This window comes from Alnus glutinosa, chromosome 2 (genome assembly GCF_958979055.1).
Source record: "Alnus glutinosa chromosome 2, dhAlnGlut1.1, whole genome shotgun sequence".
Taxonomy (NCBI): domain Eukaryota; kingdom Viridiplantae; phylum Streptophyta; class Magnoliopsida; order Fagales; family Betulaceae; genus Alnus; species Alnus glutinosa.
Window position 1 is genome coordinate 25,555,682 of NC_084887.1, and position 71,236 is coordinate 25,626,917.

General features: G+C 35.1%; 6 protein-coding genes and 1 long non-coding RNA gene across 7 annotated transcripts; 3 read left to right on the forward strand and 4 right to left on the reverse strand.

Moving 5' to 3' along the window:
* Positions 1 to 4,558: 4,558 nt before the first annotated feature.
* Positions 4,559 to 5,183, reverse strand: LOC133859732 (uncharacterized). The gene is made up of 2 exons (XR_009898795.1): positions 5,014 to 5,183; positions 4,559 to 4,910 (listed from the first exon to the last, which is right to left on the reverse strand). It is a non-coding gene; the product is annotated as an uncharacterized LOC133859732 (long non-coding RNA).
* A 588-nt stretch (positions 5,184 to 5,771) lies between these two features.
* Positions 5,772 to 7,038, forward strand: LOC133860413 (immune-associated nucleotide-binding protein 9-like). The gene is made up of 4 exons (XM_062296027.1): positions 5,772 to 6,003; positions 6,133 to 6,395; positions 6,492 to 6,662; positions 6,832 to 7,038. Exons 1-4 carry the CDS (start codon positions 5,772 to 5,774, stop codon positions 7,036 to 7,038), a joined length of 873 nt encoding a protein of 290 aa, XP_062152011.1.
* Positions 7,039 to 7,681: 643 nt separating this feature from the next.
* Positions 7,682 to 19,291, reverse strand: LOC133861121 (agamous-like MADS-box protein AGL11). Its single transcript, XM_062296836.1, has 9 exons — positions 19,176 to 19,291; positions 18,292 to 18,501; positions 10,647 to 10,731; positions 10,010 to 10,071; positions 8,924 to 9,023; positions 8,350 to 8,391; positions 8,194 to 8,235; positions 7,957 to 8,111; positions 7,682 to 7,815 (listed from the first exon to the last, which is right to left on the reverse strand). Exons 2-9 carry the CDS (start codon positions 18,471 to 18,473, stop codon positions 7,812 to 7,814), a joined length of 672 nt encoding a protein of 223 aa, XP_062152820.1. The 5' UTR covers positions 18,474 to 18,501; positions 19,176 to 19,291; the 3' UTR covers positions 7,682 to 7,811.
* Positions 19,292 to 26,115: 6,824 nt separating this feature from the next.
* LOC133861982 (uncharacterized) lies at positions 26,116 to 27,622 on the reverse strand. Its single transcript, XM_062297814.1, has 2 exons — positions 27,361 to 27,622; positions 26,116 to 26,613 (listed from the first exon to the last, which is right to left on the reverse strand). Exons 1-2 carry the CDS (start codon positions 27,434 to 27,436, stop codon positions 26,372 to 26,374), a joined length of 318 nt encoding a protein of 105 aa, XP_062153798.1. The 5' UTR covers positions 27,437 to 27,622; the 3' UTR covers positions 26,116 to 26,371.
* A 289-nt stretch (positions 27,623 to 27,911) lies between these two features.
* LOC133861981 (elongation factor 1-gamma-like) lies at positions 27,912 to 33,019 on the reverse strand. The gene is made up of 7 exons (XM_062297813.1): positions 32,807 to 33,019; positions 31,879 to 32,028; positions 31,730 to 31,790; positions 31,591 to 31,643; positions 30,377 to 30,478; positions 29,724 to 30,240; positions 27,912 to 28,472 (listed from the first exon to the last, which is right to left on the reverse strand). Exons 1-7 carry the CDS (start codon positions 32,813 to 32,815, stop codon positions 28,093 to 28,095), a joined length of 1,272 nt encoding a protein of 423 aa, XP_062153797.1. The 5' UTR covers positions 32,816 to 33,019; the 3' UTR covers positions 27,912 to 28,092.
* Positions 33,020 to 43,884: 10,865 nt separating this feature from the next.
* LOC133860414 (uncharacterized) lies at positions 43,885 to 44,718 on the forward strand. The gene is made up of 2 exons (XM_062296028.1): positions 43,885 to 44,136; positions 44,302 to 44,718. Exons 1-2 carry the CDS (start codon positions 43,885 to 43,887, stop codon positions 44,716 to 44,718), a joined length of 669 nt encoding a protein of 222 aa, XP_062152012.1.
* Positions 44,719 to 65,085: 20,367 nt separating this feature from the next.
* Positions 65,086 to 69,957, forward strand: LOC133861983 (12-oxophytodienoate reductase 2-like). Its single transcript, XM_062297815.1, has 5 exons — positions 65,086 to 65,321; positions 66,164 to 66,304; positions 66,435 to 66,565; positions 67,819 to 67,989; positions 69,133 to 69,957. The coding sequence occupies exons 1-5, from the start codon at positions 65,251 to 65,253 to the stop codon at positions 69,723 to 69,725; spliced, it is 1,107 nt and encodes a 368-aa protein (XP_062153799.1). The 5' UTR covers positions 65,086 to 65,250; the 3' UTR covers positions 69,726 to 69,957.
* Positions 69,958 to 71,236: the final 1,279 nt, after the last annotated feature.

Here is a 71,236-nt window from a genome sequence, read left to right on the forward strand (position 1 = left end):
CATGCATGTTGATGCATATAACAGTTTAAAAAATCCTGTTATTTCTATTTTAAGGTAAGAAAGATCTGAAACTTGAAATATTCTCCAAGAAACATTCCAATATTCCATATTATCCTTGTATTTTATTTGTTCTGTTTTTAACAATTTCGCATTCCCTCTTTTGTGTCTTTTAAGCGCCGTTTCATCAACCTGATCAATATTTTTCCATAATTGCACATTACTTAACCAGTCCACACAAATATAATTAATAAAGAGTCTATCCAACTACTCCATTGCCGGAGACTCCAGAATCAGGATTCCCTATAATTTTTTTTAAATTGTAGATTCTCAAATAATGTGAATTTAAGTCGTTTCATGCATCGAACGGTATGAAAAATACTACATTTTAAAAGTGTGACATGTTAACAATGAGAATTGAGTATATTTTTATCCGGTTCTGTAACGCCCCGTATTTTAAGATATTAAATAAAATATCTTAAAATATGTTTTAAAACCTAATAATAAAGTAAAAGAATAAATATAAATATTTATAAGAATAAATATTCATTTAGAAGCCTTTATAGTTTTAATTTGATAAAAACTCAAACGGACCTTAAACTTTGGAATAACGAAAATAGGGTCAAATGAACTCTGTTTTGGTCGATTCAAAAGTCAAAACACTCATCTTGAAATCCTCTAACTACCCTCCAAATTTCATAATTTTTGGACTTCATTAAAGATATGAAAACACCCGTGAACAATGTTATTCCTGTTTTGGACGAAAATTAGCATTATTAATTTGTGAGCCTATTTTGTCTTATAAAAAAAAACCCACCCCAGCCCTTGTGAACTCAGTCCGGTCCACATAACAGCCCAGACTTACGTAACCAACCCAGCAGCACACACATGTGGAGCAAAAACTTAGAGCCCAAGTGAAGCTCTCCTTCACGCATGGCTTTCTTCCTTCTTCCCGTTCATTGACTTTTAACCAAAATATCTCATCTCTCAAACTTGTTCCCCACGTTTAACCTCCAGCCCTTGATTAGTTCTTGAACAATCTTAACCATCAATACCTAACTACAAGAGACCAAAGTCAAGTTTAGAAGTAATTAGTTAGAATCCAACCAAGTAGTTCCTTGGAGATAAAAGATATCAAGCCAAATCCTATCTTGTAATCATTTCTTGAAACACCTGCAAGATTTCTGTCCGTAGATCAAAATCGGTGCTGGAATAATCTACACCTTTCAAGTCTTCTATATAAAGAGAGCATGGGTGATGGGTCTTGCACACAAAGCCGAAGCTCTCTTCTTTTCGATCCTTCCCATTCTCTGTTTTTCTCTCTGCAGGAAGTCTTCTTCTCTCTTTCTCTTTGTTTTTCTTTTAGTTTCAGCAGCAGTTCTCCCTCTCTTGCTCACGGTTTGTAGCCCAGAAAAATAGAAAAGAAACAAAGTGGAAAACTAGAAAATTCTCTCCAAAGCTATCTCCTTCTTCCTTGATCATTTTTCTGCAACTCTTTTCTTTCTCTCCCTCTTTTTCAACTCTCTTGCTCTCTAACGGCTCAAACCAGAAAATAAGGAAAGGAAAAGCTCTCAAAGAACCCACTGTCCCTCTCTCTCTTGAAGAACAGAGCATGAACACCCTGTTTTTCCTCTCTTAGTCCCTCTCACACTCTCGGTCAGCATCCAACAAAGGAGAGGACAAAGCCAACTTATTTTAGAAAGACTCAGTAAGTTCCTTATCAAAGAAAATTGTGTGTATATGGTAATATATAAAGATGCGTGTGCTGAATGGGGAATGTGTGTGTGAGAGTAAAATGTCTGTGTGATGCAGATGTGAGCGTGTGTGAGTGAAGGCGCGTGGGTGAAATACATGTATTTGTGTGTTTGATAAAAAGGTTGGTGTGTGTGTTTGTTAAACATGTGTGAAACGTGTAGTGTGTGTATGTTTTTAATGATGGCTATATATATATATATATATATAAAGTATATTTTAAAAATGATATATTTTGTGATATACCATGGTTATTACGATTTTCAAGTTAAAATATTATAATATCATAAGTTCTATTTTGACAAGGTATTTCAAGTGGCATTTTTAAATAATAAATCACGTTGTGATACCCGAATAAAAAGCAATATTTTACAAAAACACTGTTATGCCGTCCAAAATTCTAAAAGTATTTTTAGGTATTAGCGTTATTCCCCCAAATTTATAAGATTAAAATAAGAATTATTTATATTGTACCGCTTGAGTACTTTTAAAATATAAAACCGATTAATTATATTAATCGAGGCACTATGTTGAATTGGTGCAAAAATTGATAAGCTTTTATAATGCCGTTTTACTTAAAGGGTATTGTGGATATTAATTAATAAATGCCGTAATAATGTCCGAACAAAATATGTAGTAATATAATTAACCTATTTTATGCCGTTATAATATCTAAGCGACATTAGAAATTGAGTTAAGTGATTTAAAAGTCGAAAATGATAAAAGCGTCAAAATAAGTTCTTAGTATTTTATACTAATTTATTATTGCATGTATATAATTGTGCAGTTATCATTCCTGTGAATACTTTCTAAAGCAGGAAAGAACTGTGAGTATTCTTACTCACTGAGGATCATACGTGGTTGTTTTCTATAATGTTGTGATTTCTGCTTTATTTAATTATATGCATAGGAATAGTATACTGCATACTGTTAATAATTCTGATGCAGGGTTAATAACAAGTTGGTTGTTGGGATGACCAATGGACATGCATACCGCCTGTGCGAAAAACAATAATAAGTACAAGTTGGCTGTTGGGATGGTCAATGTGCTAGGCAAGTTATGGCTACTTAATTGACTGTCGGGATGGTCAATGCACTTGGTTGTCGGGATGACCAATGTACTAAGTATGCTACTTTGACTATTAGTGCGGAAAAGCTAAGAAAACATGGTAAGGGAGTTTGTGCTCCAATAATTAGCCGCTTAAACGAACAGGGATTTAATGGCCCTGGTATGAGAGGAGTGCAAGAAGAAAATAAATAAGACTGTGCATATAAAACTGTCATTACATCATATCATTGCATCGTATATTGTTAATTAAATCAGTAATCATCATATTATTGAAAACAGTAGACTCACTAGGTATTTTTGTATTATTGTTTCTCTCTGTATTATATATTATTACAGGTTATGAAGAAGAGGAGTATCGGGATTGTCCAAACCTTTAAGTGATCTTGGTAGCAGTGTTTGAGGCTGGGATGCCTCCATTTTGTGGACTGCAGTGTTCTAGTCCTTTATTATATTATCTTGAGAACGATATTTATATTTCTGTTGGTGTGTATTAGCTATACTCTAGTTATTTTGGCTTGTAAATTATATGTGCCTTGTACGGCACAAATACTATCTTATGTGTAATTATTCAGTTACACTTTACATATCTATTTTGAGGTATTTCAGTTAGAAGCTCTGATGCGTTATTTCTTTCCAAGTCTGTTGAATATATATATATATATATATATATATATATATATATATATATATATATATATATATATATATATATATTCCGCTGCCAATTTATAACTCTGATGATGTCGTAATGTCACGTGAAAATCAAAAAATTTTCACTTATGCCTTTTTGTAAAAGGCGGGGCGTTACAGGTTCTTACACTTTTGTCGTATAAAAGCTTTGAGGGAAAAACTATCTTTTTTGGTTTAGTAAATAAGTGTTTATTTAAAAGTGAAGAAAAAAACTTTTTGAAATATTTTTTTTACCTCGATAACATGTTACATTTTTAATATTTAGCATTTTTTACGTCGTTCGATGTAAAAATTTGTTTGAATTCACATAATTTAAAATTTAATTTTTTTTTTTTTTAAAAAATCGTAGAACATCCTAATCCGAGATAGCTCGACGCCAACCATCCTTTAGATATGCAATCTGGGGTAGATTGATCAAAGCGATTACCGGCTCTTTAATTGGCCAATCAAACGCATTTACATTTAAGTTTTACGCATTTAATTAGGGAAAGACGTCTAAGGCCGTTGATTAATCTTCTCAATTTATTTCGTCTCTTTCCCGAAAAGAACCCACTCGAGAATCTCAAGAGTCGACACCTACAAAAAACTTTGTTATTAGCCACTTGGAATTAGCCACGTGTATGGGGTCATACACATGGCTAATTGCATTTAGCCACTGCCAATTACACGTGGTAAATCCTGTTGTGTTTAAATGCACAATTAGCCGCGTGTCCCTTTATATATGTGGCTATTTAGCCATGTATCATTTAGCCACTTGCAAGAAATACGTGGCTAACAGGAATTTATTTTTTTTGAAATTCTAGCCGCGTGTATTTCAATACATTCGGCTAAAATTTTTGTCATTTTTTTTTTAAAAAAAAAAAAAAAGAGAAAAGAAAAAAGAAAAAACAGAACAAAATTCTGTTCTGTTTTTTTTTTTTTCTTCTCCAATCTGGCATACATCCGGCCAGGCCAGGCCGATCTTTTTTTTTCTCCCATTAATCCATAACCAAAACAACAGCAAATTCATTACACCCAAACCCAGAAAACACAGCAAGAAGCCAGAAAAAATAGCAAGAACCCGGCCATTCAACCCAGTCGCCCGAAACCCAAAATCAATACAAGATGGGAAAAAAAACAATAGCATCACGCCGGGACCAAAACAACAACATCACGCTGGAAATAAAACCCAAAATGGGAAAAAAAATCAATACAAGAGAAACCCTAAATCATCAAACCAATTCGCCGGAAATTATCAAACCAAAACGCCCGAAACCCAAAATCAAATTCAATACACCCAAACAACAGCAAATCACCGGAAATAAAACCAGAAAAAAAATACCAATCCCTGAGAATCGGTCGCCGGAAATCAGTCTCCCTCTTCCATCTCCAGCTCTGATCGGTCTCCCTCTTCCATCTCCCTCTGTGTGAAGAAAAGAACAAAAAAAAGAAGAAGGAGATTTAGGAACGAAGAGCGTGGGAAAAAGGGAAAGAAGGAAAAGAAAAAATACACGCGGAAATCATACCACAGACCGGATCTTCAGCTCTCTCGGTCTCCGTCTTCCATTTCCCTCTCTGGCTCTCTGTGATTGTGTGAAGAAATAAGGCTGGGGAAGAAAAGAAATAAGGGGAAGAAAGAAGGAAGAAGGGAAAGAAGGAAGAAGGCAGAAAAAAGAAGAAAGAAAAAAGAAGAAGAAAGAACCACGGTCCATTAATATCCTCGAAGGAAGAAAAAAAAAAGAAAAAAGAAATGATAAAGAAAAGTCAAACAATGCGGGCGGTGCAGAAGAAAAAAAGAAAAGGAGGGAATTTTGAATCACTTGGCCACGTGTAAAAAATAAACGCGGCCAATTGACCGCGTGTGCAAAATACACGCGGCCAATTGGCCGCGTGTAAAAAATAAACGCGGCCAATTGGCCGCGTGTGCAAAATACACGCGGCCACTTGTTTTTCGCAAACAATCTGTCACGTAGTCATTAAGACACGTGGCTAGCTGGCCGCGTGTCTACAGTAACATCATCATGGATTCTGCTTTTGGCTAATTAATTTAGGCGCGCCGTTGATCTTCTTAATTAATGTATTTCGTCTTAATTTATCCCACAAAGATCGCAGCCATTGATCTTTGTAAATATATATATATATATATATATATATATATATATATATATATATATATATATATATATATATATATGTGCTGACATGCACATTTAGACGTAAGTCGAGGGATATATTGTCGATCATTTCTCCCGACCGATCGAGAAGATCGATCTTCTTATGATTCATGATGGATGATAATTGGAAGCTTAGACGTACTTCTCTCTCAAATGGGGTTCGAACGCTAGTTTTGTTTGGACGTACTGGGAATGGAAAAAGCGCAACAGGGAACAACATTCTTGGAAGAAAGGCCTTCAAGTCCAAGGCAAGTTCCTCTTCAGCTGGTGTTTTGGACACCTGTGAACTTCAGAGTACTGTGCTGAGAGATGGACAGATTATCAATGTCATTGACACTCCTGGTATTTTTGTATTACCAAATAATACATTGTATATATGGTTTAATTAATTAATAATTAGTTGCATGCATTTAACAAGTATATATTGTTATCGATCTAGCTTTTCCATGCTTGTTGATATATGTTTTGCAGGGCTGTTTGATTTTTCTGCTGGATCAGAATTTGTTAAATGTATCGACTTGGCCAAGGATGGGATCCATGCCGTTCTTGTAGTTTTTTCAGTTAGGACCCGCTTTTCACAGGAAGAGGAAGCTGTAGTTCGTAGCTTGCAGAAAATATTTGGAAGCAAAATTGTCGACAACATGATTGTAGTCTTCACTGGAGGAGATGAACTTGAAGATGATGATGAGACATTGGAAGATTATCTGGGTCGTTCGTGCCCTGAGCCTTTGAAGGTTACTCATCAAGCTTTTTGACTGACAAGGCTTCCATATATATATATATATTGATCTTCTAATAATCAATATTAATATTTTCGATATTAATTGTAGGAAATCCTTGTCTCGTGTAAAAATCGGATTGTGCTTTTTGATAACAAAACTAAGGATGAAGGCAAGAGGGTTGAACAAGTTGAGCAGCTTCTCTCCCTTGTAAATAGGGTCATAGCACAGAATGGTGGACAACCATATACGTACAATAATGAGTTATTTGCTGAATGGAAGGTGATTGTTTTTTGTTATTTCTCAAAATTTCGTTGGTTGATCAAATTGTATGAAAATAAATGATCATGATAACAGCTTCAATCATTTGACAAACGGTTTGGCAAAATGCAGTGCAAAACTTATTTGGTTAATCCTAGTTATATATTAATGATGATGCATTGTTGTGTAGGTTGAGTCGAAGCTGAGAGAGACAACTACCAGGCTGGAACAACAATTGGCGGAAGAGAAAGCTGAAGGAGTGAAGGCTGAAGAGCTTGCAGATCAGTTAAATAAAAAGATTTCTAATGATGAAATTCGCGAGCTCAGAAGGCATCTAACAAACAGAAAGGAGAAGCTTCTTCACAGGCGTGGTGGGTATCAGTGTCCCATTTTATGAGCTAAATGTACGTTGTGATCGAAGACAATGTGCTGTGCTAGCTATCTCCGTTTTTTCCTTTTGTTTTTCTGTTTCAGTGGAGTTTCCAGAGAAATCGCTTGCGACAATATTGTGTGACAAAAGAATAATTATCCCCTATTTTCTATGTTTAAAATTTCTGCTTCCTTTTACTGTATTTTTATTTATTTATTTATTTTGAAATCAGCATTTTTAACAGGTTCTATTGACTTTTCAACTATGCAAGTTAAACCTCTCCAAAATAAGCATTCACTCGGTAAATATTTATTTAAAGAACACATTTTTTTTTATTATTCATTTTTTTTAAAACACTTGCATTAGGCTCAACATTTTATTTCTTTATCTATTTTCACTCTTCTAAAAGAGGAGAGATAATCATATTATTTTTTTTTTTAAAAAAAAATAATAATTTAACTTGTGCATTATTTAGCTACCGTGCACTATAGCAACCAGTCAAATTCTTAAGCAATTAAAGCACAATTCTCAAAAGTGAACACTCTTGGTGTTCTACCAATTGATATATATCACACTCCTGAACAAAAGCATATATGTATATATATATATATATATCTTAAATACTGCTAGCTAGAGAAAAGTGCCAATTCAGATGACCTTATATATAGCAAACTGATGTACGCTAACGTAAAGCAATACAAAATAACATTAATTAGTGACACAGATAGAGCAGACGACGGCATCTTTATTTAGGTACTATATCAAGACACCCAATGCAGATTTGCAGTCCAACAATTTAATTACCTGCATAAACACAAGGATCGGAAGAAGTCAAAAGTAAGAACTGGATCCTTCTCTTTTCTATTGTACAATTTGTACTTATCATCTATTAATATTTAATTAAAAACAATTAAATAAAAGGAATTAAGCAGATACGCTACGTACCCAAGACGAAGTATCTTCTGCTCAGGTTGTGAGTAGGGGGTTTCACCCTCGACCATGATCGGACTGAAGAAATTTCGGGATAATGCATGGATTGCATTCAGCTCTGGTCCACAAATATTCAAGTTTGTTTGCTGAAGCCTTTCAATTTCTGCTATCTGGAGTGTGGAATGAAATTAATGGATGCATGGAAATGTACGTTTTTGCATGAATATATGTGATCTAAGTAGCTAGCATTACCTTTGCTCGAAGACAAAGATTTTCGCTTTCCAGTTGAATCTCCTACAGGAAATTTTAGGACATTATAAGTAGTCCATAATTAAGCAGTTTGACAAATATATATATAGTACCAAAGAGATGAGTAAAGAGATAGAGAGCAAAATAGGAATTACGAACCCTTTTCTGCAAGCAGTCAATATCAGCCAGCAACATTTCATTCTGTTGAGTGAAAAAGTAATAGAATCAGACAACTTGACAAGAGAAGGAAAATATAAATTAGACAAGCTAGCTAGCCATTCTATACAAATCGGTTTCAAAATTTCATTTTTGGAGAAAGAGGGAAAATACAATTAAACATGTTCTATATATGAAAACTTGAGCTTGCCACATATATCATATATACGCATTTAATTAGGGAAAGACAGGGCGTCTTCATAGACTAATTGCAGTCACTATTTCCCAAAGATAGACTACATCTCAACAAAATAAGACATTATATATATATATATATATATATATATATATATATATACTAATAATTAAAATGATCTGTAAATTAATATGTATTCCTCATAAAAATATATAGGGATGTTGAAAGAAAAATAAAAGTTTTAGATGTTGGGTACGTAGCTAGGATGAGTTTGCTTTTTGTCAACTTGAGAAAGTTGTGATTTGTCAATTTGATTGAACCTATCTAGTCATCTCCTGCGCTATTTCTTTATTTTGCTTCGGATGTCTATCACTTTTTTACCTTCTTTGACCTGATTCTGGAGACGCCTCGTTCAAGCCTGGTCTCCAGTTGCTTTAGATCCTTGATACTCAGAGAAGTCAGGGCATCACCCATTAAGTGCCTACAAGCAAAGAAGAAAAGTACATATTAAGTATATATTATCAGCTCCTACGTACGGAGCCTCCAATATTAATATATATACCTTGATGATCAATTACTGAACTGCATATATAACTGATGCAAACGTGAAATGAAACGTAACTGAGCATGTATATTTATTGAAGAGATTTACCCTAATCTGAGTCATTATTTGAGTTGTAGTAAAACAAACTACAGAATGTAACTTCTTATACATTCATACAATACAAATGCATGTACTTGTATTTATGGTTGTATGCATGCCAGTATACAGATAGAGACAGGGCCGGCTCAATGGTAAGGCGAATGAGGCCTCCGCTTAATGCCACTAGTTTATAAAAGACCTTTTATTTTAAATTTATCCAAAAAAAAATTAAAAAAATGTGAAAGACCTGAAGAAAATAAAATGAGAGGAGGCCGTTTGACATGCTAGAAGAATAATGAATTTTAACATTTAATATAAAAAATTTATTATTTTAATATCTGAAAACTCTCGATCTTTTTTAACCTTTTTGCTTAATTAGGCCTTAATTTTCATTGAGCTGCCCGCCCCCAGATAGAGAGGGAGAAAAAGAGAAGTACGTAGCTAATATCATCGCCTAAACTTCATATCTGGAGAGAAAGAGAGAGAGAGAGAGAGATTAATTTATGGTCGGACAACTTGATTGATTGATATCCATATATATCACTTGCATAACAGGTGAGTTCTATTCAAATCACAGTGCTGATTGTGGGACAACCACTTTATATTATCACACACTCAAGATCGATTCCATAATCTGTCGTTCTTCCATTCTCACTATTGGTTGTTTTCAGAATGTAATATTTTAAAACCTTTTAATTCATGCCATAGAGTTCACAAATGTTCCATGTTGACAAATTACCTACCCAGAAAAAGAGAATCGTCGAAATAGTAATTTGATGATTCTTTTGCCATTTGCATGTAGAAACAAGGAATAATGAGATCACCTGTTAGAATTCTGCAGCATTTGTATCTGTTGCCGCAGCTTCGCTGATTCTTGTTGGTAATACTACATTCATTCAATAACAAAAATTAGTCATGAAGCATTTGTTAGCTTCTATATATACTTTGTATATATAACACGTACATGCGCATGTGCCTAGTTATATCGAAGGGGCAAAATGTACGTTAAAACAAACTTCAAAATTAGTATGTATATAAGTTTTGTTACACAGAAAATTCTCTCTTCTTCTATCTCTCAAAATCTTCTTAAGAGCATTTCATTTTCTGTTTTCTATTTCTGTTCGGCTACAGACGATTTTTAGGACGATATATGATTTACTTTATCTGCTAGGAGCTAGCAGGTAGGAGATGCATGACCAGAAAGGATATAATTGGCCAATTTTTGGATGGATTAGAACTGTATCACACATTACTTGTTGATATGTATGCATGTGCTGCTACAAAAGACATCCAAAAACCGAATATATTAATATGAATTTGGCATATGTTTTCAGACATGGCAAAAGGCCCTAACTCATTACTCTGAGAAGTGAAAGATAAAGTTACAATGAACATATAGAAATGGCTTCCTAGAAGAGAGAGACAGGAAAGGAAAAAAAGCAATGTAGAGAAATGGTTTACCTGAGCATTTATTTCTTCCATAGAGCTTGTACCTGTGCCGTCGTCCGAGCATGCCTTCTTGTACCTCTCTATAGTAGCTTTTATGCTGCATGCCGCAATAAAATTCTTACAAAGTTATGTTCTTGGTGAAGTATTACAGAGAGATACTTCGAAGCTAAGAGAACAGAAGTTAATTTGTTAGAGTATATCCCCTCTGCTAGGGAGAGAACACTTACTTAGGGAGTTTAATAAGACACATTCCATTTCATGGGTTTATCCTGCATACCAGATGAGCCTAATTAAGAAGTAAATTAAACCACTTCTAGCCCAAAAGCTTAATCTAATGGGCTAGGGTCTACTTAAGTATATTAACTGCTCTTTTTATTTATACTTTCTCAATGTGGGATACAACACTCACAAGTGCACTTACAACACCCTCTTCCTTCTCTTTCTCTCTGTTGTGGATTACTGCTCTATCTTTTTTCCTTCCTCTTATCCAACTTGTGTCATTTGGTATCAAAGCTTCACTTAACTCTTTGGCCATCTTAATTCACTTATTTTTTCTCCTGGAGGTATGAGAAGGTAGAAGATGACTTGGTAAATAAATGATGCATGGGAGAGTTGAGAAATGAAAGCCTCGATCGACCGAACACATGGTAGAAAAATGGTGGCAGAAATGGAATCTCTCGATGGACCAAGCCTAAAGCTCAATGGACCAAGTTACAGAGACACTGACTTCAAAAGCCTATTAAAGGTTGAAAAATGAAGGGCAACTTGCATTTTGTTTTCCTTCATTCTGAAAACACTAAGGACTGTTTAAGTGAGTGTAAGAAGTAGCGAAAATCGATGGTTTTAGCGCAAAAGTGAGGTTCTAGAGCGGAGAGGAAGGAGGTGCACGAAGAGTGAAACTTTAGGGAGATATAATACTCTCACTATCGTTTTGTCCATAAATTAGTGCACTGCTTGCAGTGTTGTCATAATCTCTCTCTCTCTCTCTCTCTCTCTCTCTCTCTCTCTCTCTCTCTCTCTCTCTCTCTCTCTCTCTCTCTCTCTCTATAGTTATGATATAAGTTATACTGACAATAATGAAAGTGTTTGTATTATGATAGAAGTGTTATGAAGGTTTTTGTAAAAAATCTAGGGTTTTGATGATAAAGAAATATAATAAAGCTAAGGGTTGCATGGTGTTGAGAAGTGATGCTTGAATGTGTCGTTGTGCTACCAAATTCAGTTAGAATGATTTTTTTTTTTTTTTTTTTGGTAAATGGAGGTTTTGATAAAACTAGGGTTTTGTTCAAAGCTTTAAAATTTGGAGATTTTGGACAATTTCAATCGGTTGTGTTCATAGTATATATGTAGTAGATGATGTTTAAGCGCTAGTTGGAGTGAAAAGTCGTAAAAAGGTGTTGTTTTGGGTTGTTTTCAAAAAATGGAAACACTGCCAGAACCCCCTCAGTCGTTCGAGTACTGTGCTTGATCAACTGAGCTTGAGACAAAAACTTCCCGAAAGTCTTGGTCGATGATCGACCGAACCTTGGTAGTGTTGTATAAATGAGATTTTTATAGGTTTGGAAGGAAAAGTACGATTTTATAAATGAGAAAAGTTCTGAGAAAATAATTTAACATGATCCCAATACGTTGAGTGGAGGGTTAAACACTTAACAACCTAGTAGTTAAGTGGAAGAATACGCTTGACAATTCCAAAGTTAAGTGAGGGCGAAACGCTTAACAAAATTTTGTATGAAAGAAAAGTTGTAGTGCCGCGTAGAATAAGAGTTTATTCCACATCTCGACTTTAATATATATTGAAGTTTGGGGTGTTACAAGTTCGATGTAAACCCTTTACCACTTACGGAAAACCATTGATAGGGAGGTTATATTGTGATTCCAACACCATATATATATGAAGATCAACTTAGTAACTAGAATTTCATGATCACCTCAACCCGTAGAGTTTCTTGAGTGGTTAGTGTCTTTGAGAAATTTTATGACCACAAGGAGATACCGAGAGTTAACGTGTGAAGTTAGTGAGAAAATAAGGTATATGCTTCAGCGTGCATATATGGTACGATAAATTTCAAGAACTGAGACTTCGCAAAGGGAAGTCTAAGATTTGCAAGAAACTTATGCCTAGGCTAGCTTAAAGAGAAACTTCTAGTGGAATTTGCTTAAATGCTTTTTTCTCAATTCAACAATTTGCCAGGATTCTCGGAAGTAAATTATTGAAGAATTTTACAAGCTCATGACTCAATTAATGACATCCAAGAAGCCAAAGAACAACTTATTACAAGGTATCTTGGTTGGTTAAAAGTGACAATTCGTGATAAAGTTGAAATGTGTTGGTTATGGAGGGTAATGATGCTTATTAACTAGTCTTGAAAATTGAGGTTAAAGTTTATGGTAATAGTACAAAGAAATTTGTGGAGATTCATAGTCTTTATCCATCTTTCGAAGGTGACTTTTCACTTAGCAGATAACTTTGAGCTCATAAGTGTGATTGAAAATTTCATAAAGTTAGCTTTTACTACTCGCATTAGAAATCAACCTAGTTGCTTCGACAATTCCAATTCTTGTTTCAAGTACGTACAAGTTGATGATTGTTACAATGTATGTCCAAAGTGTTAAGGATAGTGCCCTAAAACTCAATTTTGTATGACATTATTATTGATAAAATTGTTTATTTTCTGAGAATAACTAGAACATCAGGCATTGCATATTTATTAGATAATATAGTTCACAAGTTACATTGTATATGGTTTAAGTGTGTTGGTTAGATTAACATACATAAGATCTAAATCATGATCCCTTAATGTCTTATAAATCCTCGTTCGTAGTCGATGATAGAGTTTGGCATTTCATTTGATAAGACTATAACCTATAAATCATGATAATCTATCTTGATAATGGAAGTAAGGACTTTTGATTAATATGTTGATGTATTTGGAGGGGTCATATGCAATTATAAGAAGTCAATGGAGTACTTGTATAATTAAATAACTCATAGAGTACAATTACAACTTTTTAATGGAATAAATTGTAATTAATGATAACTTAAAACAAATCATAAGATCACACGTGCTCTAAGCCCATTGAAGCTAGGTTTTATTTTTTCATATGGTCCTTCCTCAAGCTTGATTCTCCATGATTTGATTTGATTTATTTCCTATTATTCTCCTTGTAAAATGCTATTAATACCTTTCCATAATAGTTTGTATTTCTCTTCTTTTTTTAAACACATGTAAATGTATGAAGCATTATGGTGGAATAAAGAAAGTATTCTTCTTCTTCTTTTTCTTCCAATTGGAAAATCACTTTTTGATTTGAGATGGCTGCTTAAGGAGGTAAATACTACTGTAATTGCATTGATTCTTAAGGTTTCAAATCCCACTAATTTGAAGGATTTTAGATATATTTCATGGTGTAATATAATTTACAAGTGCAATACTAAGTTAATCGCCAACAAAGCATTTTTTCTATTTGAGAACTTTACAAATCTACAATTCTTTTGGGGAAAAATACATTTAACCCTCCTCAAAAGTTTGCCAATTTTTTCACTTTTGCCTCCGATATTTAAAAAGTGGCAATGTACTCCAATAAAGTTTTTAAAATTTTCAATGTAAGCACTCCGATAGCCATTTCTGCTTTCTTTGACAAAAAATGGCTCACGTGTGCCACACGTGCATTTTTTTGGTACAAAATTTTAAAATTGCCCCATATACACTTGTTAATTCCCAAAATGACATCATTAAAAAAATAAAAAAATAAAAAATAAAAAAAAAATCTTTCTTTTTTTCTTTTTCTTATTTGTTGTTTTGTTTTTTTTTTTTAAAAGTAGGGGTATTTAGGTCTTTTCAATAATTTTTGTTAAAGAAGATAGAAATAATTAATGAAGTGCTTACATTGAAAATTTCAAAAACTTTGTTGGAGTACATTACTGACTTTTTAAACATTAGAGGCAAAAGTGAAAAAATGGTTAAACTTTGAGGGGATAAAATATATTTTTCTCTTTTTTTTTGGTAAGTAAGTTGTAGATTTGTAAAGTTCTTTCACTTAATTTTTTTTTTCTCTATTTTAAAAATTAGAATTTGGAAAACATTCACACTACATCCACCAACCTTTTCTATATATCTCAATTATAAGATAGGGTGTACACTACCTACATATATGAGTGTATGTGCATGTATATGTGTGTATGTGATGTACGTGCTGTGTAGGTGTTTTCATGTCTCCACCAAGTATTCTTGTTGCCATGGGACACTATTCTCTCTTTCAAAGGAGGTAAAGATTTCTTTTATTGATTTGAAAATTACAAAAAAAAAAAAAAAAAAAAATCTTTGGTCAAAAGCAATTTGTCTTTTATATTGGGTTTTTAAAAGTACGACAGTAAGGAGCACAAATACACAGTCACAAAAATAATTAAGCTCTTCATATAAAATGTGTTAAAAAAAAAAAAACAGAAATAGATATCCTTTGTCTAATAATGCGATCTAGCTATTTAATTAGTTGTTATGGAATTGGGTTGTTTGGGTTAATTGCTAGGATGCAGCCGCGATATTGATGTAGGGCATTTTGCATGGCAAGTTCTCCTTCTATATATACCAGTTTTTTTAATGAATTCTTATTCATCCAAAAAAAAAAAAACTATTTTAAACCCGGAAAGGAGGCAATTCGTGGCTGTCCGTGGGACATTCCGGCCGGCCGGTGTGAGTGTAAAAGACGTGAGAAACCAAACTTCAAAGGAACTTCAACTAGGAATCAAGCAATTAGTAATGGATGCTGGTGGCATGACACGTACGTAGGTGGAGCAAGATTAAATGATGTGACCTGAAGATTGATAGAAAACAGCTTATGCCTAGGGCCACATGCACTTTCAATCCTCGTATAATCACAGGGAACATAAAATTTTGACTTTGTACTGATGTCTTCTTTTATTTGAAGGTAAAAGGACCAAAGACTCTTTAAAGTCTTCAATCTTTCATGGATGGGGCAAAACAAATAAAAGATATGTCTTGCATGCTTTTAACTAAAGGGGAAAAAAAATATCGGGCGTGGAGCCTTGCAGCTTTTAAAGCTAGAATCGGTAAAAGATGTCGAAAGAAACTCAGATCCTGGAAAGGAGGAGGAGCATCAGAAGCAGCCTTTTCTGTATTCTATGCTAAGAGACTAAAGATTCTTAATTATATATTAATTGTAACACTAAAAAGGAAGGTAAAGGACGGAGAAAGACTGGTTTACAAACAAGTATATATAACTCAGAAAAAGAAGTATATACATGCAGTATATATGCCATATATGGTGCAAGAGAGCTTTTAAAGCTGAGTCCCTTGATTTGTTTATTTTCTTGCAACGAGGCCAGTCGATTCTATCAACGAACTGTGTGATCAGTTTGTTTTTCATGCTTTTTGTACTGAACTCTCTTCTTCTTATTATTAATTATTTTGTTTTTTCATTCTTTTGTACTGAAATCACTTATTATTGACCTTTTAGAAACCAAATAATTTTATTATGGGAACTTAGGGCACCGATCTATGAGGGTCCAGAAGGTGATTTGATGTTCAGATGGAGACTCATCAATGCCCCCAGAAAGTCAAAAAACCAAAGAGAGACTTCAAGAACCACTACAGCGGCAAAAAAGTAGTGGGTAAACCCTAACGTGCTTGTCTCCACGCGCCAACGTTGAGAAATAAAAACCCTAGAACTTAATGTTTCACTTTTTTGCATCAGAAGAGATAGCTAGAGCGCATGAGTTGACAAAAAAGAGCGAAAAATTCATTGAAACTTGAACACCTTGCATAGTGAAGAATACCCAACAAAAGGATAGTTTTCAGGCTATTGGCTGTCATTCAATAAATAAAAGAAGAGATAGGAAGAGTTGAAAGCTAATAGTGGAAGTATAGAAGACCATAAAAACTGAGATATGCAAACAATGGGAGAGGAAAGGATCAGAACTTCTGGAGGTCACTCTTTTATTACATGACTGCTAGATTCTCATAGATTACAGCAGTCATAAGTGAAATCAAAGAAGTACTGCGCAAGGATTTGTTTCTTTTATATATATATATATATATATGCATGCACAGACTGCGTATGTGCATAAGTTTCATTAATCTTGTATATGTCTTTCTCCAATATGTTTTGTTAGCGAAACTCATTGGTTTTTGTGTAACTCACTCTAATCCATTTTTATGAGTATATTTAATGTAATAGATCTATAATTCATGCTAGATTAATGTTTTTTTTTTTGGCTGAATAGATTAATGTTACCATAACAATTGTAAGATTTTGAACATAGGGATTTTTAATGATATGAATTAGATGATTACAATGATCAACTCGTCTATACAGGATCCACGTAGAGTAAAAAGAGAAAATGACAAAGAAACAATTCAACTTTTAAAATTCGACGCTTCACAAATGATCTTAATTACCTTACTAAATCCGGGAGAATCAAATCATACCAGTCTAATCTCTAGTTACTAAGATATATATGATGCGCTGACAATGATCTAGTAATCGCACCTCATATATTATTCTATCATATCCTCTCAAATTAATACATAGTAATTTACAAATCTAATATTTGTTTGCTTTAGTGAATTAATTACTAGCCGCAAATTACAAGTTGTTGCATAACTTAAAGAGAATTAAGGAAAGACAATAAGATCTCACTACTGGCATGGGAATAAAAAAGGATTTAATAACTTAAAGAGAAGGAAAGACAATAGGATCTAACTATTGTAAAACTAGCTCTTAAAGATGGGCAAAATGATTGAAAAGATAAAGGAGATCCAATATAGTGACATGAGAGAGCCAAAACTCAAAGAATTGTCTGTGGAGCCAAAAATTAGTTTTGGAGCCACTTCATAAGGAAATGATAATTTTGTTTAAAGGACTTGATAAGAAATTAGTTTCGAGGGCCAGAAATAAAGAAGTTTTTTTAAAAAAATATATTAAAAAATTGGGGGATGACCTCCCCAAAGCATAACCTAGGTCCATCCTTGGTTTGACTGTGAAAATCTATCTCTTGTGGAGGAAAAATAGCCCTTGCAAAGTTCTGATTTTTAGGAAGCAGCAAAAACATTTGCAGAAAGCATTGGCATTCCCCCATCTGGCCTCTCCCAAAAGACTCATGATCAGCATTTTAATCAAAAATAAATTTGGCAGCTGGAAAAGCTTTCTGTAAGCTAATAGAAGTCAGAGTGTACTTATTGTATGATTTCCTGTCCGATTTAGGAAAGGAAAAGGTCATATCAATGACAGATTGCACAGTAATAATCTCGTAGCTAAGTAAGATATAAACAGCCTCTGACTCCTCTTCATCAACAAAACCAAAGCTGACAGACAGCTAACGTAAGTTGATATTTACATATATACTTAGAGGATGTTCTTCCCTACCTCGATCACTGTCTCTTTTTAGATCATGACTTACCTCAGAAAAAGAATATATATATAACTTGGATTTTATGTATTTTATACTAATTTTTATACTAATAGATCCCAATAAATATAAAAGCATGAAAGATCTACCTCACTATCAAAGAAAAAATAATTAAACATATATACACGCATATATGAATGAACGAACAAGGAAATCCAAGGAAGAAAAACTAAATTAGCAATAATGAATTAAAGAAATAAAAATAAAAAGATGGACAGGTAAATTTACTTGTTGTTGGAGTACTCATAAAGGCGTCCTCGAGTGGAGAAGACGATAAGTGCTACTTCTGCATCACAGAGGACTGATAATTCATAAGCTTTCTTCAAGAGTCCATTTCTTCGCTTGCAGAAGGTGACTTGACGATTGGTTGTGTTCTCGATCCTCTTGATCTCAATTTTTCCTCTTCCCATCTTCCGATTCTTCAAGCAACTGCACAATCTGATAGGCATGTAATGATATATGTTCTTTTTTATTTGGAAAAACATTTTATTAATTAATATATATTGAACTTGAAGTATATATACGAAAATATTATACAAGATCATATTCATATAGTCCTCGATCTTTTCATGTGATATTGTGAAAGAAAGAAAAAATAATAAGATTATGCCTAGAATAAAATAGTGGGATTTCAGTTGTAATAATTAAGCTGAAAATTATTAGCATTCAAAAAAATCACATGAGAGCTGAGGCAGTGGTCTACTTTCCAAACTAATCTTTTTGGGGAAAAACATTTCAAAACCCAAACAATGGAAAAGATAGAAATTAAGTAAGCTGAGGAAACACTGAAAGATGAAGTTATATATATACACAACTACTTGATCCCACACAAAATCATCATGACTTGTAGAAAACAATTAGAAATAATGTATGTAAAAGAAAAAAAGAAGAGTAACAATAATTAATTAAGCAAAATTGGAAATGGGTACTGAATAGAGCATGGTATAAATGGGAAGGTGATCATTAGCTTGATCAAGTAATTAATTAAGGAAATTAAAGAAAATTCTATTTTCATATCTAAATTAAGCACGCGGCCGGGTTCATATATCTCTCTTAGAAGAGAGAGAGAGAGCTATGAAGAAAACATTTGCTTAAAGGAACAAGCAACAGACCTGGCTTTGGGTGCCCCTCCGGCTAACTTCAGCTTTCGGGAAGTTTTCTAATCCCAAAGAAATCAAAGTTCACAGCCTACTACCACTTCTTCTGCCTATTTATATATAGATCTTTCTTTCTTTTTCAACCAGTGAAGAGAGAGAGAGAGAGAGAGAGAGAGAGAAGGTTATATATATTAAAGAGAGAAAACGACGTCGGGAATGGTTGTTTGCCAAATGCCCATACAAGACGTTGTAGTTTTAAGTAAACGAAGCAGCTTTGCAGGTGCAAATTCGCACCAAACAGAGCAATGCTTTTTTGATTTTCATATTGGTAATTTGTTGTAAAAAAGTGACTAATATGCCCTTGAAGAATCTATCTTTATATATATATATATATTCGATATATATTTCATTTTTTCTGATGTACGCATGCACAGGCATCCGATATTGGTGCATGTGGGAGAGACGACTGATCTGACAATATGAGGGAAACAAAAATATCTGCGGCATTACAGTTTGACACATTAGGGTTTGGTGCTGTCCACATATGTGTGCACTAGCTAGGAATATATATATCTGATCAAATAGAAAGAAAAAAAAAAAAAAATTCATTGGATGCCCCTTGTGATGACCAATAAATGTTGGGCAGGTACTCGATCTCCATTAGCTTGAGTTAACTGGCTGGAGATGTAATGGTTTGGGTTTGAGAGACTTGAGATATGTATATATATATATCAACTATAATATTTAATTAGAATGTTTGAATTTTATAAAAATTTGGGTAGGTTAAGAGATCAAAAAGGATTATGAAATTCATGCCTAGCTAGCTTGGACGGGTAGGCTAGCTCAACATCGTAAGTTGTTTGGGATGGTTAATTGGACGTTGTAGCCTGCTTTGCTATTTGAATCTATATAAAATTCAGACAACCTAATTGTAGTGGATTCTCGTCCTTAGTTCATGCCACAATTAATTTGGCTTAGAATTTTTTTTCTTTTCTTTCCTTTTTTGGAATGAAAATGAGTGAAGTTTATATCAAACAACCAAAACGATTACAAACAAAGACGTATTTAGGGGGGGCGGTATAGGACATGCCCCCCTCAATTCCAGAGAATAAAAAATAAAACAAAATAAAATAAAGAAGTTAAAATAAGAGCTTCTGACTTCTTCACTTACTACAAAACTTCTTTTAATTTAGTAAAACTAAAGAATACCCCAACCATAACAAAATTTTTGTTTGACAAAAACCTGAGCTTTAATTTCGATCTTCCAAAAGATCGAATACTATGACTTAGAATATTGTTACATGCTAATTAGAAAAGCTGAACTGGTATATATGGTTCAAATTAGGAGTCTACCCTATGCATGTTATATATATATGCTTAATTTAGAGCATCAAATTAATTAACCCCAACGTACATTTGTTTTCCTGGCCTGCGTCGACGTGATCATGTGGGTTAGCTAGCTAGGCACAATGTTACGTGCTAAACGAAGGAGCTTATATATATAGTGCATGTGCATGGGCAAGTGTTATTAATGTTCAAATCAAACAAGGAAATTAACAAATAAAAACATTAGTTGCAAAGAACTCGATCAATGCAACCATTATTACATGATTAGTTCCAGAGATCGAAGCTAGGTAAATCCTTCTACAATTCAATGAGTGACCTATATATATATATATATATATATATCTTGTTGCAATGTGATTTACAAATAATATACAAAGAAAATTTTGGCGAATCGACTATTTCCTAGCTAGCCTGGATTCCATCATAATAAGCCAAAATCATACCGCCTTTATTCCTATTCGGTGTATTGCTCGCTCAGGAAATAATTGTCGCAGATTATCAGGATAGAAATTTTTTACAAATTGATTTGTAGAAAATTTCATACAAACCAACTTCTAATATATAGTAACATGTGTCTCTTGCATGTGAGTACAAGTTTTTTTTAATAGCATATGCTTCTCACATGCTTTTTTAATAGCTAAAAGATGATCAACACGTACAAGTCGCTTTTAAATGTTGGGGTTTTTATGAATTTTTTATAAATCAGTTTATAAAAAATTTGTGTCTGATTATCATAAAGAGATCGAAGGGTCCGGCAAGATTTACTCTTAATGTGGATCGATCTCATGAAAGCATACGATTGATCAGTAGAACTGGAGTTTCTATTTCACTGCCTAGCTAACGAGTACGTGTCGGTACGGTGTTCCCCCAAAGTTTGTGAAATGGATTAAAGAATGTATTAATTAATTACTTCCCCTACCTTCTCGGTTGCTTTAAATTGGGATATTAATTAGTGGGATATTTTGACCTAATTATGTTAGCATACCTGCAGATCGAGCTCTCCGTACGTTATATGTATATATATGTACATTCTTCAACACGCATCATCATTGTTAATAGATCGACTTGATAATTAATGGAAAATATACTCAAATTAATTTATAGAGTTTCTTATTCATATAAATATTGTCATCCTCGATCTCACAATTAATCTTCATTTAATTAATCTAAGGGAATATTATTATTGCATAAGTAGTACGTACACCATTAAATTAATTATAAAGTAATATATAAAATAATATTAATGTTTGCAACTTGGGACCCACGTGAGCAAACCTGGCCTTCTTTAACAAATGGACGTAGCTATCATCTTTCCCATTCTTGTTCAGTTGTTCCTCCTCTTTAATTCTCTTTCTCTATCTCTTTCTCTCTCTTTCTCTTTCTCCTACTGAAAGGGACAGAGATCTAGACATTCAATATATAGCCTAGCCTAACAAATCCCTGGCCTCTCAAATAATGCTTGGATTTTCTTTGATTCATTCTAATTGATTCATAAAATGAATTATTAGATTGGTTAACCATATATTAGACAAGCACGCACATGAATCATGATGCATGTTCGAACTTCTCATCAATTGATCATCTTCTGATATCTACTTTTTTTTTTCCTAATCAAAAAATTGTGGCTATTCTACGTAAGCTAACTATAGTAGCATCTGCCCACTGGGTGCTGCACAAGAAGGGCTTAGATGATCATGGAAACCGCAAGCGCTCTCTCAAGTTAGACATGAGCCATAGCTTGACTCAGTTCCACCTAAACATCAATGAAAACCAATGTGGTTTAATTACACTAATCTGGCATAAAGATTCTCATTGCGGAATTCAAACCTATGCCCTAGTGTGTACCTAACCACTTTGAGACTTTTCTTGGAGCCAATGAACCGGCCACCACCCTAGATGGTTTGTTAATCCAATGAATTGCAATATCTAGCTTTTTGGTTTCGTGCAAATTAGGCACTTTTCTTAGTTGTGGTTTCCCCGTCATGATCATGTTAGGAGCTTTAATTTTTTGAGTGCTGGAAATGGCATATATTTCCAAAGCAAGACGGTGTCGTTAATGTGTAATCTTCTTCTATATATAGATAATAGATCGCCCTTAATTTGTGGTGGTCCTAACGCGGTGTTTCTCACAAGCATCCTAGCTAGCTAGCTAGCTAGTCTGCTTTCTTAATGCCTCAGAATTTTTAGACCTATAGGATATAGATAATATGCATGCTGCAGGCTAAGAAAACCTGCAGGACAAGCTTTGTGATAATATTCTCATAATATTTTCTTATATATTACTCTCCTCTAATCATAATAATTATTGCAATATCTCTCTTTTTAAGCATCATGATGTAACAATTGCATGATTGCAATCTTCCCTTTAGTATATAGGTAATTCTGTAATAATATTTTTTTTTTTTTCTAGAATAAACTGCTATTCCCTCTGTAAAAGAATGTAGATACCGTAAGTCAATTCAATCAATGGAAACATTAATTTGCTCTATGCAACTTTTGGATGTTGATTCCGTTGAAACAGTTAATTAGGTCTGAGCCTTCAAAATAGTCAATTTATTCTTTTATTTTTATTATTTTGGTCTTTTGACCGATAGAAACACTAGGGTTCCTATTATTTTGAAATTCATTTCATCACAAAGTTTCTTATCAATCCCCCGCTTAATAGGAAAATAAAGCGACCGAGCCATTTCTATTTTGGCCCTGTAACCAGCCAAATCACTTATCCAATAAACCGGTACTACTGACCCAAAAGCCTAGGGTATAATTCACATGTTACTATGTTTTTAATAAGAATAAAGTTATGTATTACATTTTTATCCCACAAATATCTCGATGTTGCATTCTTAATCAACCCTTAATTTTATTTTATTATTTATTTTTTTAACACAAAGAGTTGGTCGTGACTGTCACATCAACATTGTGAAATAAAAATATAATTTCTAGTACGTCTCTTTTAACAATGGCCAGAATGCAGGTGATATGGGATGCACTTCTATTAGTAGCGATACAGAGTCGAGACTATTTCAAATCTAGAAAATACAAAATATGGCTCATAGATTAGGACGTGCATTAGAGGGGGGAGCTCATGTGATGGCTTACTTGACACCATTTCTGTCTTGTTTTATTGTCAAACAGGACGACCATTTCCGTGAAACAAAGCATGTTTGATTTATTCAAGCTGGACATGGACGAAGCCAAAATGCATGCTATTATAATGGATTGACAATACTTCGCAGAATCTCTCCCAAGAATTAAGTTTGCCTTTAACAATCAATCTCCAATATATGTTGAACATGTTGAATGAGTCAATCTCCAATCTCATGTTGAGTGTAAAATAGATGATTCAATATCCAGATGGTTCTCAATGGGCAGATTCCTCCAAACTAGTTGAAATTTATGTTAAAAGAATATTTTTAGAATTTTCATGCCTTTTGTTTGAACGAAGAAAGCTTAGACATTGAGGACTTGTTTGAGTTCTGGGACTGGGAAAAATTTGGTCTGAGCCACTTCAGTTCTTACTTAGTTTTGAGTTGATCTTTACACAACCTGTGAGAGGAGACCACTGTGGCTTCATGCTGTGCTGAGATAGATCTTGAAGGATATAGGCCTATTCACCATCAATGTCAACATTCCTAATTATTGGTCATTCAATAATTTCAATAATCTCTTAAAAGATGAGTAATATAGATCTGAATTGCAGGCTTCCAAAAAAAACATGCACTCGAGACTTTTTACATCTTGAGGGAGTGTACTAAATGCTGTTACAGCAGCAATCATTTGAGAGGCCTTCCAACTCGAGCAATACTTCAAAAAGTTATATATGTTTAATCTAAGCTCACATATAGTAAAATATACAGTACTTTCCTGTAGTATTAACCAGTTGGATGAAAACAAAGACAGACCATATAGCTCATTGTGGTAGTTCTGAACTTCCAAAATGAGAAGATGAATTATCGATATCACTATCACTCATTAAATCAATTTAATATATTTAACATACAAAATATGCATTTGATTTAGAGATATTTGTCTTTTCTAGTTTTTGTCTGTCTGTCTGTCTTTTTTTGTCTTTTTCTTTTTTTTCAGAAAGAAAAAAGACCATATTACTTCTTTTCAAACAGAAAAAACAAAGAGAGAGAATCTATATCCTGATGTGGATATTTTAAACTACCAAGTAAAAGGGTTCCAACATCATCCATATTTCTGATTACAACACTGCTATGAGAAGGAAATTCCTTTAAGTTGAAATTGATATTAAGTTGCCTGTCAAAATAACTGCTGCACCTCAAAATTAACCACTGCAATCTACATTCTTTTATTCCACGTAATCAAATAGTATCATGTTAATTTTTGCCGACATGGCCCATATCCTATTTTGGTCTTCCTTTTATTTCTAGTTGAACAACAAATCCAATTTCTTCATAATACATGCCAAACTATCTTAGACAAGTTCCGATCATCTTGTTATCAAACATGTTACCTCCAGATTTGACAAATGCACTAATTTTATATCCTATTAGTCTCAAATAGCAACTAATCCGTCTAAAACCTCATATGGTCACTTCACAAAAAGATTGTGTTTCTGTAATTTGAAGCAAGTTGCAAAAAATTTCCTTCAACTTGATGGTTAACACAATCACACACAATCCAAGAGGTGCTTATCTACTTCATCACCCCACCCTAATTCTGTGGGAAGAACCTCTCCAATCTCTCATTCCTTTAAACAACCATGTAAGTAAGATGAGAAAATGATAACATTTTGACTTTCCCATGCCATTAGTTATTGGTATGGATAGTACTATTGCCAAAAGATGCTTCTGTTACTTTTGCAGGTTTGAAATGAGAGTATCTAATAAGATGCTTCAAACAGCCATGGGAATCACAATTACAGCTTTAGCAAAAACAGGTCCCTTATGCTATTCCTTTACTTCAATTACTTACACTAGATAATTTCCTAGACACAATCAAAATTGTGCTTCAAAAGGCAAGGTCATGAAAGTATCATCCAGCATGCTGAAAGCAAGGATCAATATAAATCAAGCATCCCGAAAGATAATGATTAGAATCCTTAAGAATCTTAAATACACTTAATCATATGACAGATTATACCATTTCCTTCTCAAATACAAGTTGACACTAAAATTGCTTATAAATCATCACTATTTGTGATGTATTCCAAAAGCTTGGGTGGGAGGCAACCCTAGGTTAGAATTGCTAAAAAAATTATCCGGAAAACTTAACTATATAGTGTAAAGGGGTGTTATTATCCATAGTTTGGGATATAAATTTGGAAGGTGTTTATAATTCCCCGGCGTTTTCAACAACTAATTTTTCCCTGCTTATCTAATTACAACAATTCAGGTGTTTATCATTACAAGCTAGATAGTGGTAGACTGGTAGTGCATTTCTAGTTACTAAATTAGTAGAAGTGGAAAATGATTGAGCTTTCCTATCATGGTGCAAAATGCAAATTTCATCACTATTTCACAATAAGATGCACTAGTGACAGGAAATGAGAACATATAAAAAGAAAATTTATGAACACAAAATTAAGAGGAAGGCGGGGAAAGAATGAGAAGGAGCTATTAGAATCGTAAAGCCAAAGTCATAAGACAATCAAAGTGAGAGACATACTCAATATTTCTTGGGAAAACCAACATTCCCTTGGATTAGATCACCTATAAGCACAAAAAATATAAGTTCTACAAACCATTATACAATAAAGATTCAAAGCAGAAAAAATTGTAATTATATAGTTTGAAATGACCTATACTAACAGGGCAGTGAAAACAATATTGTGATAGACAAAAGCCATGAGGTGCACCTCATCTAAAATACAGGCAATACACAAATGAGAAAGGATCTCAATCCCGAATACCAAGTTCAACCTCTAGCTCATCGTCATCTTCAAACAGCTTAAGGAGACGGGCATGCTGCTCTTCTCGCTTCTTCCTTTGCCATATCTTGAATAAGAGCACAGAGAAACCAAGAACCGCAACCACACCAAGGCATACAATGGCTACCTTGATCCCTACAGAGCCACTCGAAGTACCATGACTCGCAGCTTTATTTTCATTTTCTGAATTTGATGGGTCACTTGCCAAGCCTTCAGATACACAAATTTTTTAGACATAGTATCGGCAAAACAACTTCAATTTTCAGATCACAATTTCTTTCATGTAACTCCATGTAATTGTAGAGTAGCAGAAGCCCATAAAACTAAGAAAGTCGCATTAACTAGGTGATCGTATCTAGATTGTGCAGTTACGTATTTGGTTGCAAAGAATCATAGACAAAAAAAAAAAAAAAAAAAAAGAGTCTAAAATTTTGAAGCTTGCCCATTGCTGGAACAACTTTTATTGGTTCCCAAAGCAAATTTCATCTAAATCTTTGCCCAGAGAAGCAAGGAATATATTTCAACCCGCTAATTACATAGTATAGTGAGCGAAAAAATAAAAACCTAGAAATTTCAATTCTTCAGTCGAGCATTATCACAAATTTTCCAAAATCCATCCTAATCATTTTCAACAATCCTAACAATAATCCCAAAATTACAAACAAAATAACGGAATGCAGTGCTAAATCCTTATCATCTAGGTGTTTCCCTCCAAGTCCAACGTCAAATTTTCACAAAATCTTTATATACAGTAATTCAACTGAAGCTACAAAATACTGCTTGGCAAAACTTGAGCTGAGACATTCTATCCAGAACAACATAAAATAGAAGAATGCTTTTGCACAATTTTTGAAATTTGGAAAATTGGCTAACAATAATAATCACCCACCCCCAAATCCGCGCGCGCGCGCGCACACACACACATAGAGAGAGAGAGAGAGAGAGAGAGAGAGAAACCTGTAATTAAATGCAGATGGATCAAGCAAAACAGAAACGGGAATCGCAGAGATCTTGGGCTTCCAATTCTAATCATGTCTTCTCGCTCTCTCTCTCTCTCTCTCTCTCTCTCTCTGCGCCTCCCTCTCTACAGGACAAAATTGAAAAATAAAGTGAAATAGGAGGATTCCTAATGGGCGTCCTCACCAAACTGAACTTAATGACTCGACCACGTCAAACAACTGGATCTGTCTATGCAACGGGTCAGCTTTTGCGTCCTCACCAAATTACTACGCATTTTCCTTTTTTTAGCTTTTATTTTTATTTTTCTAAGGCTATTTCATTTGATTTTGGAACCCCATTTCTTGAGAGAGAGAATAAAAAAAGGAAGAGGTAGACCCAGTCTACCTTGATCAACTTAATAACGTACCGACAGTCCGACGGACCACCAACTTTAAGGTCCGTTTGGTACAGATTATTTTATTTCAACTAGAAATCGATTTTCCAGTGTTTGATACATCTAATCCAAGTTTTTAAACTTTTTTAATTGAAATGTGATTTAATTAAAAGTCTAGAGAAATCCCACCATGGGACCAAAAACATAGGATTATAACAACGTCATTAAACAGCTACAAATAGATGAAAAGGGGCCAATTTGTGTCTAACCAAAAAAATTAAAAAAAAAATAGTAAAATCAAAAATTTAGGCTCATCATTAAGAGAAGCCAGTAAAATTACACAAGTCAGGAAGTTATCACTTGAAGCACTTGGCATCCAACAAAGCCTCCCCCTCGAAAGGCTCATAGTCTTCGATCATTTGATTGGCACGCTCTTTCTGAGCTTCATCATTAATGTCAACCTTCTTCCATTCGTACAGCTCCATATCATAACACTCGTCAATAATGAACTGAGGAACTTCTTGTCCACGAAAGAGCCACAGCCCCTTCACCTTGAATGGTGCCTCTGAGCCAATAACCAACATCTTCCCAAATGCGTACTTACGAGCCAAATCCATACGTTGCAGGAAACCACCAACCTTGTTCAAAGTTACAAAGGAGACAGTGTTCTCGTCATTATACTTGTAATCACAGAACCAAAGGGAGTAGCCCTCAGGATCATACATGTCCCAAAACCCTGCAAAAGAAAGCAAAGATGAAGAAACAAGTACCACAACAAGACTACTGACAGAAACAGAGACAACAATGATGTGGAATGCACCTTCATATCAATTTTTTTTAATTCTATTTTATGAAAATTTAATTCGAGAAAAATATATTGATTAAACAGTAGCATGGCTAGAGCCCAGACAGCCACAACGTTTGGGCAAGACACTACTCATGAGTCGTTACATTTATCTTTATATACCGAATATAATGCAAATACAACTAATACACTGAATCAAACAGTTATTTCTCTAGTTTATCAGCATTCAATCAAACCCAATATATTCACTAGTAGCAAGTCCAACTTAGAACTTTAACCAGACAAATTCAAAATCTGACAAACATATACAAACCATACCCAGACTCACATTTGTATACATTTTTTTTATTATAAGTAACTCCCATTTGCATACATGTCTATACTTGCTAAAAAGAAGTTAACAAATCAGTAAGCACGAAAACAGTAGAATCTCATGAAGAAGAAAGGTAAAGCAAAGCAAGATTGAAGAAATCCTGCCAATTTTCAAGTGATATAATTTTTTGGGCAGTAAGATTATGAACAGATAAAAACATGTATGAACCATTCAAGATTCTACTTTGGCACTAATCATACGACAATTTATCATTTCTATTAAGAATTTCTCAACCCACCAAATGACCAAAGTTGAAGCTCCGGATGGGTAATAATTGCAAGACAAAGCCCAAATAGATTTTTATTTTTTTTTCTTTTATCAATACGAAGCCCAAATAAGGTTTAAAACAAACAAAGATCTGAACAGAAATTTGAGTAAGAAAAACAGAAAATAGAAAGAAGAAATATAAAGAAAATTCACACCAGTGTTCAATAATAAACCCTAAATTAGTCCTACAAAAATAATAAGTTTCTAGTAAACACAATGGTATTTTTTTTTTTTTTTGATAAGCAGTTAAAACAATGATGTAGACAGAAAATACTGCAAAGTTGTGCATTGAACAATCCAGAAAATTGGAACTGCGTATCAGAAGATGCATTAAAGTACTTTTTACACCAGCTTATAGCATAAAGGAAAGTGAGATATTGGAAATCACCCAACAATTTCACTGTAATTAATTTATGAAATAGGTACTAGACAAACTTCATGCATCACTATTATTTCCAAAATGAACAACATCCGCAAATTAAAGCATGGGAATGAATCCATTCGCTTGTACTTTTGGGGTGGGTAGCTTATAAGGGATATACCTTTAATTGCAACCTCGCGGAAGTTAGTCTTTGTGTTTGAGTAAAGCCTTTTCCATTCATCCAGAATCATCTTGCTAGGAGGCAAAAGATCAAGAGGATTCTTTGCTTTGGGCTTGGGTGCCTCTTCCTCCTCAACAGCCTCTTCTGCTCTAGATGGTGCTGATTCTTTCTTGACCTCTTTCTTTGGTTCATTTTTCGACTTAGGTTTAGCAGGTTCTTTTGGCTGTGAAGGCTTCTTTGCAGACTGAACAGGTGGAACGGATTCAGTTTGCTTCACCTCACCCAATATCTTTCGGAAATTTGGCTGATTAACCAAGGTCCAGAAGTATCTCTCAACGTGAGGGAACTCAGAGGTAAAACTCTTAGTCAAGATCCGGTTAAACCCCAGAACCAAGTTACAGATCATAATGATATCAGCCAGTGTCACAGAATGTCCGACAAGGTAAGTGTTGGAAGCAAGATGAGTATTCAAGGCATCTAGCGCTCTCTTCAGCGCAGAAATTGCAGCTTCTTCGGCCTTCATGCAGATAAGAGAAAATTATATAAGGAATTATAACTCAATAATTTCCACTAATTCCAGATATACAAAGTAGTTACATACGAAGTAGTTACATATGAAAGAACAGAATAGATAAAAGCAGGGCTTGACTAACCGGTGGAAGGTATACTGCAAAACCAACTCGTGGTATGAACCAGCGCAAAATATTGGCATCAATTTCCAATGATGCAAAATCAATCCACTGTTCAATATGGGCCTGCCGAAAGAAGTGTGCAACATATCAAGAGTGACTCCATCTCAACAAAAGAGCATGACAATATTAGCAAGCATAGTAGCATTATGAGAACTCTAGCAATAGTACAGGTAAAATTTAGCTGCGTGAAATCAGTGCCTATTATTAGAATTAGAGAGTGCAAATCCAAATCCAAAATGTTGTCACTCTGTGCCTGTTTGATTTGGATATTCCAGGGTTTTTTTTTATTTTTTATTTATTTATTGGATAACTAATCATGCCATCTGATTATGATAATACTAGGGGTGTACAAACGGAGCGGTTATAACCGCTTTAAACCGCTAACCGTATAACTGCTTTCAAAGGCGGTTATAGGGTTTGGGGAAAGTGGCTAAAAACCGCTAACCGCCTACTCATATATATATTGTATGTATAAAAAAAATAGTATGGGCTCATTGGTTGGGGTTCATATCTGGTTTTGGATTTGTAATGTTTTGGTTTTGGATTTGTTTGTGTTTGTGTTTTGAATTTGTATTTGTATTTTTCTTTTAATAAATATTTTGGATTTGTATTTAGATTTGTTAATTTTATACCAAAAGACAAAATGTCCAAAAATGATTAGTCTTTTTTGAAAAAATTAAAATTTGCACCAAAATCGGCCCAAAACATAAATTGAAAAGCGGTTTTAAAACCACCAATTATAAACACAATAACCGCTAACCGGCAGTTATAAAAATAACCGCCTCCGCCTAAGTGGTTAGCAGTTGCGGTTGGTAAAATGCAATAACCGCCTAGGCGGTTAGCGGTTTTAGCCAATAACCGCCAATTATAACCGTTTGTACACCTTTAAATAATACTGCCTTTCACTTTAAAAAAAAAAAATTCAATCTTTTAGGTTAACCAAACAGTATGTTGAGATTAAAAAATTAATTTCATGTATTTTTAAGATTTGCAACATACCATATAGACTCCACGTTGAGAAAAACTACACTAGAGTAACCACAAAAAATTTTAAAAGCCTAAAAAAGTCGAATTCCAAATGAAAGCTAAATCAGCATATGCAAATATGGACTTGAGGACATAGAAAGTGACAAATAAATCTTTTAATATCCCCAGACAGCCCTTGTATCACTTACACATTCAATCAATGAAGAACCATAGAGAGGATTATCGGCCTTCAAGCGCGTAACTGCAGCAAGTAATAACCGACTATAAAATTCAAATCTTACCATAACCTTCAAAATAATATAAGGTTAGTTTAAAAGATAGCCTCACCATAGCGTGCAATGGCATTACTCTCAAATACAGGACCATCAGGTGTCTCCAGCACAGGAACCTAAACAAGAAGAGACCCTTTTTAGGAAAACCAGACATAAGAAACATATGGCAGATGAAAGGAATTTTCATCTACTGAAGGAGCCCACCTTTCCAATAGGGTTCATCTTCTGAAACTCAGGAGTTTTGTTTGAAACACCCATCTCAAAATTCTTCGCCAATTCAACATTGACTCCACTGTACGCCGCAACAATAAGTGCCTTGTAAGCATTCTTGTTTGTGTTCCCTGCATGCAGGACCTATAGATGATAAACATCAGTTGTATGTACTTACATCATCCACTTAAGTTTATGATGATGATTACGATCTATCCTCACAACAAATGCTTAAATGAGAGTCATCCCTTCGAATCAAAAACTATGGGTTCTTAATAAATGGCACATGTCCATCAGGTATCAGCTTGATTCAGGTTACCAACAACTTTCATTTTCAAATAAAGGGAAGAGAAATTACGGAGAGAAAATCCACATTTGGCTGTGCATTTTCTCCTTGAAGATAGCCCATTTAATTACAAGGTGTCTACCAATGGAACAGAAGCATAGAAGGGCACTAATCCAATTCAAATCCAAGGATTTTTGAAACGAATCCAATCCCAAAGTTGTCATACAATATCCCCACATTGTCGTCCAAACTTATTGTCTCAACACAAAGATACATTATCACAAAGCTTCAGCACCAACTGTCTCTACACACAGTGGCGGACAATATATAAAGGAATACTTAGGAGGGGAAAGAAAAAGTAAGAAGACCCAATATTTAATCTTGAGATTGAGTTGAAACATCGCCTCTGGAAGTCTATCCTTTTCTCAGCAAACCAACAGAGAGCACAAAACCCAAAATTGACAGAAACGTGAAAAAAAAAAAAAAAAAAAAAAGCCCAATTGAAACGAATTCAACAAAGACTAAATCGTATAATGACGCATACAGATCTAAATGACAACTAAATGTACACTAAAACAGAAATTTGTTTAACAAAAAACAGAGATATAGATGAGAGTGAGACTCTTGAGAACTTACCAGAGCCATGGCTTAGCAGAGATCCTTTGTACTCTTTGATGTGATGAGTGAGAGAGTGAGAGAGAGAGAAAAAAAGGTTAGGGTTTGCGTGGAGGGAAATGTAGGGGCGGTGATGAGTGAGCGATCCAGTCTAGGGTTTACGCTTTACAAAGATGCGGATACGGGTCGTATATTCTCTCAGATATCTATGAGCATGTACGCAATTTGAACGGCCCATTTTGGAATGCCTAGGGATTTACTTGGAAGACTTTCTTGGGCTGACAATGTGTAAAAGCAATTGCGGTTATAATTATTACTTTTAATAGCAACCGTTTTGGGCAGTTATAAATTTTTTGTAAATATAATCACTTCGTTTTAGGTAATTAGTAGGTTTAAAATAACGTCTAGCTATCGGTTATTGAAACTTATAACTGTATCACATAATCATTTTTTTTAGAAGTAGACCTATTTTGATATTTTGTGCATTCTTTGAGCCTCTTTTTAGGGACCATTTTAGATGGTTTTGGGCCTTTATAAATAATTAGAAAGCTTTAAAATGTAGCCAAGTTCAAGAATTTTTTTTTTTATGAATAAATATCAATTTTATTAGACTCAAAACAAAAATCTTATATCGAACGTACCAAAATGACGTCATTTTGTATATGTGTGTGTGTATATATATATAACGGTTATTAACGACCTTTGCCTACTCCTAGAACTGTTAACCGTCCCCATCTTAAGCGATTAGGGGTTTAGCAATTTTTTCTAACCGCTTATAAAAGCGGTTAGTAACCGCCCATGTTTACACTCCTATAACGTACAAACTTCCGTCTTTACAAAGTGTGATAAAAGGATAAGTTCTTTTTAAGAGGGTGCTACTTGTCTTGTAGCATATTCACATGCATCAAGCTCCTCAAGACAATCCATACTCAAGTACTCTATCAAGTACTCTTGAGCAACTTAAATAAACTGAGAGATTTAACAGTTGACAAACTACAAATAAAACTCGGAAAAATTTAAACATTTAACAGATTCCAAGCAAATCTTCCCTCAAAAGCTATTAAAAAATTTATTGTTTTGGAAAAAGCAATTTACAATGTCTTTTCAAATTTTCAAGTAAAGTAATGTCCTTCTCCCATACTAACAGAAAATTACAATGTCCTTTTGTCCTACAAAAGACAAAAATGCCATTTTTTAAAAAAGACAACAAACAAAAAACTCCTAAAATTTGAAGTGAAAAAGAAAGAAAGAAAAGAAGCAACATACGATAGCTGTCGTGGGTTCCCAGTTTTTTTTTTTTTAAAAAAAAAAAATAGAATTTTTTTTTACTAAAGATATTTTTGTCATTTTCAGAATAGATAGAGTACATTGCAATTCTTTGGTTGTTTTTTTGACATGTCTACACAAGAGGAGAAGGGAGGATTCGAACTAGTGACCTTCGCTTCATGAAGTGTGATCCCCAGCCGATTGAGCTACCCCTTAGGATGCAATTCTTGTTAGGATGTGGACAATGGTTCAATTGGTAGTTTATGAGGAAAATGCAAATATTTTGGTAGTTTGGAAAAAGTATGTGTATTTTTTCCTATTGTTTTCATTAGAACAAGTAATAGGGCCAGCAAGTTTTGATGTGACCTCTAAACCTAATACGAATACGACACGAAATTAATGGTTAAAATTTGGTATAAATAAGTCAATCACGGGTTAAGCTGCTTGACCCATGAGTGTCCGCTTGGCCCGTGGGTGTCCACTTGACCCATGAATTATAACATTGCTCCAATCTTCAAGGCACAATGAGTGCGTGCTACGATATTGTTCTGTTTTGGAAGTAGTAATGCCACATCCTACAACCAACTCAGTAGTGCTGACCATTTTTCCTTTGAAAATATCTTAAGAGAACTCATCTTGCAATATTGGCAGACACCTTTCTCCCACCTTCACTTATATAAAAAAAGAGTCAACTTTCAAATATTTTATTTATTTATTTATTTATTACTTTTTATATCCCATCAATTATTTTTTTATTATTCAAACAAAAATACTCACTACAAACCAAAGCTTTCACTTTTTTTATACAAAAAACTTAAAACTTTTTTCTATTTTATATCACATTAATCCTTTCTTATTACTATTCAAAAAATAAAACTCACCTAAAAAATCTTTACCACACACACCAGAAGAGTCCTCACATCTTTGGACCCCTCATTTCCCCCTCCCAAAAAATCCCTAGCATCAACCAATGTGAGTGTGACTCTTAGGAACACGCCATTCATTCTTGCCCCTCATATCTGTCTAACCCAATTTCAGCCGTTCATTCTTCTTTTACCACTTTCTTTGTTTTCTATTCTTCTTTTACCCCTTTTCGCATGTCTTGGTCTTTCATTTTTTGTTCTTCCTTCGAAAACTAGCTCCGGAGCTCCCCCTCCTATCCTTTTTCTTTCTTCCTTCCTTTTTTTTCCTTTTTCTTTTCTTCTTCTTCTTCTTCTTCTTCTTCTTCTTCTTCTTCTTCTTCTTTTTTTTTTTTTTTTTTTTTTTTTTTTTTTTTTTTTTTTCTAATCTATCACATACTCCTTAGTTCCATATTTGAAACCCTAGATTCATTCCTCCTAAATTTTCTCTCTCTTTTTTTTTTTTTTTTTTTCCTTTTTACATACAATCTGGTCCTCTTAGTGCATTCACAAGAGTAACCCTAAAATTGTTTTTGTTCCCTATATATAGGAAAAATCTATATATATATATATATATAAACGGGCTTACAACAGATTCTTCTTAAAGACTAAAAATACTACAATTCTACCAAATGCATATTAAAATGAAAAAAGAAAAAAGAAAAAAAAAGACGACACTCTCTCCCCTATCACAACTTCCTATACACTTTTATCCTCTTCTACAAGCAAGTCTCTGTTCGTCACTTCGTCCTTTCTTCAATCAATCTTCACACACTTTTATCCTCTTCTGCACGGTATTTGCGAAAGAGAAGATACTAAATAGAGCGAAAGAATGAGATTGAGAGAGACGATGAACGTATTGTTCAGGCCGACAGAGAGATTATAGCACGATGGTTACGCCACCATCGTTGTGCATTGGGCAAGGTGGGAACAACTATATTCTCTTCGAGATACCTTCCAGTCCTATCGCCACCAACACCTCCCTCTCTCACGCTCTCATCCGCTCTTCATCTCTCTCTCTCTATAGACCATGGCTAGTGAAGAAATGAAATGGAAGGGCTCGAGAATATAGAAGGGTTTTACTACATCTGGCTTAACATGATGTTCAGAAGGGGGAAACATAAGGGATGTGAGGCTTGGGTTTTCTGCATCTTGGGTTCTTGCGTGTGACGGAGAGAGAGAGAGAGAGAAAGAGAAGAAGAAGAAGAAGAAGAAGAAGAAGAAGAAGACGATGAAGAGAAAAGAAAAGAAGAAGAAAATAATAATTAAAAAAAAAAACAAAACAAAAGTAAAAAGTTTAAAAAAAAAAAAGAAAGTATTTTTATGTTATAGGAAAAGATAAAAGGAAGCTGTAGTTGGATGTTGTTTGATAGGGAAGCAAAAAATAGTTTTATTCCCTATATTTAGGGAAAATCGTTAGGTAGCTACTGGAAATGCTCTTATACCTCATTATCCCTTCGCCTGTTTTGACAAGTTCAACTCCAAGTTGAAGTCTCCGGCCTTTTATGGGCATACGTTTCATCAAACCGTTCATGGGCATGAAAGACCATCTTATCCAATGGTGGTAAAAAAAAAAAAAATCAAACGTGTCTAGCGGATGGTATCTTGTCAACCCTTTATTTAAATGGGTTGTGTCAGAATTTACAATTAACAGGTATACACAAACCCAACACACCAATCCGTTTTATCATCCCTAACAAGTAACAACAAAATTTTGGTAATAGGAAAAAAGGATAGTTGGCCAGGTAAATGGGGTTTTTAAAAGGGAGACAATAGAGTTGGGTCAAATTAGAGTAATTTTAAATGTCATATAAGTGTCCATCAAAAAATTAGGTAGCTTTTAAAATCACCATTGAGCGTGTGATTGATCAAATACGAGTAATTCTAGGAGTACATTAAGTGTCCATCAAATGTTCATCAAAAAATGAGATGCTTTTTAAAATCACGATTTGATCAATCACACACCCAATGATAATTTTAAAACCCACCTCATTTTTTTATGGACACTTAATTTACTCTTATAATTACTCATCAAATAATAATTTTGATCCAATTGTGATTTTAAATATTGAGCTACACGTGTTAAATGTATTTAGAACATGTGTTAATTTAGCTGTATTTAGTTAGTTGATTGTTAGTTTACTTCTCTAGCAAGTTAGACATTAGCCTTAGTTAGTCTTTCTTTTCTGCAGAATTTGCAGCATGTATAAATACTATTTTGTAAAGCTTCTTCATTCATTCAATGCAATTGAGCAAATCCCAAATATTCTCCGTTTTCATTTCGGATATGGTATCAAAGCATATCTAAACCCTAGTTCTTTCGCTCTCTCAATCGTTTGATCTCAATCATCTGATTTCATATTTTTTTTTTCTTTCATAATCTGGTTTCATATTGTTCATGGAATCCAATTCTTCGAATTCAACAATCTCTACAATGGATTCTAATTATTGTATCTTTACCATGGTGACATCCCTGGTTCAATCCTTGCTACTCAATTGCTCACTGGCGACAACTATTATACATGGAGTCAATCAATGTTCATGGCCTTGATTGCCAAGAACAAACTCCAATTCATCAATGGCGACTTGCCGAGACTTCATTCTCCTGATCCAGATTTTTTCTCATGGACTTGGTGCAACAATATGGTATTGTCATGGATTATTAATTCCATTTCCAAAGAGATTGCAGCAAGCGTTATTTCCATTGATTCTGGGAAAATCATGTGGAATGATCTTCGTAATTGTTTCTCACAATAGAATGGACCTCGAATCTTTCAAATCCAGAAGGCAATCTCTGTCATGACTCAAGATAATCAATCGGTAAGCAGTTATTTCACTGCTCTCAAAAGCTTATGGGATGAATTACTTATCTATCGTCCCTTACTAGTTTGTCATTGTGGCAAATGTTCCTGTGGTGTTCTGAAAACTCTCAACGAGTATCATCACCAGGAATATGTTCTTCAGTTCCTCATGGGACTGAATGAGTCATTTTCTCATGTAAAAGGACAAATCTTTTTAATGGATCCTCTTCCACCCATTGACAAGGTTTTCTCCTTAGTCGTTCAACATGAACGCCAAAGTGAGATTTCTGACTCACTTAGCACAATGCATCCACCTTGTTGACTAAAGGTCCATCTGCTTCATCATCTTCATTTACTCAACCTGCTGTTATGAATTCTTCTAACCCTCGATGTGGCAAACCAAGTGCCAATCGAAAGGATCGACCTACCTGTACACACTATGGTGTTTATGGTCACACAATGGAGAAGTGTTATGGGCTACACGGTTTCCCTCCTAGTTTCAAGTTCACCAAGGGTAAATCTGCTACCGAACAATTTTCAACCAATCAAGTTTCTGAGATAGAAACATCCTCTGCCACAATACCTCTCATTCAAGAGTAGATTCAACAATTATTTGCTATGATCAAATCCAACAATCCGGATGTGGTTTCCTCCGTAAATCAGGTTGGAGTGCCTCAAAATCGACTTGTTGCTAACATGTTATGTACTGCTTTCAATCCTTATGATTCCTTAAACAATCGTTTTCATCATTATGTTCTCTCTTCTATCTCTTCTTTTCAAACTGCTTCAAAACTTGTCAATCATCCGTGGATCATAGACATGGGTGCTACTGATCACATGGTTTGTTCTATCTCCTTTTTTACAACCATAATATCTACTATTTCCAAGTTTGTCAAGCTCCCCAATGGATAATTTGTTTCAGTAACACATATTGGTACAGTTAGAATTTCTGCTTCTCTGATTCTAACCAATGTTCTGTGTGTTCCTGCTTTTTCATTCAATCTTATATCAGCAAGTAAACTCACAAAATTCTCTTCTTGTTATCTTATTTTTCTTGTTGATTTTTGCTTCATTCAGAACCTGTTGACATGGAGAATGGAGTGCGTAGAGAAAGTGGCGGCCTATTCCACCTGCTCAATAGACCTGTTTTTTCTCCTATCTCCTCTGTTCCTTTAGCTCAAAGTGTTTCTGTTAAAAATATTTCTTCTGATGTATGGCATTTTTCGTTTAGGACATTGTCCAATTCTAGAATAAAGCTACTTAGTCAATATGACTCTAGCATTACTGTTGATTCCAATAATTGTTGTACAATTTGTCCTTTGGCTAAGCAACATCGCTTGCCATTTCCTGTAAGTCATTCACTATCCAATAAAATTTTCAATTTACTTCATTGTGACTAAGGATGTAAACGAGTTGAGCTACTCGTGAGCTTACTCGAGATTGGCTCGTATAAACTCGACTCGTGCTCGAATCGATTATCAAATAAGCTATTCGTGAACATGAAATCAAACTCAATTATTAAACGATGCAAACTCGTATAAACTTGGCTCGACTTGATTAAAACTCGTAAACTCACTCGTATAAGGATCGACTAATTTATTAAGGCTCAACTCGTGTGTATATATATATTAATTTGTTAATATATAACTTATTTTTATAATATAGTATATTAATAAACAATATTTTGTATGTAAGCATAAATTAAGTAACAAATTCATACTAATACAATGATTGAGTGTTTGGATGGTAAATTGATTCATATAATCCCAAATTAAGTAATTAGGATTAGAGTCACCAATCTGTTAATTATAATCACAAATTAAGTATTATCATTACAATTTAGATCATGTGCTTATATGATCTAAAATTGTTCCATATAATCGTTAGATATGATCATATGATCTAAGTATTATCATTAGATACATAGGATCATTTGATTATTGATAAGTCTTGAATTATTCGATTCAAGACCCCTTAAATTGCATTTGTTAGACCTAGTTTGTGTTGTACATATAACGTTTTGTTGTAGTTTCGGTTTATGTCTTATTTTCAGGTCTTAGTTGAAATCTAGTTCAAAACACTTGAATTAAACCTGAAAATACATCAAGGGCAATTTGGTCATTTCCAAAGTTCGAGGCTGATCCTAAAAAGATGAAAAAATCGTCCAAGGCATTTCGATCGATCGATTATTTGTACAGCTAATAATTCGATCAATCGACTTTCTGTCGACTCAACTTTGATCGATCCAGATGAGATCGATCGATTCTCAAAGCACAAAATTTTCGATCGATCGACTTCGCATCTTTCAGAAGGTCAAGATATTTCCAAAATTTTGTGCTCTGAGAATCGATCGATCGCATCTGGATCGATCAAAGTTGAGTTGACAGAAAGTCGATTGATCGAATTATTAGCTGTACAAATAATCGATCGATCGAAATGCCTTGGACGATTTTTTCATCTTTTCAGGATCAGCCTCGAACTCTGGAAATGACCAAATTGCCCTTGATGTATTTTCAGGTTTAATTCAAGTGTTTTGAACTAGATTTCAACTAAGACCTGAAAATAAGACATAAACCGAAACTACAACAAAACGTTATATGTACAACACAAACTAGGTCTAACAAAAGCAATTTAAGGGGTCTTGAATCGAATAATTTAAGACTTATAAATTATATAATAATTATCATTGTTAATGTTATTAACACAATATATGATAATTAATATTTATATTGACTATTGTTACAATTTTCTATCATTATATTTTTTTCTTTGACATAATTTTATATCATTAGATACTTAAGAATCATTAGATCACATTTTATAATTCAAAATCAAATGATAATACTTTTTTGTTCGAGATCATATGATACGATCATTAGTTATATATTAAGTATGTAACTATATAGATTTCGTATCTAGATTATGAGTAGGTATATAAATTATGAATTGTTTGAATCATAATTTATAAATGTATAATTAGAAAATTAGTTATAGGTTTGAGTTCATATAATCACATTATAATAAATATATGTTTATATAATTACAAATTAAGCTATGAATATTAAACAATTAAGTAGGTGCTAAAAGCAACCTAATCAAATATAATTCAACTAATTTGATCACTTGGGAAGGGGAAAAATGTATTTTAAAATTAAAAGTCTAAGTTCATAAGAAGATCAAATACAAATTTAATGTATTATTGATTTCAAATATTATTTGATATTAAATTGCAATCTTAGAATTATGAAGGATCTTGGTAATTGAAAATATGGGAATAGGATTGACCAAATACACCTAATAAATAAAGATTTTATTCTTTCAAATAAAATTTTAAATTTTTTATTAAAGATTTTACAATCAAACTTTCCTTAATTATCTTAAAGAATCTTTTTTTTTTTTTTTTTTTTTTGAAAATTCTATTTTCCATAGTTACATGATCTCATTCACTCTTGATTTTTTTAAATCGCAAGACAAAACCAAAAGGAAAATAATTTTTTTTTTTTAACAAAACAATCTAAGTTTAATCTCACTCAAATCTCTCTCAAAATTCTCTTATAATCAGCTAGCCCTTTGTTTTGCCAAATTCTTCCCTCCAAAAGTCACACGCATTAGGCATTAAAATTTTGAAAAATTATTCTTAATTTCTTTAAAAAATCTCATTAGTTAAAGACTTAAACCTAAAACACCATTATTTCATTGCATTGAACACATTCCCTAAATTTGATTTAACCAAAATAAATACAATGTATCAAATATTTGATGATATTAAATTGAAATTTTAGAATTATAAAGGATCTTGGCAAATGCAAATAAGGTAATTGTATTGACCAAATCCACCTAATAAAAAAAATTAATTCTCTCTTAAAATTTTCACTCAAATCTCTCTCAAGATTCTCCTATTTTTTGGCCGTTCCTTAATTTTGCAAAAATCCCCCCTCCAAAAGTCACGGACCATTTGAAAATTAAACCAAAATTAAAATTTTGAAAATTTATTTAAAAAATTACATTAATTAAAAACCTAAAACCTAAAAGACGAATCCACCTAATAAACAACAACTCACCCCCCCAACAGATTCCAAACTTTATAGCTTTATTACAAGCTCAACAGCTCAACTACAAATATTTTTACAAGATTGGCTTAAATATGGGGATCAGAATACAAAAATTTTCCATGCTTGTGCTACCCAGAGAAACCGGCGAAAACAGATTTCCAAAATTGTAGACAAGGATGGAAGAACTTGTAGCTCTCAAGCTGATATTGAGGCAGCCTTTACTCACTACTTTCATGACTTATTTACGGTTGGGACTAACTTGGAGGTGGAATGAAGTTTGGCTGCTCTGGAAAAAAAAGTCACTCCTCAGATGAATGCTAGGCTGCTGGTTGCTTTTACTGTGGAGGAAATTACCCAAGCTTTGAACCAGATGGCTCCCCTGAAGGCTCCTGGCCCTTATGGCTTCCCAACTGCCTTTTTCAGCAGAACTGGCACATTGTCCAACCGGAGGTATGTGGTGCTATTCTACATTTTCTAAACACAGGGATGCTAGAGGCTTCTATTAATAGAACCTTTATAGCACTTATCCCAAAAAAGCTCTCCCCTGATAATGTAACTGATTTTAGGCCTATAAGCCTGTGTAATGTCATCTATAAACTCATCTCCAAAGTTTTGGCAAATAGGCTTAAAACAGTATTGCCTAGCATTATTTCTCCTATGCAAAGTGCTTTTATTCCAGGCCATTTAATCACTGACAATGTTTTAGTGGTCTATGAGATTATGCATTCAATGCAGAAATGCATGTGGAGTAAAACTGGTTTTATGGGGCTCAAACTCGACATAAGTAAGGCTATGTTAAGAATGTTTCGATACCAAATGGGTTCAGCTTATCATGACTTGTGTGAGATCGGTGCAATATTCAATCTTAGTCAATGGCACACTAGTTGGAGATATTCGGCCTACAAGGGGTATTCGCCAGGGTGATCCGATTTCTCCATACTTTTTTTTGATTTGTGCTGAGGTGATTAGTTCTTTATTATCACAGACAGAGCAAAAAGGTATTATTACAGGGGTACCATCCTCCCCAAAAGGGCCAAAAATCAGTCATCTCTTCTTTGTCAATGACAATATCCTCTTTTGCAAATCCAATTCAGTGGAATTGTGCCGGTAGCTGAGACTTTTGGGGATTTATAGGCAGGTTCTGGTCAAAAACTTAATTTGCAAAAAACCTCAATTTTCTTTAGTCGAAATACCAGACACTCTTGAAGGGAAGAGATCCTCAGGTTAGCTGGGTTGATAGAAGCTCACAGGATTGACACCTACTTGGGGTTGCCTGCCTTGGTTGGTAAGTCAAAAACACAAGTCTTCAATAGCATCAAGGAAAAGGTGGGGCAAAAACTCACAAACTGGAAAGTCAAATTCCTTTCCTAAGCTGGCAAAGAAGTATTATTGAAAGCGGTAGCCCAGGAAGTCCCCACATATAGCATGAGTGTATTCATGTTGTCGACTACTTTATGTAAGGACCTTAATCGTTTGATGCAGCAATTTTGTTGGAGTCATATGGCTAATACCTCACGAATTCACTGGATGAGCTGGGCTAAGATGGGACGATCCAAACTCCAATGAGGTTTGGGGTTCAGGGATCTAACATGTTTTAACAAGGCTTTACTGGCAAAACAAGGTCGGAGACTTCTTCAAAATCCATCATCATTGTTGGGCAGAATCCTCAAAGCAAAGTATTTCCCAAGGACTTCTTTTATGGAGGCTCCCCTGGGGAATAAACCTTCCTATGCATGGATAAGTATTCTTTCGGCTAGAGATTTGTTACAGTAAGGCCTTGTTTGGAGAGTTGGCGATGGATCCAAGATCAATATATGGGGGGATAGGTGGCTTCCCACTCCAACTTCCCATATGATCCAATCCCCACAGTCCCACCAACTAGGGGATACTTGGGTAGCAACACTAATCGACAGGGAAACCAAGATGTGGAACATGTCTCTATTACAGGAATGTTTCAATCCAGAAGAGGCTAAAGTGATTGCTGCAATACCTCTCAGTCCAAGCCTACCACCGGATCGCCTTGTTTGGTTAGGCACTTAAAATGGGATTTTTTTTCGGTAAGGAGCGCATACCATCTTGGCATGGAATTGCAAGAACGAGACCGAGGACAATCGTCGACAGTTAAGAAGGAATCTGAGGTGTGGCGGTCCCTATGGAATCTCTCTGTTCCTAACCCAGTTAAAATTTTCATGTGGCGTGCTTGCAGCAACATCCTTCCTACCAAGCAGAATCTGTTTAAACGACAGGTGGTAGAGGATGATAGATGTCCCTGGTGTAGGCAAGAGGAGGAAACGATTGTTCATGCTCTGTGGTCCTGTCCAGCTGCACAGGATGTGTGGAGTGCTGGCTAATCAATTTTCCAAAAGCGTGCTTTTATTAACCTTTCCTTTATAGAAATTTTCATAGCATGTCTCAACCGTTTTGGCCAAGACCAGATGGATTTTTTTGCTGTTTTAGCTAGGAGAGTCTGGTTCTGTCGAAATGTCATGCTTTTTTAGGGCACTATTGAAGATCCAAATAATACACATGCAGCTGCGGTGTCTAATGTTGATGAATTCAAGAGATGTATGCAACAGGATGAACCGATTTCGAGTCCAATGTTGGGAGATGCACAGATGCCTAGTTTTTGGAAACCCCCTCCACCAGGTGTTATTAAGATAAATTTTGATGCAGCCATGAATAAACAGGCCGGTTTCTTGGGCATTGGCATTGTGGCAAGAGACTGTATGGGTAATCTTTTGGGGGCAAAACGACTGACAGTGAGACTGGCCACTAACTCTCATATAGCAGAATTTATGGCAGCATCCCATGCAGTTATTTTCACTAGGGAAGTGGGTTTCTTTGATGTGATCTTTGAAGGTGATGCCATGAAGGTTATCAAGGAAGTGAAGTCTAGCCCGCCTTATTATTCCTGAGTTGGCCATTTCTTTAAGGGTATTCACCAGGATTTGATTTACTTCAGAACTTATTCTTTCGTCCATGTGTCAAGAGTTTTCAACGAAGCAGCTCATGTTCTTGCAAAATCTGCTGCTGCTACTCTTTTAGATGATGTATGGTTATAAGATATTCCTTTCTGTATTCATGAGATTGTTACTAGGGAACAACAAGTCCCTAGATCCTAAATTATTGTATGTTGGGATCAGTTTTTTATGATTAATGGGGATGCAGAGCTCTTTTTTGTTCAAAAAAGAAAAGAAAAGCCAACTATTATTACATATATTTCCAGATGCTTCTGAGATACACTAGTCCAGTTGTTGAACACAACCACACGTTTCTCCATCTGATCGCACTGCCCGAGGTTAGCTTTCACACATCTCAACACTTTGAAAATTTTAATGTACTCGCAAGTGCACGAATCGTTTGCAATATAGCGTTTTGCAAGTGCGAGGTCGATCCCACAGGGAATTGAGTTGCGAAAATTAATCTCTATTCAAACTAATAATATTTTAACCTAGTTCCAAATTTAGGGGTTTTTGATAAAATAAAACATAAACAAAATTAATGAAAATAAAAGGTTCTAAGGTTTTGGAATCCACACCCACCAAATCATAGCAACCTAATCTCATGCTCATCTATACCATTTGAAGTTCTCATCATACAAATCTTATGTTTGTTCTACTTTTGCTTCAAAAATTGTTTAAATCATTCAATGAATCCATTTTTCTACAAATCTAGGGTTGGCAATTCGGGTCGGCGGGTCGGGTTCGTGTCGACCCGACTAACCCGATTACACAATCGGGTTCAACACAAACCCGACCCGATTATTAATCGGGTTGAGTTGCAGAACCCGAACACGACCCACTTCCCATCAGTGTTACCCGAACACGACCCGGGTAACACGATTCACTGATTCAGGAATTTCAGGCTTTCAGCCGCTAGGTCTGGGACTCTGGGTCTTCCTTCTTCATTGCCGACTCGCTGATGCTGTTACCATCAAGGCTCAAGCGCTGGGTCTTCCGTCTTCGTCGCTGTTACCATCAAGTGCTGGGTCTTCCGTCTTCGTCTCCGTCCTCATCCTCTCCAAGTCCTTCTTTTTCCCCTTCAGCTTCTCCCTAACCCTCCTCATCTCCATTGCTCTCTTCGACTCCTTCAGCCTCATCAGCCCCAACATGAAATCTGGCACACTCGCCCAGAATATTGTGGGTTCACTGGGTTGTCAATCAAATTAATAGACAACCTAGTGAACCCACAATATTTTCCTTTAAAGTTTAAACACCATTCGGTTAGAGGCTTAGAGCTTCTTCAACCAACCAAATAACCAATCAAACCTAAATCAGTAAATCTCAAAAGGAAACCAAAGTTACCAAACCAACACCCATACCTTGAGGAGGAACTGAAAAGTTTGGCGTAGAAAGAGCCAAAGAGGGGGAAAAGGCCGAATGGTTGGCAGTCGCGCCGGTCGGGCGTGCGGAGTGCGGTGGGCGAGCTGGCGGAGTGCGGGCCGGCGGGAGACGGGCTACTAGGCTAGGGTTCCACCGTTTCGAACTTTCGGCCCTTTCTCTGTTTCTCACTTCTCGAATCTCACTTCTCACTGTTCTCAGTTCTCACTTCTCAAAAATCAGAAGAATATCAGAGATTCAGATTATCAGTGATTCAGTTTTGAGTTTTCTGACTTTTCTCAATTCTCACTTTTCTGAACTTTTTGATTTCAGGTTAGTCGGGTTAGCCGGGTTAGTCGGGTTAGCGTGTTAGACTGTTAGTGTTAGAGTTAGACTAGTTTTTTTTTTTTTTTAACTTAACCGGGTCACAATCGTGTCACACGGGTCAACCCGCGGGTTGACCCATGTGACACGATTACAATCGGGTCATAATCGGGTTGACCCGATTATGACCCGAACCCGATTACAGTAAACCCTAACCCTATTTTCCCGTGTCGTGTTCGTGTCGGGTTCGTGGGTCGTGTCAAAAATTGCTAACCCTATACAAAATCATAAAAGATATCTAGTTTTAACTAAATCATCAAATGTATCCATAGAATGAAACACAATGAATATCCAACGTAAATGAAAACCCAAGCCATCAATTTAATGAAACCATATCAAATCATCACTTGTATCCGAAAATCACAAGAGATATTCAATAATAATCTCAAAAATCGGAGTAGAACAATGAGAAATCAAAGCCCATAAACTCAAATAGCATAAACAAGCAATGAAACTCAGTTTCTATTCAATGGTGAGGTCTCATCCTCAACCCTAGACGGAATTTCAGTTACACATAACTAAGGAAAGCATAAATAAACTACAAGAATGTATTAAAATCAAAGAAAACTTACAAAGGAAGGATGTTCTAGGTGAAAATCACCCAAGAACCCTAAACTAGAGCAAAATCGGCTCCTGGGGCATCCAAACGGTCTCTGCCGCGGCTCCTCATATTGATAAAATGAGAAAAAGACGTATTTATAGAGTTAGATAGGGTTTATGTCCCGCAAAAATTCGATCGATCGATTTTAAAATCGATTGATCTACTTAATATTCGATCGATCTACTTTTTCAGCACTTCCAAAAATCCAGCTTTTCTATGTATTTTTGCCTTGAAAATTGTCATTTTTCTCTTATTGTCCTGCAAAACGCAAAAACACTAAAACTAACCAAAACATCAGAAAGTAACAAAGCTAAGGGTTTAACTAATGTAAATTAAGGTGTCCAAATATACACTTTTCGGCACTCATCACACTTCACATCACGCACGCCTAACGTCTCTGCCTCACTGCCATGACTAATTTCACAAGTCTCCAAATTCAACCCTCAAGGTTTCTTGTTCCAAAAAAAAAAAACCCCAACGTCTCTCCAACGCATCTCTTCTCTGCAACTTGCCGCATACTCCATTTCCTCATTCTTCGCCTTTCTTCCTCTACCTCTTACAAAACATCAAGCAAAGGTCTTGTTCTCAGTCGTTCCGTGGGCCGCCGTCTTCGGCCTTTGGAATGTTTCGGCTTTGGGTATAACGTGGTTAGGTGAGAGATTCAAGGGGCTGAAGGGGCGGTGCTAGGCACGTCACTGGCCATCGCAGTAGTCTCCGACCAAAGAGCACGTCGGGGAAGCCATCACACGCAATTCCTGACCTTTAGGCGGTGAACTCGTACTGTTTGGGTGCCAGCCGTTTTTGTTGCTTAAACTGATCGAGCTGAGTCGAGCCAATTACTCGAGCTCGTGCTCGTCTAATAGGTGAGCTTGAGCTCGATCTCCCACAAAGTTTAACCCCAAGTTCGTTCACAGTTTCTTGGTTCGTCCCAAGCTCGAGCTCGAATAAAACTTGAACGAGCCGATCTCGAACGAGCACTACTCGCTTAAGTTCGTCTCGTTTACACCCCTAATTATGACATTCTGGGACCTTTTACCACTGATTCTTTTCATGGTGTTAAATAGTTATTCACAATTGTTGATGACTATTCTAGCTTTACATGGGTTCATCTTATGGTCAGTAAATCACAAACCCGAAATCTACTTGTTTCCTTTATTAATCCTGTAACGCCCCCAAACCGCTAGGGCTACGTTCGTCTATTTTCTTACACAAGGCCGCAAAAGATTCATAAGATCTGTCAGATAACCTAGTTAATATGCTGAATTAAATAAATTACTAAAAAAATAATTTTAACTCAGAGCTTTTATAAATGCGGAAACGAGTAATTTGAAAAGAATAATTATGTTCAACACAATAAATGAAAATTCAAAGTAAAACTAAATTTATTGTGCCGGTGCACTTAATAAGATAAATGAAATGCAATATCACTCTAGCCTAGATCTCATTTCAGCCACCTAGGTCACTCTGCTCATAACTTGAAAACAAAACAAAATAAGGGTGAGCGAGAAATGCTTAGTAAGGTAACCCTCAACCATAAAACGGTTGAGTTAAATTTATTTTCTTCAAAACGATTATTAAACACACTTGAGATCTAAAATTTCCATAATACAAAAAATAAGTTCGGCATTTTGCGTAAATCATAAAATTACTAGTTGATAAATAAAACCTCTCATATTTAGGGCCCATGTACACTATTACACCCATGTGTACTTAGGGTTGCGCGGTCTTTGCTGTGATTATGGCAGGTAACTGTGGCCGCAGGCCTACCCCGTCAGCTAATTAATCAAAGTGCACTTAGCATGACCTAGAGACGGATTTTCGCCTTCTCAACGTCCTTGAGCGGGTGCGTTTCCATCTCAAGCAACGGTACCGAGCTTAATCTTCTGTGAATCTCGAAGGTCAAAATGATAGTCTCATCCACACACGTGCCTCATTTATAAAAACTATGCTTGGTAACTTTTGAGGCAACGTGTGGGAGGGTTTTACACTCCTCTTTTCATTAATTTCAAAAAAATATAGAAACTTCCCGTCTCGGGAACCAACTAAGCAATTTACTATAATTAGAAAGTCCTTTATAACTAAAGCTTTTCTTAAAACCGTTGATTTCAAGAATATCATTTCTACCAACAACTTTCATCTCAAAACTATTTTAAAACAATCCCTCATGCATCAATATAAATTTGAAATATATAACGAGAACAATTATTTGTAAATATGCTAGAATCAATGGATAAAATAATATGACAGAAAATAATTTTAGAAGGGATAGAGGATTCCTTACATCTCTGAACGCAACACATTGTTGAAATATTTTGACAGCTAGCTAGTCACCTAGTACAGGTTTAAATAAATTAATACCTCGTGCTAGTCACTAGACAACACACTGACACCACTAAGATTCGTCTTGTTAGCCTACTGAGAATGAATTCCTTAAGCACATTAATTACTCGAATAATACGTAAATCATTAAATAAGCAATAATACATTTTCTTTTAATGATATTAGAAATACAACTCAATAATGGCAATTGTTATAAGAAATATTTTCTACTAAATTCATATAATTCGATAAATTCAGGTATCACAAAAATATACGTCTATTCAAAATAATTTATTCAAAGGCCCTGTGATTTTTTTGGCAATTTACAAGAATTTTTGAAACATTTGATTTAAAACTGTGTTTATTTTTTTGTGAGACAGAATTAAAATAACTATAATTTAATGCAGTTATACCAGAAAAAGATTTGTTATTGGATCATTAGGGCAGAGGAGAAGAGGAAATAAAGTAGTTCATAACTCGTATAGAGAGAATAAAAAGAGGAGGAGAAAGTAAGACAATCAAAGGGTATTTTTTTTTTCTTTGAATGGTATTCGGCTGGTACAACCCAAGAAGGAAGAAAAAAAGAAGAAGCAATAATTGTAACGCATGGCACTGTTGTACGCTGATCAGAAAGGTGAAGAGGAAAAAATTTAATGCTTGCTACAAGATAGAATTGGCTACTGTACGACCAATATAAAGAAAAGAAAATAAATAAACAAACGATAATTCAAGCATGGGGCTGCTGTCTAAAGGAGTCAGAATAGATAAAAATGATGAGAGGTTAGTCGTACGGTGCTATGGCTCAGTCAACAAAAGGAAAAGAAGCAAAGAAAAAATATATATTATGTTGACTGCTATAGTCCATCGACTAGACAAGAGAAGACAGAAATAAAACAAAACAAAGGGCATGTGATGTCAGTGCATGGAGAAAGACAAGGGAGAGAGAAAAAGACAACATGTAAGAGCACTAGCAGCAGACTCCCAACCATTTTCCCTAATTTAGGGGAAATTTAGGGAATCAAATCACTTTTTTTTTTCCCTATACAAAAACACCCCACAACAGCTTCCCTTTATCTTTCCCTATATATTAAAATATTATTTGGTTACCTTTTACTTTCTTTCTTTTTTTTCCTTTTATTAACTTTATTCCAGTCTCAAGAAGCATCTTCATTCCACCACTCATCTCCTATATCAATCACCCATCACCAAAAGCTTTCTATGCTGAACTGAGCTTTTTTTTTTTTTTTTGGTCTCTTTGTTTCGTAGCCTGGAATTTCAACCGCCATTACCACACAATTCAACAGCCATTATCGGAATTTCAGCCACGGTTTGGACCAGAGACTTCAAACTATTTGGAAACCGGTCCAAATGAATCAAACCTGTTAGTTTGTGATTGGCTTCACTCTGTTTAGGACAAAATCATTTGTATGTAAAGATGCTCTTCATAGGGAGTTCACTATTCAGAATTATTTTCAGAGATTCTGCACTGGTTACAAGTCAGAAGAATCGCTTCCCTATCAGCCATCCGGGCGATCGTGCCATCCCGTCCGGACGCCAGACAAATCAAGCATCATCCGTCCGGACGACGTGTAGTTTCGTCCGGACCCTTCACTGTATCGAGAAGCTTCTGTTCCAGCTTGCATCCGTCCGGACGTCTCAACAGCCCGTCCGGACGTCTCAGCAGCCCGTCCGGACGCCTTTCAGTATTCGAATGAGCTTCAGATTCTTTCCAAGTTCATATATGGGAAGATTGATGCAACCGTCCGGACGACGTGGATTCCTGTCCGGACGCACTCATATATAAGGCAAGAATCGCAATTCAAATACATCCGTCCGGACGTCTGTCAGCATGGTCCAGACGCGCATGCATCTGATAAGGAAATTGCATATTCAACTTCAACCGTTCGGACGCCTGCCTATCATGGTCCGGACGAGCGCTCATCTGATATGGAAATTGCGTGTTGAAGATTAACCGTCCGGACGGCCATCCCCCTTGGTCTGGACGCGTGAAGCCTTATATGGAAATTACTTGCAGCGGACGTGTGACCGTCCGGACGATAGTGACTCACTGTCCAGACGCGGCTCTCAAACAGGAAAAATTTTCAGCTAAAATCTCAAAAATTCTTGTCGCACAGTTGTCCGTCCGGACGACCCATGTCCACCGTCTGGACGACGTCCGTATATTTCACTGCAGTCGCCCATTTGAACCTCAGCCTATAAATAGAGGCCCCTGGGCATTGAAAACTGCAAGAATTCGGTATTGAATTCCATCAGAGCTTAGAGAGTTATTTTGTGAGGTTATTGGAGCTGATTTGTTCTCTCTCAAGCCATTGCAAGTATGATGTTGCTGCGCTATAACTGAAGTCTATCTTAGGGGTCAGCCCTAAGGTAAATGATTCCATTGAAAACCCCTTCAGGTAGGAGACCTGGTTGGGAAACGTTCATGTTGGGTTACACGTTAGAGAGCAAGGTACGACCACTGCATCAGGGGTATGTGAGTGTTACTACTTTGTATCTAGCTTTGTCTTTTGAATAGTGGATATCCTGGGTTTGGCTACCCCGGAGTGGTTTTTCTCATCTTGAGTTTCCACTTCGTTAACAAAAATTCTTGGGTTGTTTATTTTCCGCATTGTTTATTTTTGTTAACACTTTGTGCACGCACTTGCATTTATTTTTAGAAGTCAATTTCATTTTTCAAAACCCATTACCAATTCTAACCTCTCAAGCATAGGAAACAAATCCCCAACATCTAATTCGCTCTCACTGTACGAATTTCTGGCATTTTTCCTTAATCCCCTGTCTCGAGGCCCACCACCCTTTTGCTTCCGTCTGGCTGGGAATACGTGGGACCCCTCAATATCGGTGGGCGGGGTTGTTGTCTGGCGCTTGAGAGATCGGCAAATAGAGCGAAAGAGAGTAAGAAACGACATGGGAGTGAACAGAGTGAAAACAGGGGCGTTGGGTGAGAGAATATGTTTGGGAGAGTTTGAAGACGAAAAACAGAAGCATGGGCAAGATGATGAAGACGATGATGAATTTGAAGATGGGTTTTCATGCGTGAAGGAGGAAGATGATGAAGACGAGGATGAATTTGAAGATGGGTTTTCATGCGTGAAGGAGAGAGTAGAGAAGAGCGAGTCAGAGAGGAGAGAGAGACATACATTTTTATTTTTATTAAAATAATGTGTTGGGTAGCATTGTAGCTACCCAAGCAAGTCCATGAATAATTGGGAGACTGTTGTGGCTTGTTTTTTGCAACTTTTTTTTTTTTTTTTTTTCAAATTTTCCCTATTTTAGGGAAGAGAACCACTTATAGGGCATCTACTACTATTGCTCTAACAAGATAATACCCATCCACTCACGTCTGTATTCAACAAGAAGTAAAAGAAAAGAAACTAAAATAAGTCATGCTCATGTTGCTAAGGAGGTTAAAGACTAAAAGGTAAAGAAGAGAAAAAAACCATTCTTTCATACCTTGGTCACGATTGAGGGAGAGAGACGGCTTGAAAATATTTTGAGGTGAAGGATGAAAACCACGGCTATAAGAGATACTTATAGGGGAAGGGTTAAGACAATTAGGGTTTTAAAATACTAATATAACATATTAACTAAAAAGGTAAAATTTAAATCGATATAAAATTTATTAAATGGTAACGGTTATTTAAATCGAACATAAAATATATATATATATATATATATATATATATATATATATATATATATATATATATATATATACACACACACATAAAAAATATATATAATATCGGTCCCTCTCTTTTTTCTTTTTGTTTAGTCCTCCATTCCCATCGATAGTAAAAGATCATTTTACCATTAAAATGGAGTCGGGGTTATTACAAATCCAGTTGAAATTCAATTCAGTACTAAGGTCAAAATTATGAGAAGTGATAATGGTCTTGAGTTTCAACTGCCTACTTTCTATCAATCTAAGGGCATCATTCATCAATTGAGATGTGTTGAAACTCCTCAACAGAATTCTGTTGTAGAGAGGAAACATCAGCATCTTCTTAATGTAGCCCGAGCACTTAGATTTCAAGCAAATCTTTCCTTATTTTTCTGGGGTGAGTGTGTTCTTTCAACTGCTCACATTATCAACCATTTTCCTACTCCCATTTTATCCAATAAAACTCCTTTTGAATGTCTTTTTTCAGTTGCTCCTAGATTTTCTCATCTTCGAGTTGTTGGTTGTCTTTGCTTTGCTTTGCTTCTACCTTTACTAGAAATCAATTCAAATTTGATCCCCAAGCTAAACCTTGTCTTTTTCTTGGTTATCCTTGCCATGTCAAAGGTCACAAGTTGTTTGATCTTACTTCTCACACTGTTTTTATTTCCCGAGATGTTATTTTTCATGAGGATATCTTTCCTTATCATCCTTCCTTTAAATCTTCTAACTCTCAATTTTCTAATATTGTTCTTCCCACACTTGTTTCAGATTCTCCTGTTATGTTTCCTTCTACTTTTAGTTCTCCTTTAAATTCTATTTTTCCTAATCTTCATTCTGCTTCTAATTCTCCTTCCAATAATGTAGATTTCGTTTCTATATCTTCTGATCTCTCTCCTGTTTCTTCTGATATACCTCATGTTCCATTTGTTTCTGATCCTCCTGTTCATAAGTCCTCCAGAGTTACACATAAACCTAATTACCTGCAGGAATTTCATTGTCAATTGGCTACATCTTCTCTATCATCTCCATGCATTTCTTCATTGGATTCAAGTATCCCTTTTAATCTTTCTTCTATTCTTTCATATCATAAACTATCGCCCTCATACAAGCACTTTGTCCTTTTTGTTTCTACATCCATTGAACCACAATTCTATCACCAAGTAGTTCAGCATGCTTGCTGGCGAGAGCCATGCAAGTTGAAATCAACGCACTTGAGGATAATCATACATGGACTCTTGTTCCTTTACCATCTAACAAAACTCTCATTGGTTGCAAATGGGTTTGTAAGATCAAGCATAATTCTGATGGTTCAATTGAATGGTACAAGGCTAGGCTTGTGTAATACCTCGGAAGATACTACACCTAGGATAATAATGCATAAGTAAAATATATATATAAGGCTTAGTTATTATTATTATTATTAGTTTAAATATAGTTGTGTTTATATATATATAAATCGGATTAGTAAAGAAATTACTAACCAAAGTCGATCGAGCAACTTTGGAAGCAAAGTCGATTGATCGAACATTAAATCGATCGAGCGACTTAATTATCCAGTGCGGTGCAGTTTACGTTGAAACAGCGATGGGCAATTTTCAACCTTCAATTCTTGGACCCACATCATGATTTTCGGTACCAGATGATTATACCCTTTTTAGTTAGTCTAGTTAGCCCAATTTAGTTCAAAGCCAACTAAATTTTCATAGATCTTTAGCAATTATTACCTAAAGATATGAAAATCCTATTCTAGAAGATATGGGAGATTTGGCTACAATTTTGGGTGATTGGTTGGCTTAAATCCGGCCATTGAAACCCCCAGCTGCTAGCTTGATCTCAGCCATTCAAGGTTACTATATGAAAATTAAAGAGACTTCTAATTTTAACAAGTGTGTGTGAAAAGTGTACAACAAAATATTAAATGCGGAATTAAATGAGACAAATATTTTGTTGACTAAGTGGAAACTCAATTAAGAGAAAAACCCCTCCGAGGCAGCCAAACCCAGGATATCTACTATTCAGAAGACAAGACTAGATACAAAGTAATAACACTCACATACCCCTGATGTAGTGGTCGTACCTTGCTCTCTAATGTGTAACCCAACACGAACGCCTCTAAACCAGGTCTCCTACCTGAAGGGGTCTTCAATGGAATCCTTTACCTTAGAGCAACCCCTAAGATAGATTTCAGTTTAAGTGCAGCAACAACACACACATCAACGGCTTCAGAGAGATCAACTCAGCTCAATAACCTCACAATATAGCTCTCTAAGCACTAATGGAATTCAATACCGAATTCTTGCTGTTCTCAAGCCTAGGGACTTTTATTATAGGCTAACAGTTCAAATGAGCGTCTGGCTTGTTAAAACTGGGCGCCGTCCGGACGGACATCTGTGCGACTGAAATTCTAAGAATTTCACTGAAGATCTTTCCTGTTTGAGCGCCTCGTCCGAACGGTCACACGTCCGCTGCAAGTAATTTTCATATAAAGGCTTCGCGCGTCCGGACGGGGGGAACGGTCGTCCGAATGTCTGACCTGATGCACGCAATTTCCATATCTAATGCACGCGCGTCCAAACCATGCTGACTGGTGTCCGGACGTCTGAATTTGAATTGCGATACTTGCCTTATGGATGAGCGCGTCCAGACGGGATACCAAGTCGTCCGGACGGTTGCAGCAATCTTCCCATATCTGTGTCTTGAGGCAGAAACCCTGAAGCTAGATCGAACACTGAGAATCGTCAGGACGGGCTGCTGAATCGTCCAGACGGATGCAAGCTGGAGCAGTTCGAAGCTTCTCGTCACAGAGGAAGGTCCGGACGGGAATCCACGTCGTCCGGACGGATGATGCTTTAGTCTGATGTGCGTTCGAACGGTTGATGCTTTGGACAGCTGGGCCCCCGGACGGTATGACACGTCGTCCGGACGGCTAGCAAGGAAACGAATTTTCTGACTTACAAATTGTGCAGAATCTTCTGGAAACACTTCTGAATAGCGGAATCCCTATTAAAAAGCATCTTTACAAATAAGTGATTTTGTCTAACAGAATGCGGCCAATTACAAACTAACACTATATATAGTATGCATGGGTGATTGAATTCCATGAAGAAAAACCAAGAATTTAGCCCAACACCCTCTCACGTTCTTGCTGTCTCCTTCCCTGTTTCAATATAGAAACTCTAAGCTTGGAAATCTCCTTGCTTCATCATGTTTTCAAGCTCATATTAAGTATTAGAATGATTATTATAATAATTTCTTGAGAATAAATATAGTGATAATAATAATTATTTTGTAGTGCCTTTAATTAATCTATTATTATTGCATGATTATGATTATGCAGTTTTGAGGATAACCGTCGAAGCAAACTAGTAAGTATCTCTATACTTACTGAGGACGAAGCTGGTTGATTTTTCCTATAATATTATGTTTACTGTTTACTTGTTTGCGTATGTGGTTTTGCATATTTTATTATTTTTAATAATCTGTTTAATAACAAGCTGTTGGATCAAGATCCATAGTGGGTACGTGAGGCTTCACTTGAGTTCCAAGGTTCTCAGTGAATGAGGAAGTACCTAAAAAGATATTAATAAATACAAAAACTGGTGTATCAAGGTCACCAGGAAAACCAAAGTTTCCGGGAGCTAAGGCTCCCAAAGATTATAATTAAAAGTTAAAGTGAGGAAGCCAAGGCTTCAAATAACACGCTAATCGTGCCAAGGCCAACAGAGGAGTGAAAAAAAGAGAAATACCTAAAACTCTGTATTTAAAACTGCCATTGCTTTATGATTATGTTTATATTCAATTTACGTCTAAGCTTCGCGATCATAGATTATATATTGCATATACATGTGATTATAAAGCCATTGCATTATGTTGCATTTATTAAATAAACCAACACTCATTATATTATGGGAAACAGTTGACTCACTTTAGTATTTTCGTGTTGTTGTTTTCTTTTTACTATGTGTTAAATCAGGTTATGAAGAAGAGGAGTATCATGACTATCCAGCCACTTAGGTGGATCCTGATACTAGTATTAGAGGCTAGACCGCCTCCCTTTTTGGGAACTACCATGCTGTAGTTCAATAACCTAATTTAGAGACAATATTTATATTCCTGTTGTTATGTAATTGTTAAGTTTTAGTGTTTTGGGCTTGTATAATTATATATGTCCTATGAGGCATGACTACTACTGCCGCTTTTATATAATTGGGCTGACTTATCTATTATATCTATTTGAAGTATATCAATAGAAGTTTTGTAGTGTTATTTAATTCCTAAGTCTGTAGTACATTTATATCTATTCTGTGGCCAACATTTAACTCTAATAAGTTAGTAATGTCACGTAAAAATTCAAAAAATTTCACTTACGCTTTTTGTAAAAGCAGGGCGTTACAGCTTGTGGCAAAATGATTCACTCAATGTGAAGGTTTGGACTACTTTGAAACCTTCTCTCCTGTGGCCAAGATCACTATTGTCAAATGCTTACTTGCTTTGGCAACTATTCACAATTGGCATCTTCACCAATTGGATGTGAATAATGCCATTTTACATGGTGATCTTGATGAAGAAGTTTTCATGAAACCTCCTCCTGGTTTTATTTCCAAAGAGGACACTCGGGTTTGTAGACTTAACAAATCCTTATATGGCTTGAAACAAGCCTCTCGGCAATGGTTCTCAAAATTCTCTTCTACTTTGATTTTTCATGGTTTTATTCAGTCTAAGTCTGACTATTCTCCTTTCACTAAGTTCATAGGAACTTCATTTATGGCACTTTTGGTTTATGTGGATGATATAGTTTTGGCAAGCAGTGATCGGTAAGCCATCACTGACCTTACTGTTTTCTTAAACACTCACTTTAAGCTCAAAGACTTAGGACCTTTACGGTTCTTTCTTGGTTTGGAGGTTGCTCGATCTTCTGCTAGAATTTCTCTTTGTCAAAGGAAATTTGTCTTGGATATCTTGAGTAATACTGTAATACTGGTCATTTGGCTACTAAGCCATCTTCTTTTCCAATGGACTCTAATGCCAAGTTCTCTACTTTGGATGGCAAGTTCATTGATGATCCTAAGTTCTATTGTAGGTTGATTGGTAGGCTCCTGTATCTCACTCTCACTCAGCCTAACTTAACATATATTGTTCATACTTTAAGTCAGTTTATGAAAACTCCTCGGAAGCCTCATTTAGATGTTGTTTATCGAATCCTTCGGTACATTAAAGCTGCTCCTGGTCAAGGGTTGTTTTTCCCAGCATCTTTTGGTTGTCACTTGAAGGCGTTTTGTGACTTTGACTAGGCTGGTTGTCTTGACACACGCCAATCCGTCTCTGGCTTTTGTGTTTTTCTGGGAGATTCCTTAATTTCCTGGAAGTCTAAGAAGTAGACCACTATTTCTCGCTCTTCAGTTGAGGTTGAATGTCGTTCAATGGTTGTTGTTTGTTGTGAAATTACTTGGTTATTTCATCTTCTCAAGGATTTTCAAATCCCACATCCTCAAACAGCTCTTCTCTTTTGTGATAGCAAGGCAGCTTTGTACATAGCTGCAAATCTGGTGTACCACAAAAGAATTGAACACATAGAGATCGATTGTCATGTTGTGAGAGAAAAAATCCAACATGGCTTAGTTTGAAAAGTCTCAGAAATCACAACATCCATTGTTCATCTTGAGGGGGGTATTGAGCTACATGTGTTAAATGTATTTAGAACTTGTGTTAATTGAGCTGTATTTAGTTAGTTGACAGTTAGTTTACTTCTCTAGCAAGTTAGACATTAGCCTTAGTTAGTCTTTCTTTTTTGTAGAATCTACAGCATGTATAAATACTGTTTTGTAAAGCTTCTTCATTCATTCAATGCAATTGAGCAAATCCCAAATATTATCTGTTTTTATTTCTAATATTAAAAGTCACTTCATTTTTTGATGAACACTTATATGACATTTAAAATTACTCGTTAAATTAAGACTTGATTGTTGATGTAGCTAAAAGACCAATTTTCGGGGAAGTTTTGAATTTAAGGAATTCTTTTTTCTTTTTCTTTTTTTGCCAATTTTTTTAATTTGGAGAGCAACTAGGTGGCCGACCATAGTGGAGGGTTTAGGCTTTTGAGGCGGAGATTTGCAATTAGGAGAGGGATTTTGTCAAACTCTCTTTTTGGGATGAAGGTGGTTCTAATAAAAAAATCAGATTTTTTTTTAGGAAATAACTTCAGTTCGGACTTGGCAGAAACCAAACCCTTTATGCCCTCTAATAGAAAACAGACACATCAGCATATTACACCAAATGAAAATATGCACAACACAAACAAGCAAAACCTCCCTTTCTCAAATCAATCGACAAGCAAAGCTCCAAAGCCTCCAATTACTGTTCAGTCTGCAAAGCCCCTGCCGGACCGTCCCTGCCTCACCGGAAGTCAGTTCTCCGGCCACCAGTCGACGACCCATAACCGAACATCGCCTCCTGCTCCTCCGACGCTGGCCCACCGTTGATCGGATCCTCTCTCTGTTCGTCTCTCTCTCTCTCTCTCGGCATCTCTCTTTCTCTTTCCGACATCATCTCTCTCTCTGTTTCACTCTCTCCCCCGATCTCACTCTCCCGATCTCCCCCTCTCGAACCCATTCAGCGCATCTCCGGCGTTCTCAGCTCCGATCGGCGCCAACCCCGCTCCACAGGAACTGCCGGACCGTCCCTGCCTCGCCAGAAGTCGGTTCTGGCCACCGAAAATCGCACCTCCAGCCACCGGTCAACGACCCATAACCAAACCTGCTCCTCCGGCGCTGGCCCACCGTCGATCGGATCCTCTCTCTCTCCAACAGCATCTCTCTCTCTCTGTTTCACTCTCTCCCCCGATCTCCCCCTCTCAAACCCACTCACTCCCTCTGCCTCACCGTGTCCCGGTGAAAGGAAAGACAAAGAACGGAAGAAGAAAGAATGAAGAGAAGCGATTGAGTACATCAGCAGCATTTCAGATTTTTGGGTTTTTAATTTTTTTTAGCTGACGTGTCAACTGGTTATTTGTAGGCCAAAAACCCATGTTTTCTACCATGAACGGGCAGAAGGAGCTCTCTTTTTTTTTTTTTTTTTATTAAAGAGCAATCTCAATCTTTTGATTAATATCATGATAAATCTCTACCAACTTTACGGGCAAATGAATAGCAATGAGGGGCTTCAAAAGCAACAGTTTTTTGTTTTTTTCTCAACTATATTTATTTCTACTTTCCAAAAGTACTGGTACATTGAATGTCCACGTGGCATTTCTCTTAATTTTCGTAAGATAATGAAGTTTTGTCCTAATCATGATGAGTTGTCAAAAATATTTCCACGTCCGGTTGCTTTCATATTTTTTCTGTTTTATTCTTTTTTTTCTTGGCAATTCCGTATAAATTACACTTACTCCACAGATAAGCGGAATTGTTATTTCTTTTTTTAGATAAAAAAAAAAAATCTCAATTGAACTAATAGCCAATTTTAAAATAATCTCTTGAATCTTCAAGTATGTTAAAATGACTCATCAAATTACTAAATTATGCCAAAAAATTATTTTTTTATTATATTCTTATAATACCCTTGTCACGTGTCATGTATTCAATTAAAAAAAATTAAATTTAAATATCAAGGAAAAATTAAAAACTAAAAACAAAAAAAAAAAAATCTGAATGGGTGACTTTAATGTTTTATTATTTTTTAATGAGATATATGACACATGACAAGAGTGTTATAGGAATATTTCGAAAAAAAATGACATTTTTGACACATTTTGGTAATTTAATGGGTCATTTTAACACACTTAAAAATTGAGAGGGCTATTTTAAAATTGATTGTTGGTTTAGGGAGTTTTTTTTTTTTTTTAATATTTTTCCCTTATTATTATTATTATTATTATTATTATTATTATTATTATTATAGATGTTGTATCCATATAGTTTAACAAAGACATTTTACTAAAAAAAAAAAAGTTAACTATATGAATAAGCAACACAAGCTCAACCTCTAGCAAAAAATAGCTGGAAGAATTTTTGTAGAACAAATAGTGTTGGCTCCATTTATTAAAATTTTTACTCTTTTTGGTTTGTTGTTTTCTCTTTTTAAAATTAAAATATTAACAAACAATTCAAACATAAAACACTTGTAAATGTACAAAAACGGGTTTTACCTTTTATGTCATAGGTTATGTCAAAACAATTTTTCAAATCAAAATATGTTTACATACAGTTATTTTACATTACAAAAAAGCTTTAATATTTGATTTATTTAAAATTTGATTTAATCAATAATTTTAATAGTTGTTAGCTTTTAATATGTAGTGATTAATTTTTTTTTATTTTATTTTTTTTTTCTTCCTGATGAATACAAGAGAAGGGGGCTACAAGAAAGTAGAAAGAAGAGAAAATAAGGGAGAACCACAAGAGTAAAAGCCATATTGTAACAACTTACTCTCAGCGATACAATATTATTTATTTTTGGCTCTCTCAAGGGTTAAGTCAAGCTGCAAAGTTCTTATAGGTTAATGGCTATCACAACTTTAAAACACGTTGTGTCAAGAAAGATGCGAATATACATATAAATTGTTATAAAAAGTTAAAGAAAGCAGAAAAATAAAAATACTCCTAAGGCGCGTTACAACGTCACTTTCTTTAAGAAAATATTTGCCCCCACTAGAAAGGTATGCAAAGGGTTACATCAAATATTTCTCCATAATACAATGGAGCTCAAAATCCATTGTTTGTTTAATTGCGTTTTGCACAAACAAAATTAAACAATAACACTTTCAGATTTTTCTATTATAGTAAGAGACAGACAGAGACTTGTAATTTTAAATTCAGAAGGTATCAGAAAAAAGAACTGAAGATCAAAGAAAAATTGTTATCTTTTTTTTTTTTTTTTAATAACTAAACAACAGTTACTTTTGTATTGTGTTGAATAACTGCTTATTCAACTGTAGGGGTAAGCAAATTATCCGACTATTATCTATCGACCACTTACCGAACCGCAATTGAACCAACATCGACCACCTACTGACTCTATTGACAAAGTTGACTTAACCGCATACCGAACGTTTTGTGGGCAAATTACCAGACTACCGCCTACCGAACCGCAACCGAACTGATATCGATCGCCTACCGACAAAGTTGACTTAACTGACTTAACCGAACCGACTTTACCGACTTAACCGCCTACCAAACCGATGCCCACCCTTATCCAACCGTCCATAACTGCTATTTTAACAGACACTTAATTCTGACCATCAGATCAAATATCTATCAATGATTATCTAATTATAATTATTAGAGCGTTATTATTTAATCTTAACCGTTAAATCAAATATGATTTGACCTTACAGTTTACTTAAGTGGTGATCCAGTAAATCTAACCACTGGATTTACTTACGAAGCATCCTATAGTTTAGATCAAACCACTAATTTGATTGATCATGAGCATCCAAAAATGAAAGGTCATGATTAGATCACTCCGAGCTCCGATGCGAAGTGCCAAATGCTCCATCAAAGCACCCTACAGTCCACTGCTTCACATTGTACTAAAGTATATATGTAAATGCATACACCCAAGCATTACTTTAAATGCTTAAAGTGTGTTGGACCTTATAAATGTCAACTACATTCTCTTTTTTCTATGTGAGACTATTTTCATTTAATACTCTTTATGTAAGATCTCTGTCCCATATTAGGAAAATAAGTAACCTACATAAAATAAGTGGTTTATAAGATAGTCATAAGCGATAAGTTCAACATTGCCAAGTTATTAGGTGAAGCTAGGCTTTATAAGGAATTATAAGGAAACTCCAAATTGAATAATCATTTTGGTATGATAGTGCAGATGTGAATAATACTTTTCCTTAAGTCGTTACACTTTAATACATTTTTTTTTTATCATGTCCACACAAAAGGAGAATGAGATATTCGAACTAATTTTGAAAATACTTTAACATAAATACATCATCATTTTCATACTAATCAATGTGGGATGTCACGTATGAAATCTATGAGGTCAAGTCCACCCATTTAACCACGAATCACAAGATCAGCACAAATATTTGCTTGTATGTGATTAATGATTAGAGAAAGAGAAATGGTATCCCTCATTTTGTTAGCAATATTCGATCTATCTTTATCTCAAATTCTTCATTAGATTTGAAAAAAAAATATGAGTGGAGATGAACGAAAGAATGTTAGGAGATATAGAGGCATGATAACATTTCTCGAATGATTAAAAAGTATAAGAGGAATAACTTTTTAAAAAGTTAGAGACCTTATGCATGGAGTAATGTTAAAAGAAATACCTATATTTTCTTTGTGTCTTCAAAAAATTGATGTACCTTTTAAAATTACTATTAAATAAAAATTCAATAATAGTCTCACAAATTTAATAGTGATTTTAAAAGTCACATTAATTTTGGGAGGACACAAGAAAAACATGCGTCTTCCTTCTAGCATTGGAGGGGTAATTCTAAATGTCATACCTATGTCCCTCTAAAAATGAGATGGCTTTTAAAATTACCATTTGATCAAAATTCAATTTTGATTAATCATAAGTTCAATAGTGATTTTAAAAGCCACCTCATTTTTAGAGGGACATAGGTATGACATCTAGAATTACTCAGCATTGGAGTGCATCTCCTATACATCTATATTTGAGTAATTATATAAGTCACTTTCATGCCATTCTTGTGTCCCTCTAAGAATAGTATGACTTTTAAAAACCACTACTTGATCAAAATTCAATAGTGATTAATCACAAGTGAGTAATTCTAGAAGTCCCTCATGTGTCACTCTTGTGTCCCTTAAAAAATGAGGTGGCTTTTAAAATCACTATTTGATCAAAATTCAATGGTGATCAATCACAAGCTCAATGATAATTTTAAAAACCACCTCATCTTTGAAGGGACACAAGAGAGACTTCTACAGTGATGGACCCAGCCTTCTGAATATAGGGGGGCCAAATTGGAAAAAAAAAAATGGGGGGGCAAAACTAAAAAAATATAAAAAAATAAAAAAATTTAGGGTAAAATTTATTTATTTATTTTTTTTAAAAAAAAAATTTGGGGAAAAATTTTGGGGCTTGAGGGGGCCAAGGCCCCCTTGGCCCCCATGTAGGTTCGCCCCTGGACTTCTAGCATTACTCATTACAAGCTCAATGCTAATTTTAAAAGCTATAACATTTCTAGAGGGACAAAAGAATAACTTTTAGCATTACTCTTTTTATTGAAATCAATTATTGGATCTATAAGGCCTTGATGTACGGAGATGTAAAAATAACATTTATTAAAATGATGTATTTTTCAAAAGAGAAATGTTTTTCAACGTTCTCTTGTGTCCATCTCCCAATATTCTCATACAACATGGCAAATGCATATTCGCTTTTTTAAAAACCGAAAACAAAGAGAATGCTGGAAGATGGACTTAAGAGAATGCTTAATAGCATTTGTCTTTTTATCAGGATCATCTCTGGTAGGATAATGCTATAGACTATATTTTTATTATATATTTTTTTTATCATTTTAATTGATGTAGTTATTAAAATTATCATTTGATTTTAGATAAATTACTATTAAATTTAAATCTAATAATAATTTTAAAAATTATATTTAAAAAAAAAATAAAAAGATGACTTTTAGCGTCACTCATTACTCAAATATCTGACGTTCATCTCTTTTACAAATTATTTATTGAGTTTGTGCAATCCACCGTTCGTTTGAAAAAAACGAAAAGAAAAAAGAAAATCTTTTTTTTTTTTAATTTTAAAAAAATAAAAATAAAATCTCAGTTATTGATCAACGGAGCCCAACTTTTATAGGTCAATGGTCAATGCTGGCGTTATAAACGTTTGAATGGATGGCGGTGAACGGCTCCAGCCGCAGCTACCCACCTCCAAACGTCATGGCAGACATCACCGAGAGTAAAAGAGTAAACGAAAAGCAATTGAAGAAGGACGTGTAGTCCAATTGGATTCACCCCCCTTGCTTTTTTCTAAGCTTTTTGTTTTTTTTTTTTTTGTTTGCTTATTTACAAATCCTTTTGTTCTTGTATAAATACCCAGTTGGGTATGGCGCACTTTTCATTTCCACTTATTTTGGAAGCAAAGTACAAGCACACAAGTAGAAGAACAGGAAAAGGAATATATCATTTTAGAAATGGCAGCTGAAGTTCCCACAATTCCTCTTCTTACTCCTTACAAATTGGGGAAGTTCAATCTATCCCATAGGTGTGCACCTTGCAAAGTCTTCTTTTTTCTGTTTTCCCTTTTTGCTATGATCTGACTTATGATTATATGTCATGGGTTTTGTTCGTTTTTTGGTTGCAATCATGTTATGGGTATTATTTTTTTCACTCTGGTTTTGCAAGAAAGAGGTGTTTTTGAAATATCCCAGTTGGTATAATGACTGTATCTAGTCTAGTGTATGAGCTCTTTTGATTGGTGTTTGCCTCTGTGGTTTGTTATAACATGAAGATCAATGTGTTTCCAGTCTAATTTCAATGTTTCATAGTGTGAGAAGAAAGGTGCTTGTGAAAAGTCTCTTTCTTTTTAGTTTATTTCTTTTTACGAGTAAATCAGTACTTAATTAGAAAGAGGGCCTAGAGGATCTTTGGCTTCCTCTCCCCCATTCCGATGCTGCATTTTTTTGAAATCTATCTGTTTTACAGTTCTGGCTATCCTTTAATCATGTGCGAACTCAAAGAAAAAGTTATTGTAGATCATATCAATTACTTTCTCTGTCTCTGATAGTTAGTTACTGAGTCACTCACAAGGAAAAAGCATTATATAACACAAACTTTTGTTCCCAATTCTATTAGGTGATGCTGATTTTTTGTCTTCTTCAATTTGTCAAACCTCATCAAATTTTTATAATTGAGTGTTCCACGGCTGAAATTGTGAAGCTGGCCTTATTTCTGCCCTAATCATTTCGTAAATGAATTGTTTGTTTACTCTTCTCAAGCTTGCTACGGGAAATATATATATATGTGATGCAGATAATTTTATTTTCTTCAGTAGAGAAAGATTTCTTGCTTGATTTAGTTAATTTATCATTAGCTTTCTATTTTCAGAGTAGTTTTGGCACCATTGACCAGACAGAGATCTTATGGCAATGTTCCTCAGCCTCATGCCATCTTATATTATTCTCAAAGAACTTCCGAAGGCGGTCTTCTAATAGCTGAAGCGACAGGAGTTTCTGACACTGCCCAAGGGTAATTTTAACTATAGTAGTTTGGCAAGTTCTTTCTATGTTCCACACTTCAGGGAAAATCTCCATTTTGAGGGTTCACTTTCTTGCCTTGAAACTTTTATGACTTCTTAGTTTTCTTGGATATTGTAAAGGTATCCTGACACACCTGGTATATGGACAAAAGAGCAAGTTGAAGCATGGAAACCCATCGTAGATGCTGTTCATGCCAAAGGTGGAATCTTCTTTTGTCAGATTTGGCATGTGGGGAGGGTTTCAAATCAAGGTTTGTCTTTGACTATTTCCTCCTTTATTTCTTCTCTTCTAACGTTGAATTGATTGGCGCCTGAATTTTTGTTATAAATGGAGAGAGTTGAATGTCTTCTAAGATGCTTTAAATGACAAAAACTTAGTATTAATTGTGGCTTTGGGATACAAATTGTGGCTCCAAACTATTAATTGCTAAGGTTGATCCAGAAGGAAGCATTGCATGTGAACATGTTAGTTGAGATTCATATTAAATGGAAGTTTTGATTGACAGCTGAAATATCCTTGTAGAGTCCTACCTCCTCAGTTCGTAATGAGTGTCATATTTGAAATGGAACATATTTTTCGAGGAGGAGCACTAGTTGGCTTGACAATTTGAACTTTTGTATTTCTTGTAATTTTCCCTTTTATTTTAAACTATTCATATGGGACACAAACTTCAAAATGAGGATAAAAAGCGAAAAATTAAATTCTAAAGTAACAGTAACCTTTGCATTTGAAATTAGCAAAAGTGGTGAGCAGTGAGAGAGTAAAAGGACTCCAGTGGATTTTTGAAGCAATAATACCTTTTTTGAAAAGAAAAGAAAAATATCAATCTACCGTTGCTGTTATTGTTTTGCATTGTCATTTGTAGTTTGAATGGATTTGTTATTACTAGGGGTATCATTGCCTCATCGGGAGGGACATGTTCTAACCCAAGGCTCATATGTTAATTTTATTTAGTCCTTAAATATTTAAGATATATCAATTAGGTGACACCACTTGCTTTAACAAAATTGAATCACTGTAGTTGGTCCAACATATCGCTAATGATGTCGTCATTTCAGTGAAAAAGCAGTTTTATATCATTTAGCGTGTGGTTTAATCATTTTAGTAGAAAAGGCCAGGTTTGTATAGAATGTCAATTTTTCAAAAGCATCGTTCTTTTAAGTGAGGCGTTCTTTTGTAAAGTTGATCTTTAAACACTTTTATAGCAATTATTTCTTATAGGCAGCCACCACTTGCTCTATCTCAGCTAAGTCAAATCATCCTTTCTAGTCCTAACGTTAGTGGTAACCAGTTGCCCGGCCGCAGCCAACCACCACTTTTTGGTGTGTTAGCCACCTCTAAGATCTTGTACTTTTATTCTTTTTTTTTTTTTTCTTTTTTCTAATTTCTTTAAGGGGTGGTTTATGATTTCTTTCCAGATGAATGCGATGTACACTCTACAACAAAAAATTCGAACTAATTTTAATTTGGATATTTCCTTTTCTTTCATATTGTTGTCTACAGGTTTTCAGCCAAATGGGCAAGCTCCAATTTCTTCTACTGACAAGCTTTTAACCCCTCAAGCTAATGGAATTGATGTTACACAGTTCACTACTCCAAGGCGGCTAAGGACAGATGAAATCCCTCAAATTGTCAATGATTTTAGACTTGCCGCAAGGAATGCTATTGAAGCTGGTAAGTTTTCATTTCTTAAAATAAATATGAATTTTGTGAGAAGTCAAAATTGCTCTTGGGTTTAGGCAAGATAAATCATATTTGATCAGTCAAATCTACTAGAGAGTTGGGGGGGGGGGGGGGGGGGGGGGGGGGGGGTGACGTTAGAAATAAAAAACAGATACCGTTTTGAATGAGTTTCACAAATCACACTGCCTTCTATTGTTATAGGGGTAAAAGATTAATCTATAGTGGCTTCTATATAAGTAAACTCTTCTTTTGGGAAAACAGAAACAATTTAAAATTAATTACTTTCTTTATGGAAAACGAAAAGCAGATACTATGTTGGCCTCTGTATCAACAATGCATTACTTTAACAATGTCAGGAGAAAAGACTCTTGAGGGAAATTCCAAACACATCTTAGTGTTTAAAGATATTTTCCTGTGTTGTCTGAGGTCCATAATCTGCTGTTACATGAATATAGGCAAGTCATGCCTACAATAAGTGTACAAGGGCTTGTTTTGATCTCCCACAGAAATCAAATGACTTCATTGTGTTTTCTAAAGCATTTGAAACATTCAAAATTAAATTTAGGGTTATTGAAGTTTATGTCATCAAAAAAAGGGGCCAGGGGGTGGGGGGAGATACACTGTGATGATAGTTTTTACCTTATTAGCCACCCTTGATTTATCATTTGTACGGTGGAAAACAAAAAACTCACGTGAGAGCTTCAGCAAGTCAAATTTCATAGGTTTGCAAATGCACCATAATGGTAGGGGTTCAAAACAGAAATGTGTTAATCAATTTTGGGAGCCATTGCAACAGAAAACATATGAGTTTTATTTGTTTATATAATATGAGGAAAATAAGAGGTACAGAGTCTCTTTCTAGATAAATTCACCTTGGTTACGAGAATTTCTTTGGTAGATACTTGCTCAACACATTCTTACTGGATTAAACCCAACACCCTCTATCCCTTGTTTATGTTGGAAAGAAATGGCATTTGGTCCAAAAGCAGTTGCATTTTGGAGAAACATAGAATTAACCAACAAATCATGATCCTCTGCCTACATCATTGAAATGAGTTTATTACACCATTTTCTAGTTTCTGGTTTTTTAATGTCAAGCATGATCTTGGACATTATACTTTGTCTTCTACATAGGTTTTGATGGAATTGAGATCCATGGGGCTCATGGTTACCTAATTGACCAGTTTATGAAAGATGAAGTGAATGATCGAACAGACCAATATGGTGGATCCCTTGAAAATCGTTGTCGATTTGCTCTGGAAGTAGTCGAAGCTGTTGCCAATGAGATAGGAGCAGACAAAGTTGGAATAAGGCTATCTCCTTTTGCAGACTATGCGGAATCTGTAGACTCCAATCCAAAAGCATTGGGGCTTTACATGGCAGAGTCCTTAAACAAATATGGGATTCTCTATTGCCACATGGTTGAGCCAAGAATGAAGGCCGTTGGAGAAATACATCAATGCCCGGACAGTCTTGTGCCAATGAGGAAGGCTTTTAGGGGTACTTTTCTTGTTGCTGGGGGTTATGATAAAGAAGATGGGAACAATGCCATTGCTGAAAACCGTGCAGATCTTGTTGTTTATGGTCGTCTGTTTTTGGCCAATCCAGATTTGCCTAAGAGGTTCAAGCTCAATGCTCCTCTCAACAAGTACAACAGAGAGACATTCTACACCTCTGATCCTGTTGTTGGTTACACCGATTATCCATTTCTTGAAGACACTGCTTAGGTTTGCGAAGAATCCTAGGGGAATTTAAATTGTCCAAAATTTTTTGAATCCAATGTTTTTCTTTTAGTGGTATTATGTTGTACTGTCCCAAGTGCAACAAGAGTTCCTAATAATTCCTCAGCGCAAGAGTTGCACATTTGTTGGTGCTGATCTACTTGTGTGCCTGACTACTTATAATTTGAATTGAAATGCCATTTGGCTATTACAAGCAATGATTCTTGAGCACGAGAAATTCTAATGCTCTTCAAGTTGTGCATGCATTTAAGACGAAAGAAAAAATTGGATTGAAGATGTTAGAGTTATTCTGAATAATTTACAAGGGTAGCAAATTAATATTGTTAGAGGATGCAAACTTGCGATGAAAGCTGTGTTCTGAAATTGGAGAACAAGTTTGGATTGAAGATGGTTAATAAGCAAACAAGCTCAATTAGTAGAAAATAGCTAAAAAAAAATTTAGCTAAATCTTTTACATGGCATTTGGTTCGCAGAATCAAACAGTCTCTTGGCATCTACATTCCTAACATTCGTCTGACATCTACATTCTCAATAATATAAATATAATGCTTGGGAATTTGGATTTCAAGGAATGTGACTATTCCCACGTTTAGGAATGATTATGAATCCAATAAGATTTTCCTAAATATCCATGCTTGGTTTATTCCTAGGCATTTTATGTGAATTATTTATTATTTCCAACATACCTGTATGTTTTTCTCTTTTCAAGTTCTTAGGAGTGACAGGAGAGAAAAACTATATATAAAATGTGGTTTTTCTATATAGTTTTTCTTTCAATTTTCAATATATATAATGTCTGTTATTTTATTTATTTTCATTATTTTTCATCTATAACTAAATAAAACTTGTTCATTTCTGTTTTTTGTGAAATAAAATAGTTCTTCACTTTTATATATAGAATTTAGGTTCATTTGCGTCTTTTGTGGATTAAAATGATTCCCCACTTTTGTATACAAATTTTACAAATTAATGGTCACAATCAAACCTAAGAAGTAGCATTAAAGAAATAATCATAATAAAATTATCACATAGTCTAACTTTTCTTGCATAACTACAAAAATATCTGAAAAAAAAAAAACCAAATAATAGCATAAAAAAAATTAAAAAGTTCATGACCTAGAGTCACCCTTGCATCTATGAGATCGAACTTGAATCACATGGTCATATTTATAGTAGTTTTATAAATTCTTATACTTAGTCAAGTTGAAAGCCCATAAGACTGTCCCTCTTATTTAATTTGATTTTCAAACATTTAAATCCACATTTTATTGAGTTGATTAGGTCCTAGAGAAGTGATCATATAATAAAACATAATTAGTTGCTCATATTCTTTGTTATTCACCTTGACATCATCGCTAACACATTTTAATCTCCCCATGTTCTATTCGAAATTATCTTTGATGTTTTAAAATAATATTTTTAGTTTTAGATTCTTAAGAAAAATGAGAAAATAATCACTTAGCGTGCATGGGAAGAGGTTTCTCACCTTATTAATA

What these genes read in the sequence shown, in the direction of transcription:
- LOC133860413 (XM_062296027.1), top strand. Translation starts at nt 5,772, where the DNA reads ATGATGGATGATAATTGGAAGCTTAGACGTACTTCTCTCTCAAATGGG. An exon ending in CAATGTCATTGACACTCCTG is followed by an intron (nt 6,004 to 6,132) that starts GTATTTTTGTAT and finishes TATGTTTTGCAG; the next exon opens with GGCTGTTTGATTTTTCTGCT. An exon ending in CGTGCCCTGAGCCTTTGAAG is followed by an intron (nt 6,396 to 6,491) that starts GTTACTCATCAA and finishes TATTAATTGTAG; the next exon opens with GAAATCCTTGTCTCGTGTAA.
- LOC133861982 (XM_062297814.1), bottom strand. Translation starts at nt 27,436, where the DNA reads ATGATTAGAATTGGAAGCCCAAGATCTCTGCGATTCCCGTTTCTGTTT. An exon ending in CCATCTGCATTTAATTACAG is followed by an intron (nt 26,614 to 27,360) that starts GTTTCTCTCTCT and finishes GTGTATCTGAAG; the next exon opens with GCTTGGCAAGTGACCCATCA.
- LOC133861983 (XM_062297815.1), top strand. Translation starts at nt 65,251, where the DNA reads ATGGCAGCTGAAGTTCCCACAATTCCTCTTCTTACTCCTTACAAATTG. An exon ending in AAGTTCAATCTATCCCATAG is followed by an intron (nt 65,322 to 66,163) that starts GTGTGCACCTTG and finishes TTCTATTTTCAG; the next exon opens with AGTAGTTTTGGCACCATTGA. An exon ending in GGGGAGGGTTTCAAATCAAG is followed by an intron (nt 66,566 to 67,818) that starts GTTTGTCTTTGA and finishes TGTTGTCTACAG; the next exon opens with GTTTTCAGCCAAATGGGCAA.
- LOC133861981 (XM_062297813.1), bottom strand. An exon ending in AGATGAACCCTATTGGAAAG is followed by an intron (nt 31,791 to 31,878) that starts GTGGGCTCCTTC and finishes CTTCTTGTTTAG; the next exon opens with GTTCCTGTGCTGGAGACACC. An exon ending in TTGCAGTATACCTTCCACCG is followed by an intron (nt 30,241 to 30,376) that starts GTTAGTCAAGCC and finishes ATCTGCATGAAG; the next exon opens with GCCGAAGAAGCTGCAATTTC.
- LOC133861121 (XM_062296836.1), bottom strand. Translation starts at nt 18,473, where the DNA reads ATGGGAAGAGGAAAAATTGAGATCAAGAGGATCGAGAACACAACCAAT. An exon ending in CCAGAATCAGGTCAAAGAAG is followed by an intron (nt 8,392 to 8,923) that starts GTAAAAAAGTGA and finishes TTCACTCAACAG; the next exon opens with AATGAAATGTTGCTGGCTGA. An exon ending in TTGACTGCTTGCAGAAAAGG is followed by an intron (nt 8,236 to 8,349) that starts GTTCGTAATTCC and finishes AATTTCCTGTAG; the next exon opens with GAGATTCAACTGGAAAGCGA.
- LOC133860414 (XM_062296028.1), top strand. Translation starts at nt 43,885, where the DNA reads ATGGAATTGCAAGAACGAGACCGAGGACAATCGTCGACAGTTAAGAAG. An exon ending in CCTGTCCAGCTGCACAGGAT is followed by an intron (nt 44,137 to 44,301) that starts GTGTGGAGTGCT and finishes ATGCTTTTTTAG; the next exon opens with GGCACTATTGAAGATCCAAA.